The 72,089-nt window shown below is 41.3% G+C and overlaps 1 protein-coding gene and 1 pseudogene across 2 annotated transcripts; one reads left to right on the top strand and one right to left on the bottom strand.

Annotated features, from left to right (window-relative positions):
- LOC112621147 overlaps nucleotides 1-5,502 on the bottom strand; it is a 6,025-nt pseudogene extending 523 nt beyond the window's left edge.
- Nucleotides 5,503-22,290: 16,788 nt separating this feature from the next.
- Nucleotides 22,291-59,953, top strand: SLAMF1 (signaling lymphocytic activation molecule family member 1). 2 transcript variants are annotated; one of them, XM_025394102.1, is made up of 7 exons: nucleotides 22,291-22,736; nucleotides 32,014-32,352; nucleotides 34,327-34,611; nucleotides 43,856-43,945; nucleotides 48,510-48,583; nucleotides 55,464-55,556; nucleotides 57,265-59,953. In XM_025394102.1, the coding sequence occupies exons 1-7, from the start codon at nucleotides 22,661-22,663 to the stop codon at nucleotides 57,313-57,315; spliced, it is 1,008 nt and encodes a 335-aa protein (XP_025249887.1). In that variant the 5' UTR covers nucleotides 22,291-22,660; the 3' UTR covers nucleotides 57,316-59,953. The 2 variants fall into 2 exon arrangements, 1 of the variants encoding a protein (XP_025249887.1); XR_003120804.1 differs by lacking the exon at nucleotides 48,510-48,583 and having other exon boundaries at nucleotides 57,265-59,943.
- Nucleotides 59,954-72,089: the final 12,136 nt, after the last annotated feature.

The following is a 72,089-nucleotide window of genomic DNA, read 5'->3' as shown; positions in this document are numbered from 1 at the left end:
TCTTAGTCCTCCTCCACAAGCAGAGCAGACACTCGTGCGTGGTTGACAAATGATATTACCCAAAAATAAGGGGTTTGGGCAATCAATGATCAATTCTGACCTCTTCTGAAAAAATGGTTGGCAGAGTTTGTTCTATTTCTGTTCTACTTTCAAATTCTCCTCACTGGCTTGTTCACGAAGTCTGTTTCATTTTGTACTTCACCAATATGTTCAATTGCTTCTTGCTATTCTTTTTCTGAGGTCTCGTCTGCCCGGTTGCAATTGGAGTTGAGCTCCTTTTTACCGACTTGGGCCGTTGTCGCAGACTTGGTGCTGCTCGGAGTCGGGGGCGGGGTTGCGGGGGGGGGTGTGGTGGCGGGGAGAAACGGGAACGGGGAGAGAAGGAACAGGGAAGCCGATCGGGGGTAGGCGGCTTCCCCGCACTTCACACGCGCTGGCCGCTGGCGCTCGCTCCCTGGGTCAGGTCGCCTCCGCTCCTCACTCCCTCGCTCTCCCCGCACTTGCTCGCTCTCCCGGCACTTGCTCGCTCGCGCGGGCTGCCCTGACATAAGATATGTAAAATGTATATAAAAGACAGTACAAGTGTAGTTTTTGTTTGCAATTTTTTCTCTTATCTGATTTAAAAGACAATTTTATAGAACAATAATTATAAATCTGTGTTAATGACACACATGTATAAAGATGTAATTTGTATGACAATAACAGCAAAAAATGGGGGCAAGAGAAAAAGCTATGTGAGAACAAAGTGTTCTATTATTGCAGTTAAGATCATTGTAATCTCCAAAGCAACTATGAAGAAAATAACTTAAATACAGTTAAAAAAAAAATGACAAGGGAACTTAAGTGTACAGTAGGAAAGATATATTTAATACAAAAGAGGGCACTAATAAAGAAAGAGAAGAACACACAAAAAATAAAACCCATAGGAAACTAATAGGAAAATGGCAAACATAAATCCTACCTTATCAGAAATTGCATTAAATATAAATGGATTAAACATTATAAATAAAAGGCCGAGGTTATAAGATTGGATTTTAAAAAAATGGGCCCACTATATGCTGTGTACAAAGGACACAGTTTGATTCAAATATACCTACAGGTTGAAAGTAAAAGGTGGAAAAAGATATATTATATTATGGAAGCAGTACCAAAAGAGAGCTGGGTTTAGAAACTAAGATCAGTCAAAATGTGATTTAAGACAAAAACTGTTGTAAAGACAAAGACGGACATTTTGTAATAATAAAAGAGTTAATGCATCAAGAAGATGTAACAATTATTAACGTATATGCACAAAGCCCCAAAATACATAAAGCAAAAACTTACTGAATTGAAGGGATAAATAGACAATTCAATAATAATCACTGGAGAGTTCAATATCCCTTTTCAATAATGGACTGAACAACTAGACATAAAATCAACAAGGAAGTAGAAGACTTAAACAACATTGTAAACCAACTAAACTTAACCAAAGTCTTTAGAACACTTTACCCAACAACAGCAGAATATGCGTTTGTTGTTCTTAAATGCACATGGAACATTCTCCAGTATAGACTATGTGTTAGCCCCTAAAACAAGTCTCAACAAATATGATATGACTAAAATTACAGAAATGTCAAAAGTATGTTTTTAATGGAGTGAAATTATAGATCAATCACGGAAGGATATTTGGAAAATTCACCATTAGGTGCAAATCAAACTACATACTTCTAAAACTAATAGGTCAAAGAATAAATCATAGGGGAAATTACAAAATACTTTGAGATGAATAAAACTAAAAATATTACATATCAAAAACTTATGAGATGCAGGAAATCAATGCTTAGAGAAACTTTTATAGCTGTAAATGTCTAAATTAAAAAAGAAAGATCTCAAATCAATAATCTAACCTTCTACCTTAAGAAACTATAGACTGGGCTCATTCCTGTAACCCCAACACTTTGAGAGACTGAGGCAAGAGAATCACTTGAGCTCAGGAGTTCAAGACCAGCAACATAGACTTTGTTTCTACAAAAAATTTTAAAAAATTAGCTGGGTTGGGGGACTCATACCTGTAGTCCCAGCTACTTGGGTGGCTGAGGTAGGAGGATTGCTTGAACCTAGGAGATCAAGGCTGCAGTGAGCTGTGATTGTGCCACTGTACTCCAGCCTGAGCGACACAGTGAGAGTGAGACCCTGTCTAAAATAAATACATAAATAAAATAAAATAAAAATAAAAAAAGAAAGAAAGAAAATAAACTATAAAAAAACCAAATTTCATTAAGAAACTATAAAAAGAAGAATAAACTAAGCTCAAAGAAAGCAAGAAGGAGAAAATAATAAAGATAAAAGTGGAAAGAAATGAAAGAGAGAATACAAAAATAAGAGAAAAACAAATTTAAAGGTTGGTTATTTGAAAAGATCAGCAAAACTGACAAATGTTTAGCTAGACTGATAAAGTGAAAAATGGAGAAGACTCAAAGGACCAAAATCAAAATTAAAAGGGGATATTACTATTGACTTTAAAGAAATAAAAATGATTATAAGGGGGATAGTATGAAGAATTGTACGGAAATAAATTAGACGAAATGGAAAAATTTCAAGAATCACACAGACTACCAAAACTGCCTAAAGAAGACAGATGTGATAGATCAGATAGACGAAAGGAGGGTTCTTGCTTACAACAGAATGCCAAATATGGAGTGAGGTGCTAAAGTGAAGAAAGTTATTATTTTGCAACTATCACAATTAAGACAGGCTCAGGCAAAAATTATCAATGGATGCTAAATCTCAGAGGAAATTTTGTTGAGGAGTAAGATGTTTGCATGGCCTTCCACTGTATGCCAACATATACTTATTAGTTAAAATGAAAAAAGAAAAAGTAACTATACAATACAGAAATCTGGCAATGTGTTGGCCAAGTGATCAAAATTAACATTATCAATGAGAAGACATCAAGGGTCTCTAGATGTGATACCTTGAGAGTACAACATCACTTGTGTAATACCTAGTCTGGGAATGCATAATGTGAATCTAGTTGTAAGGAAATACCAAAAAACCCCAAGTGAGGAATTTGCTATTAAAAAAGAGAGACTGTAATCCCAGGACTTTGGGAGCCTGAGGCAGGCGAATCATGAGGTCAGGAGTTTGAGACTAGCCTGACCAACATGGTGAAACCCCGTCTCTACAAAAATACAAAAAAGGTAGCCGGGTGTGGTGGTGCATGCCTGTAATCCCAGCTACTTAGGAGGCTGAGGCAGAAAAATCGCTTGAACCCGGGAGGCAGAGGTTGCAGTGAGCCGAGACTGCACCACAGCACTCCAGCCTGGGTGACAGAGCGAGACTCCATCTCAAAAAAAAAAAAAAAGAAAGAAAGGGTGGGAAAATTGCATTCTTCAAATATATCCATGTCATAAAGGAGAAGATATAGCTATGGAAATGTTCCAGTTGAAGGATACTAAAGAGATACAACAAGTAAATGGAATACCTGATACTGGACTGGATCCTGACCTGGAGGGAAAAATATGGCTACAAAGGACACTATAGGGTCAACTAAGAAAACTGAAGTACAAACAGTAGGTTAGACAAGAATATTGTTATCAATGTAAAATTTACTTAAGCGATAACTATATTGTGGTTGTATAAGAAATTATCCTAATTCTTCATACTGATGTATTTAAGATAAAAAGCCAAGACATATGTAACCTACCCTATAATAGTTCAAATAGAGACAGAGAAACAGAGAGAGACAGAGATAGCTAATATTAAAGCAAAATGGACGAAACATTACAGAGAGGTATTCACAGTCACAGCCAACTTGTAGCTCCCTCCCTGCAAGATATTTATAAGGGTGTTCTTTGTACTATTATTAATAATAATTGTTTCTTGCAACTCCTTTGACATTATTTTCAAACAAAAAGTTAAAAATACAGATTAATGAAAGGTCTGCAATACTTATTTCCCCTTGGTGGTCCTTCAAGATGCTGAGGGTCTGTTCTGCATTTACCACGTCCTCTTCTTTCCTTGTATAGGCCTCTCCTTTTATAGACCTGTGAGTTCTCAGAGTATATTATCATTTTCAACCTTGAATTCCCATTGAATCATCTGCCAAAGATGACAGTTTATTTTTCTGTTGATCCAATCAAGAAAAGGAGAAAGCTTCCATGAATAACAAATAGATGAGGACTACAAGTTCCTGTGACTCTGCCAGGCTCTGCCCAATGTGTCTCTCCATTCTGGCTCCCAGGCTATAGGCACAGAGTCAGTCTTGCTATCTCTGGCAGAGGGCAGGAACACAGAGCAGAAGGATCTCTTTAAAGTCTATAACATTTTCATGCTTAAATCCTTCAAGGATAGGCTCTTTGAAGAGCCTACAGGGTTCTACTGATCCTTATGTGGCTTGGTTTCTGTGAATTTCTCCTGTCCAGTTTCTAGTTTGGCCCCTCCTTTGCACTGAATGCTGCAACCTTCCTGAACTGCTAGCAATTTCCCGAATTTACTCAACGCCTTTGCTCAAACTTTTACACTTCCTGGAATCCCCTCCCACTCCTCTTGGCCTAACAAACTCCCACTCATTTGTTAAGACTCAAACCAATTGTTGCCTCTCCAAAGTCCAAGACCCACTTCTTAGGAATAAGACTCTCTCCCTGGTCCATAATCACCTTTTCCCACCTTCTCTGTGAAAAGAATGATTACTACAAAGAAAACTTGGAAATCCTCAGCAGGGAAGCCCATTAAATTTGCATTTCCTAATTTTCTTTAATCTTGGAGGAGGACAAGAAGGAAGTGACTAGCCCAAGGCCATCTGGCAAGTTACCAGCAGGGCTGAGGCTGGAAGGCAAATACACATTCTCCTTTCTTTGTTGATACTACTGGGTACTCCCTGGGGCTTGACCCACTGCCCATCTTATGTTCGTAAGTGTCTTCTGGACTCTGTCAAACCCTAGACCACTCAATTTTGCAGGACCTTCTAGGGTGGCAATGTTGGAGGGCTTGTTGGCTCCCAGAGAGAGCACTGGAATGAGCATGTTTGGTTGGTCTTCAAGCTTATACCTAGTACCCAGAACCACATTTCAAGCTTCTGGGAGGCTGTGTGGTGTAGGGGAAGGAGCATGACCTTTGGAGGCAGACAGCCTTGAGTTTGAGTTCCAGAACCATCATTTACCAGCTTCAGAACCTCAGGAAAAGTAAACTTTCTAAACCTCAGTTTCCATATGTGGATGATTTTTAAAATCAGAATTAAATGAGATAACCTAAATAAATCATCCCACATAAAGTCTGCCATACAGTAAGTGCTCAATAAGTATTAATTGCCTTCCTCTGTCCCAAATGCTCCTTCCTCTCTTCTGAGCTGTCAACTTTAATTTGAATGAATTAAGACAAGATCTCTTAGCCTAAGTTTCCCCAAGTGTAAAATAAGAGGGAATTGATTATATAACTCAAATGACCCAGATCACGGCTTCTTTCTATTTTGCTTTTATCAATCTTCCCAATCAGGTCTGTGCACCGAGCACAAAGGCTGCCCATGGGTGTGACATGAACAACGGAGGTTTTGCTCTCAGAGGAAGTGGAGAGGGGTTGGGAGGTACCTGGGGAAATGCAAATTTCATGGCTAAGTAGGACTTCCCTAGGTCTGCTGACTTCCAAGATGCTTCTGAGGTGTAATTCCAGTGATGATGTGAAGACGTGGGGCCAGCTCTACCCCCACCAAAGAAGGTGGCAACCAGTATATTCATTCCACAAACATTTTTAGCACTTGCTTTATATCAGGCATTGTTAGATTGGGGAACCATGAAGGTAAATAGAACATAATGAAACTCAATCAGGATATGGGTGCATTGACCTAAACCCAAGAGATTTGGTTTTTGGTCATGGCTTTTCAAAAACTAGCCGTATGGTAAGTCCCTTAGAAGTTTTAGTCTCTAAGTCTTAGCTTTCTGGGGGTGAAATGAAGGAGTTGAAAATATGACTTCTAAATTTGTTTGCTTTCCTTCAGATTATACTTCTCCTCTCAAAGTCAGCTCTGTGTTTTCAAATAGCCCCTGGAACTCTCCATATGCATGAACTGTAAACACCTCAACTGACCATATCCTAAGCCAAAAAATAATTTTATACCCCTTGCTCTCAATTTTGCCCCTAAGTTATCTCCACCTCTTATACTTCCTTTCCTAGAGAATGGCATTGCCATCTACTGGGAAACTAAGCTGGAAGTTTAAAGGCCATAGTATATAGGCCACTATCCTTCACAGCCCACATTCAATTAGTCACCAAACCCTGATAAATCCACCTATGAGATAACTCTCCAATGGACCACCTTCTCTCCCACCTCATTGCCACTTCTCCAGTTAAGACCAATCATTTCTTCAAATCTGTTCCTAGCCTGTAGGTCTACCTAAATCTCTCTCACACTAAGGCCAAAGTAATCTTTTCTTTTCTTTTTTTGAGACAGATTTTCGCTCATGTTGCCCAGGCTGGAGTGCAATGGTGCAATCTTGGCTCACTGCAACCTCCGTCTCCCGGGTTCAAGTGATTCTCCTGTCTCAGGCTCCCAAGTAGCTGGGATTACAGGCACCTGCCACCAGGTCTGGCTAATTTTTGTATTTTTAGTAGAGATGGGGCTGCATCATATTGGTCAGGCTGGTCTCAAACTCCTGACCTCAGGTGATCTGCCTGCCTCAGCCTCCCACAGTGCTGGGATTACAGGTGTGTAATCCCACCACGCCTGGGCAAGGTAATCTTTCTAAAGCAAAAATATGAACAGGTCACTCAGCTGCTTAAAACTTTTGGTGGCTTCCATCAAAGAATAAATGGCTTTCCAAGAATGTGTATAATTATTTGTGTGCAAAAAGGAGTTTTGATCAGGTGAAAGGGGAGACACTGCCTCCTATGGGAAGTCCTGGGTTGTGTATCCTTGCAGGAATGAAAGAAAAACAGATCAAAACAATGAAGAAGAGAAGAGAATACCAAATATGGAGTGTTCACAATGTAGCAAATACTGTACTTTAAATACACTGTTGTTTTAACACTCAGAAAACATATTAGGTATCTTTGCTCAGGTTTTCAAAAATCAGACTCTGAGATGGAGATTTGTGTATGAAAAGTTGACGGAGGAGTGCCCATGATATAATTAATACCTGTGACAGAGTGAGGGAAGTAAGAGTGAGCAGAGGGAGAAGTTGAGCTGTGGATGCAGTTGCAACAAAGTCCTCAGCTGACTCAGTGAGGAGCCTTTGAGCTGGAATGACCCTCAGAGCTGTTGCAAATTGAGGCAAAAGGGGACTGGACTTTTATATCCTTTCATCAACCAATTGGCCCAGTTGTTTGATGTGGGTTCTGGCTAAGGAACTGGCTAAGGGCAGTTCCTGGGAAGGAACTCAGCTGAGAGCTGTCAGCCACCAATACTTCCTGCATGGAAATGACTGTTTTGGTCTTGAGGGGGAGATCTGAACAGCACATCATAGCATCCACTATGTGGGATAACTTGTAGTGCATTATTTTATAGATAAGAAAACTGGTTTTCGCCAACACCATGACTTATCCTAGGTCATACAAGTAATGAACGAAATCCCTGTGGCTCTAATTCATATTTGTCTTCATGTTCCTTTAGCTATATACATACAACCATGCAATGATAACCTTTTTTGATGAAGCTAGCAGAAGAAAAGAAATAACTAAAATCAGAGCAAAAATAAATGAACCTGAGACCAAAAAAAAAAAAAAAAAAGCCTCACACAAAGGATCAAAAAAATAAAGTTGGTTGTTTGAAACGATAAGATTGATAGACTGCTAGCTAGAATAACCAAGAAAAAACAAGAAAAGATCCCGAATAAGCACAATCAGAAATGACAAAGGTGACATTACAATTAATATTGCAGAAATACGAAAGATCCTCAGAGACCACTATGAACAGTTCTATGCACACAAACTAGAAAATCTAGAGGAAATGGATAAATTCATGGAAACCCATAATCTCCTGATTGATCCAGGAAGCAATTGAAATTATGGACAGACCAATAATGAATTGCAAAACTGAATCAGTAATAAAAAGAAATAACTACCAACCAAAAAATACCCAGAATCAGACGGACTCACAGTGGAAATCTACCGGAGGTACAAAGAACAGCTGGTACCAATCTTACTAAAACTATTCCAAGAAATTGAGGAAGAGGGCTTCTTTCTCAATTCATTCTATAAAGCCAGTATCATCCCGATATCAAAATCTGGTAAGGGCATGACAAAAAAAGAAAACTACAAGTTAATACTCCTGATGAACACAGATGCAAAAACTCTCAACAAAATACTAGCAAACTGAATTCAGCAGCACATCAAAAAGACAATTCATCAGGATAAAGTGGGCTTTACTTCTGGGATGCAGACATGATTCAGCATACACAAATCAATAAATGTAATTTACCACATAAACAATTAAAAACAAAAACCGTATAATCATCTCAATAAATGCAGAAAAAGCATTCAATAAAATTCAACATCTCTTCACGAGAAAAGCCCTCAACAAACTAGGCACTAAAGGAACATACCTCAAAATAATAAGAACAATCCATGACAAACTCACAGCTAACATCCTATAGAATGGGCAAAATTTGTAAGCATTTCCCTTAAGAACTGGAACAAGACAAGGATGTCCACTGTCACCACTCGTATTCAGCAGAGTGCTGGAAACCCTAGTCAGAACAATCAGGCAAGAAAAAGAAATAAAAGGCATTCAAATAGGAAAAAATAAAGTCAAATTATCTCTGTTAACTGACAACATGTTCCTGTACCTAGAAGGCCCTAAAGATTACTCCAAAAGGCTCCTAGCCCTGATAAAGAATCTCAACTAAGGTTCAGGATACAAAATCAACATATAAAAATCAGTAGCATTTCTATACACGAATTACATTCAAGCTGAGAATCAAATCAATAACTCAATCCCATTTACAATAGCCACAAAATATAAAATACCTAAGAATACATTTGACTAATGAGGTGAAAGATCTCTGTGAGGAGAGCTACAATACATGGATGACAGAAATCACAGATGAGACAGCAAATGGAAAAACATTCCATGCTCATGGATTGGAAGAGTCAATACCATTTAAATGACCATGCTTCTCAAAACAATCTATGAATTAACAGAATTATTATCAAATTACTATCATTTTTCACAGAATTAGAAAAAAACAATTCTAAAATTCACATGGAGCCAAAAAGAGCCTGGCTAGCCAAAGCAATCCTAAGCAAAAGAACAAAGCCATAGGTACCACATTACCCAACTTCAAACTATAGTACAAGGCCATGGTAACCCAAACAGCATGGTACTGGTACAAAAATGAACACATAGATCAATAGAACAGAACATGGAACCCAGAAATAAAGCCATAAACCTATAACCAACTGATCTTTGACAAAGTCGGCAAAAGTGAACAATGGGGCAAGGACACTCTATTCAATAAATGGTGCTGGGAAAACAGTCTAGTCATGTGCAGAAGAATGAAAGTGAACCCCTACCCCTCCCCTTATACAAAAATTAACTTGAGATGAATTAAAGACTTAAATGTTAGACTTCAAACTATAAAAATCCTAGAAGAAAACCTGGGAAAAACTCTTGCAGACATTAATCTAGGAAAGAATTTATGACTAATATCTCAAACACAAATATAGCAAAATTGACAAATACAAAAAAATTGACAAATGGGAGTTAATTAAACTAAAGAGCTCCTGGACAGCAAAAGAAAAAAAATCAACAGAGTAAATACAACCTACAGAATGGGGGAAAATATTTGCAAACTATGCATCCAACAAAGGACTAATAGCCAGAATCTATCAGGAAATTAAGCAAATCAACAAGAAAGAAACAACCCCATTGTGTTAGTCCATTTTGCATTGCTGTGAAAGAATGCCTAAGACTGGGTAATTTATAAAGAAAAGAGGGGTTTTTGGCTCATAGTTCTGCAGGCCATACAAACATGGCACCAGTATCTGGTGAGGCCTCAGGAAGCTTACGGTCATAGTGGAAGGTGATGGGGAGCAGGCATGTCACATGGCAGGAGAGGGAGTGAGAGAGATGCCATGCTCTTTTACACAACCAGTTCTTTCATGAACTCATTATTGTGGGGCGGACACCAAGCCATTCATGAGTGATCTGCCTCTATGACCCAAACACCTCCCACTAGGCTCCACCTCCAACACTGGGAATTACATTTCAACATTTGGAGGTGAGAAACATCCATTTATATCAACCATTAAGAAGTGGGCAAAGGACACGAAGAGACACTTCTCAAAAGAAGACAACAAGTGGCCAACAAACATATGAAAAAGGCTCAGTATCACTAATAATCAGAGAAATGCAAATTAAAACCACAATGAAATACCATCTCACACCGGCTAGAATGGCTATTCCTAAAAAGTGAAAAAATAACAAATGTTGGCAAGGATGTGGAGAAAAAAGAACACTTATACACTGTTGGTGGGAATGTAAATAAGTTCAACACCTATGGAAAACAGTATAGATATTTCTCAAAGTTATTTTAGAACTACCATTTGATCCAGCAATCTCACTACTGGGAATCTACTGAAAGGAAAAGGAATAGTTTTATCAAAAAGACACCTGCACTCATATGTTTATTACAGCACTATTCACAATAGCAAAGTCATGGAATCAACTTAGGTGCCCATCAATAGTGGGTTGGATAAAGAAAATGTGGTATATGTACACAATGGAATACTATGCAGCTGTAAGAAAGAATGAAATCATGTCTTCTGCAGCAACATGGATGCAGTTGGAGGCCACTATCCTAAATAAATTACACAAAAACAGAAAATTAATGATCACACGTCCTCACTTGCAAGTGGGAGCTAAATAATGGGTACGTACATACAGACATAAAGACGGAAACAATAGACAGACACTGGGGACCCCAAGAGTGGGGAGCAAGGGAGTGGGGTAACGGTTGGAAACTACCTATTGGGTATTATATTCACTATGTGAGTGATGGGTTCAGTAGAAGTCCAAACCCCAGCATTGCACAATAACAAATCTATACCTGCACCCCTTGAATCTAAAATGTTAAAAAAAAAAAAAAGAAACTTACTTGGCATAAAAATTTTATTAGCATAAGGTCAAACTTGAACCCTCGGATTCTTTGGGTGGCAGTATAAATTGTTCAAACATTAATCATTCAAGGAAGAGCAGAGCTGGGCAATAGTGGGGCCAAATATCTAAGATCCCAAATAGAGAACCATGAGTCTGTCAAACAGTGGAAGTAAAGTAAGAGGTGGGACTTGACTGTGGAAGCAGGGCTCAGACACAGGACCAAGTTGAGGATTAGCTGAAACAGGGCTGAAGTGGAAGCAGTTTTCCATAAGACACACCTACCAGTGTAACATGTCAGTTTACCACTGCTATGGCAACACTCAGAAATTACTGCCCCTTTCCATGGCAATGACCTGACAACCAGGAAGTTACCACCCTTTTCCTAAAAATGTCTGTATAAATTGCCCCTTAATTTGCATATAATTAAAAGTGGGTATAAATGTGAGTGCAAAACTGCCTCTGATGTGCTACTTTGGGCACACAGCCTATTGGGGTAGCCTTGCTCTGTGAGTCGTTGTTTACCACCACCAGCTCACCCTTGAATTCTTCCTTGGGCAAAGTCAAGAGCCCTCCTGGGCTAAGCCCCAATTTTGGATCTCACCTGTCTTATGTCAGAAATATCAGGGCCTGTGGAGCCTCAGTGTATAACTCAGGATAAGGAGAGCAGAATCATGCTTATGGCAGGACCCTGATGAGTCTGTTTGTTGACCTAGGCCAGTGGCAAGAAATCTCCTGGGAGCGAGACAACTCAAAGGGCAGAAAGAAGTGGGGAGAAAGAGAAAGCCTTAGGTCAAGGCTGGAGCACTTTCTGAGAAGACGGGAAAGACTAAGGGAAGTCAAGAGTCAAAAATCCTTAATGATAAGTAGATTAGGATATGGGGCAAGAGCTTAGAAAAAATGTCATAAAAGGAGGGCATAGGACCACCGCTATTCTCTTTCCCTGGTCTCTCCTTATCTGGCCTTCTTGCCCCTAGATATGAAGGGCTGTGATAATGGCTTTGCTCAATAGCATGTATCCTGGGTCAGTGTGGTAAGAGGCAGTAGAGATTATATCCAAGTGCTGTGTCTGCTATTTATTTACTGCATGACCTCAAGCAAGTTATTTAACTCTCTAAGCTTCAGTTTCCTCATCTGTGAATCACCTGTGGATAATAGTAAGGTTAAACCTGGTGCTGAGCTCATGGAAAAGTTCAGCTGTACTGCTGTAGAATTCTCATCTTCTTGTAGTCCCATGACATACCACACCTCTGTGAGCAAGCCAGATTAAGGACCCATGTTCTTAAAATAGATTCTTGTATTTTAAAGAGTTCAGTAAACAATATAGGAAGCAACAGTAATTGCTTGTCTTTCTCCCAGCCCTCTGTTCCAGGGAAGGGTTTTCTGGTGGAGTGGGAGTCTCCTCCAGGAGAAACAGTAGATGTTCTAAGCTGCAGGGAAATGTCTCCACAGAAACTTTTGCTGGAGGTTCTGGCTGGAAGAAAATCCAAGAAGGACAGCTGGGTCTCAGAATGCCATCTGAGCATGCAGGCCAATATCCCAGCCAGCTGGGGCCCAAGACAAGACCAGAGTTCATTTTAATAGTGTTTATCCAGGTTCTGTTATCAGAACTGGGCACCATGAGCCCTCCTTCTTAAAGACAAATACAACAGAAAAAGAGGCTGCCTCTTAACTGACTTATTCACCCCTTGGAAAATTTGTTAAGATAAAACACACTCCTTGTTGTTTTAACTCTATTGTCTTGTTCAACAAAGCAAAATTTAGAAACAATAAAACTAAAGAAGGAAGTATCTATCTCTGAGTATGATCTTTACTTCTTTTACTCCATAGAACGCTTTTTAAAATTTGACATTTTAAACAATCTCTTGATCTTCATTTGTTCTTTTTTCAAGGAGAGATATGAACACAATGTTCTTAAAGAAATTGTTCTTCATTAAACTAGGCAACAACATGTGAGTCATTGTAACGTATTATGTTAAATTTAAAAAAATACAAAACTAGGTGCAACCCAGTGACTGTAGTTACAAATGTGCTTCTGGAATGAGTAGCCCACTGAGGCAAGAAAAAACTTCACTTAAGCCGCTGCTTAGTAAAAGGCACGTGGTGTCTATCCCAGGCACCAGCATCTTGACTGTAATTATTATTTGAGATTAGCCTAATTATCAGATGTTTACTTACGATGATACCCAGAGGCATTTTTTTACTTGAAATTTTATAATAAAGCAAAAAGATAAATTGAAGTGACCAAGCCCACCATACAGAATGAGAACCTCAGAGGTGTTGTATACAATGAAAATAAACACTAACTGCATTTACTGTACTGTGTGATTTTGGTATTGTCTTCCAATCCCGCCACATGTGGATTCTGCGAAACTGCATCAGGTGTGGCCAAGGGTTCAGTTCACATTTTCATTCTGTTTCACATTTTCTGTTCTGATTCATGGTTTACATATACAACTCTTCCTGTTCTCTATTATACACTGATATTTTCTTTATGAAATGTGATAGTCTATGCTGAGAAATTTCAATTCTTTTACAACAGGGCTTTAAAACACTTATTACATAAAGTCCGTCTCTCTGTCTTCAATTGCTAAAAGGTCTTAATAGTCTATAGTGTGCTTTTGTCCCTAATTTATGTTGCCAAGTTATCGTTGCCTCCAGTAGAGATGCCCAGGAATGACATTCATTTGTAGGGTGCCTGAAACATTCTGCTCCATGTCTCTGAGGAGTGTCCTTGATCTTGACCACACAGCAGAACTTCCTGTGCATCCCCAGCTGCAGCTTTATGGGGTTCGCCATTTAATTAATCATGACCACCTGCAGGAAACAATAAAAAGTGATAGACACCAGTGCAAAATGGCTTTCACATGTCAGGTGCTGCAGCGAACATCTTACTTGTATTTATGCCATTTACTTCTCCCAACAATCCTATGAGATTGTTCTTCGTCTTAACTCTGTTACTGATGAGGAAAGCGTGGCTTAGAGAGATTAAATAACTTGTCTAAGGTGGGATGATTTATAAATAACAGAATGGGGACGTGGGCCCAGAACTATCTGACCGTGTGGCCAGGGTTCTGAACCAGTCTGCTGCCTGCTGCCTTCTAAAGAAAGGTTTGGAAAACTGCAAACTTGAAAGCAGTTGTGATGGTTAAAAAATGATGGCAGATTTTCCTTTCTTTCTTTTTTTTTTTTTTTTTCTTTTTTTACAGGGTCTCACTATGTTACCCAGGCTGGAGTGCGTGGTACAAACATAACTCACTGTAATCTTGAACTTCTGGGCTCAAGCAATCTTCCCATCTCAGCCTCCTAAGTAGCTGGGACTACAGGCATGCGCCACCATGCTTGGCTAATTAAAAAAAATTTTTTTTTTTTTTTTTTTTTATAGAGCTGGGGTCTCATTAGGTTGCCCAGGCTGATCTTAAACTCTTGGCCTCAAATAATCCTCCTGCCTTGGCCTCCCAAAGTGTTAGGATTACAGGCGTAAGCCACTATACCTGGATCACATTTTATTTTCTTTCTTTTATAGACATTTTCTTCAGTGCTATATTACGTTTGTGATTTTTAAAAGAAGAGATGAATATTAGTTAGGGTTCTCCAGAGAAGCAGAATCAATAGGATACGTATACATAAAAAGATTTATTATGAGGAATTGGCTCGTGTGATTATGGAGACTGAGAAGTTTCATGGCCTGCTGTCTGCAAGCTGGAGATCCAGGAAAGCCAGTGGTGTAATTCCAGTTCAAGTTTGAAGGCCTGAGAACCAGGGGAGCTGACGGTGTAAATCCCAGCACAAGGGCTCACTAGGCAGGTGGGAAGCAAAAGGGACAAATTCCTCCTTCTGCCTTTTTGTTCTAGTCAGGCCCTCAATGAATTGGATGGAGGGCAATCTGCTTTCCTGAGACACGATTCAAATGCTGATCTCATCCACAACACCCTCACAGACACATTCAGAAATAATGTTTAATCTGGCCACTTCATAATGCCATCTAGTTGACACATAAAATTAACCATTGGAGGACGGAACCCCAATGTTAAAAAAAGACCACAATTCCTAAATATTTTTCTCTTAACTAGCAGTGTTATCTGATAAAGTCATTAAGTGGTTGACAATTAGATTTGTTATTCTTGGTAAGTATGAATATATCATTAAAGGATGTTTAGAGTCACTATATTTTAAACCAATGGAATGGTTTTCTCATAGTTAGTGCTGGGGCGGGCAGGTAGATGGAGAAGAGGTGAGTGGATGGAGAAGAGGCAAGTGGATGGAGAAGCAGGTGGATTGGGATTCCATCACTGGGCTTCATCTGGAGTTACTCTCCACTATTCACCTCTCTCTCCAGTGGTTGCAGTTAGAATTGTTCACTGAAGATTTCTACCCTATAGCTAGCTTTTCCAAGCAGCTCAAGTGTCCTAGCTCTCCCCTCTTTCCTGGACTCACTTCAGGTCAGCCCACCTCATTGGTGTGACAGTGCAGGAATCACTGCTTTGGACTGTATAAATGGCCCATGAGTATCTCAGAGAGTCATTAAATGACTTCATGGAGCACACAGTGCCCATTCCCCAGCTGTCTCTGTTTCTCAGGGAGGTGACTGGCTAGTTAAGGACCAGAACTATTCAGAGACAGAAATGAATTCTGCTTCTGATAGTGGTTATACAGGGTTTCCAGGTACTTTGCAAATTATTCTCCTATCTACCACTCTGTCTAAGAAGGCAGACCAGGGTTATGGGAGGCAGTTTTTGGAGCACAGAAAAGATCTGAGGCTGGTGACTCAATAACCACTGTCACCAGTTCCTGAACTCTATTTCTTCCTAGAAGGAGTAGAGTGGCATGGGCATTTCCCTTTCTTTAACAATGTATGCCAGTAAAAAGCAGGCTAGCAAATTACATGACTGCCACATGAGGTCATTTGAAAGGTAGTAGGAAGCACCCCAGTCCTACCAAGAATGCTTCTAAAAATGCTGTGGAGAGAGTCTGTGAAGCAGTGACTCTTTCTTGGTCACAGTCACCCCTTAAGGGACATGAAGAATTCCAAGTCAGTTCAGCGCAGGCCCCAGGAAGGGAGGGATCCCCACATATTGGGTCTGGGGTCTGGAAGGATGGAGGAACATCAGTGGAAATGACAGCAGTTTGGAGAGGAAGTCCTCAGATGGCAAAGACCCTCAGATGTCTCTCCACTTCCAGACTCCAGTGCCCTGAAGCAGGTCTAAATTTCTCACTGATGTGAGAAACCTGGTGAGGGCCTTGCAGTGGGCAATCCCAGAACCACAGACAGGATACAGGGAAGAAGGTACTGCCAGTGGGATTTTCATCTCTCCTCCCCAGGCCTGGTCACTCAGCTCATCCATCTGGCTAGGGAGCTGATGGCAGGCATGAACATCCAGCAAAAAGGAGTTGAGTAGAGCCTGAGCCTGCATCTGGGCTAGAGTCACTTCAAAGCCCAGTTTTCTCTCCACTCTCCCCTCAACCCTGACAGCCCCAGCGCCACAACAAGGCTATCTGGTTGACTAGTCTGCTCAGCCTCCATATCAGCCATCTGCCCTGTGGGCTTCCTCATCTCACCCAGCAGGGCGGACCCCAGGGTGTTTTTTCCCAGTGCTTTCCCCAGGCCAGTTTTAAACTCTTCAATCAGGTCTACTAAGAGAGGTTTCAGAGTTTGGGGGAATTCTGTATTTTCATTTTGGTTTTGCAGGTTTTTTTTTTTTTTTTCTTATCCAGATAAATATGCTCATCATGAGCTCCATGTGGCCAGGTGATCTGGTCTTAGTGGCCCTTCTCTGTGGGGCCAGTTCATTTTATAGGGGACCTCTGGTCAGAGGCTATGATGATGATGACCATTGGCTGGGAAGCCAAGACACTCAGGAACAGTCCAGCCCAGACACTGTCAGGCAGGTGATATTGGCACCTATAGCCATAGTGTCAGGAGAGAGAGTGGCAAGTCTTAGGGACACATTTAAGAGTATAAGAGGTAGGAGATGTCTTTGATGGATAACCCATTTGAGGTTTTTTGGGGAAGGCTATTTTCCACAGAAATGTAGTCCTCCTCACTCTCAGGGTGGGGCTCTGCATCGCCAAAGGGAAAGAATGGTGCTGAGCCACAGACATGGGAGGCTAGGACAGGAAACAGTGCTCACCTAGGATTCTCCTATTGCCCACACTGTGGCCTGTGCCAGAAGGAATGTTTCACAGATAATGAGCCATTAGCCTACACGAGCCTGAAGACTGGCTAAGATTCTTGCTCGGTATAATGCAAGTGGTATGGTGAATGGATAGAACACAGACTCTGGAGTCAGATAATCCAGGGTTTGAATCCAACTCTTGCTTTTTTTTTTTTTTTTTTGGCTCTGAGCCATTGAACAAGTTATTTAGCCGCACTATACTTCAATTTGTAAAATGGGGATAATTATTCCTGCTTCTTACTGCTACCAAGATTAATGAAATAACACATGTGGAAACCCCAGGCATCCAGGGAGTTCAATTAGCAAGATTTCCTTCCTCCTTATCCTCTTGAGTATTCATGGTGATATATACTCACCAGGAAAAAGGAAAGAGCTCTGATCAGTGTCAGGATTCCCAAGTTTGGTCCAGATCCTGCCTTACAAATGCCACCAGCTCTTTCATAGGGCTGTTAGGAGGATCAAATAAGGCCATGAATGTGAAGGCTTTTGAAAACAACTTTGTAACTACAAGACACTATCATCTGTGTATCTTCTGTTGTTGGTCTATTGACATCTGCTCTTAATAGCTGAAGGAAGCAGCTCAGTATACTAGATGTACTAACTGCAAATCTCTGGTCAGTCACATTGTCCCTCAGGTCCTGTATTAGTTTCCTATGACTGCTGTAACAAATCATCACAAACATGATGACTTAAAACAACAGAAATTCATTCTCCTGCCATTCTGTAGGCCCAAGGTCTAAAACTAACATATGGGCAGGGCATGGCTCCTTCTGAAAGCTCCAGGGGAGAATCTTTCTGTGCCTCTTCCAGCGTCTGGTTGTCTCTGGTGTTCCTCGGATTGTGGCTGCATAGCTCTAGTCTCTGTTCTGTCTTTTCACATGGCCGTCTTCTTTGTGTCTCTGTGTGTCCTTTTCCTATTTCTTATAAAGATGCACTACTCTCATTGGATTTGGGGATCACTCTAATTCACCCAATATAATCTCATCTCAATTCTTTCCTTAATTACATCTGAAAGATCCTTATTCCAAATAAGGCCACATTCAGACGTTCCAGGTGAAGAAGAATTTGGGGGCAGGGAGGACTCTATATAATCCACTCTAGAACCTCAGAACCTTCATCTAAACCATTTCTGACCCTCATTCAATGTATGTTTTTATTGAGTTCTAGATTGCACCAAACAGGAAAACTCTTCAGATAGTGCTTACCATTAGCTCAGTTTTCTGTGCAGAGGGGATGCAGGAGGTCAGAGTGGAGATGCCTCATGGTGAGGCTGGAGAAGGGCTAATTCTGGAAATGAGAGGAAGGGCAAAGCAAACAGGAGAGTAAGTGTCTGTCTTTGAGAGAGAATGGTTTGAAATGAATAGACAGCATGCCTTCCAGGAGCCGTGCAGCTTGAAGAGAGAACACCAGTCTTGAAGTCAGACCTGGATCATTGGTTTCCCATTTTTACAGGATCCCAGTATTCTCACATCATTTAGTTATTTCAACTGACATTTTATGAATATGTAGACAGTATGCCATTCACTATTTGGATTCTCAGTTATTGTAACAGTGGTGTGTTGGTAAATGGTTAACCATAATGAAAAATAATGTATGCATATATGTAAATGAGTTTGTTATAAATTTTGCTTATATGAAGAATGTGTAACATGCAATTTATAAAATATAATTTATTGCATTTTAGTAAAATGTACAATCCCCTTTATTGTAAATTCCATATAGCCACTGATCTCACAGGCTGCTTGCTTTCATATTGGCTTAATTCATATCCACAGCCAAACTGTGGTTACAATTGACAAAGGAATGTAGCTCCAAGATGAATGTTGGTTAATGTCTTTTTTGAAGTTAAAGAAATGTGAAACAACAAAAACGTGTGTTGGAACATCATTTGCTCATCAGTGACACTAGTGACTTTTTGCTGAATCAGATGATAGTTTTTGAGCACTGGAAAAATGTTTCCTCAATTTTTTATGCTAATCCCAAAGTAAGGGCCACAGTCATGGCACACGTTTAAGTGTACTCTGCATCATTATGTTTTCTCTATTACTTTCTTACATTTAGACAATCAACAAAACAATAAAGTTCTGATTTATATTGCTTGCTGATTTCCATGACATAAACTCTCATCATGGCCAGTTTCAAGTTCCCAACATAATGCCATTGAATGCAGAGTGGGGAAGACAGGTCCAGAAGCACCAATGATCCAGTATTTAATTTCCACTGTAGACACATAAGAGAGGTCAATTACCTCAAGAACATAGATATCAGTAATGTCATAAAATAATTAAGAAACAATGAGCTTTGAGATTTTATTCCCTCTGTTTAGTATAATTTATTTAGTTGTAAAGTTTCTTTTAAAGGCAGGGTTTTGCTCTGTTGCCCAGGCTGGAGTGCAGTGGCTATTCACAGGTGTGTTAGTCCATTCTCACACTGCTATAAAGATACTACCCAAGACTGGGTAATTTATAAAGGATAAAGGTTTAATTGACTCACAGTTCCACATGGCTAAGGAGGTCCCATGAAACTTACAATCATGGCAGAAGGCAAAGGAGAAGCAAGGACCTTCTTCACATCACAGTAGGAGAGAGAAGTGCAGCCAAGAGCAGAAAATATTGCCTTCTAAAACCAACCGATCTTGTGAGAGCTCACTCACTGTCTTAAGACCAGCATGGAGAGGAAACTGCCCCCATGATCCAATCACCTCCCACCTTGTTCCTTTCTCAACACTTGGGGATTATAGGGATTACAATTCGAGATAAGATTTGGGTGGGGATACAGTGGCAAACCACACCAACAGGCATGATCATGATAGTCAATTCTCACACTGCTATAAAGATGCTACAGCCCAGGGGTCTATCATGGGGAGGGGGGAGGGGGGAGGGATTGCATTGGGAGTTATACCTGATGTAAATGACTAGTTGATGGGTGCTGACGAGTTGATGGGTGCAGCACAGCAACATGGCACAAGTATGCATATGTAACAAACCTGCACGTTATGCACATGTACCCTAGAACTTAAAGTATAATAATAATAAAAAATAAAAAATTAAAAAAAATTTTAAAAAAAGATGCTACAGCCTCAAACTCTTGGACTCAAGGGATCCTCATGCTTCAGTCTCCCAACTAGCTGGGACTACAGGCATGTACCACCACACCCAGCTTAACTGTAAGTTTATATAATTTAATTTAATTTTATATGTTTAATAATGGCCATGTTCATCAAGCACCTCACAAGCTTTCTGAAAATCTATTTTTTATTTTTATTTAAAAAATATTTTTGTAGACATGAGGTCTCGCTATATTGCCCAGACTGTTTTCAAACTCTTGGCCTCAAAGGTTCTCCCACCTAGGCCTCCACAAGTGGTAGGGTTACAGGCGTGCCACTGTGCCCATCCAGATTCCTGAAAATTTAACAGTTTTATTAATTGGTACATGCTGGTTCAAGCACACACCACTGGGAATAGTTTTGAGGAGGACAGTTGAGTGCTGGGGAAAGGAAGGAAGAAAACAGTGAGGATAAAGAACAAGCTCACATATCCCACCAACTTTTATTACCTGATCCCCATGGGGAGGCCCATCAGAGAGTGCCTATGACCTGTTACAATGAACTCTAAAAACACTTCCCTACTCTTTCAAGTCTCCCTGTGAGCATTGGTTACATTTCCAGTGTCCCATTCTTATAGTTTAACTCATGAAAGAGGGCGGGATCTTCCTTCTGCCAATACTAGTTCCTTCTCCTCAATGAAAAGTTAGACACAAACTCTAAAATAAAGGCAACTCCCAGAATACAACACAGCCCCAGTTAAATTAAAAAGCCTTTTATCCAAGAGACAGGCAATAACAAATGCTGACAAGGATGTGGAGACAAGGGAACCCTTGTACACTGTTGGTGGGACTATAAGTTAGTACAACCACTGTGGAGAATGGTTTGAAGGTTCCTCACAAAACTAAAAATAGAGCTACCATATGATCCACAATCTCACTGCTCGGTGTACACCTAAAAGAAAAGAAATCAGTATATTGAAGAGATATCTGTATTCTCATGTTTATTACAGCACTATTCACAATAGCCAAGGTTGGAAGCAACCTAAGTGTCTATCACAGATGAGTGAATAAAGAAAATGTGTTACATATACACAATGGAGTACTATTCAGCTAAAAAAGAATTAGATTCTGTCATTTGCAACGATGTGGATGGAACTGAAGATCATTATGTTAAGTGAAATAAGCCAGGTACAGACAGACAAACTTCACACGTTCTCACTTGTGGGAGGTAAAAAGTAAAACAATTGAACTTGTGGACAGAGAGTAGAAGGATGGTTACCAGAGGCTGAAGGGTAGTGGGGGTTGGGGAAGAAGTGGGGATGGTTAATGGGTACAAAAAATAGCAAGAATGAATAAGAACTAGTATTTGATAACACGACAGTGTGACTATAGCCAATAATAATTTAATTGCACATTTAAAAATAACTAAAAGTATAATTGCATTGTTTGTAACACAAAGGATAAATGTTTGAGGTGATGGATACCCCGTTTACCCTGTGTGATTATTACACATTGCATGCCTCTATCAACACATCTCATATACCCCATACATCTCTATATATATATACCGACTATGTACACACAGACGTTAAAAATTAGGAAAAAACAAACACAACAAGGAGACTGAGCTGGAAGGATGGAGCTCTGGGATAGATTTGTCCTACATCCCTGCCTGGGAGGGAATCCACTGACATGCGAGAAGACAAACTAGGAGCATGGGACACTAAATTATACCACATTGCACTCATTGGGGTCACAGGGTTTCTTCCAAGTGACCCGCACTTGCCCATCCCATCTCTCTGTGACAGTGGCACCCGCACCAGACTACATGTTGAGGTGTTATCTGAAATTATGAAATAAAACAGAAGTAAGAGGTCTATGAGCTCATCAAAATGCAGTCATCTAAGTTCAGCTGTGAACTGCCAAATTTGAGGAGTGATCTGACAAAACATCTTTTCTTTGCAATCCAAGAAGACTTACCGGAGAGAACTGCTCAGATAATCTGCAACATCCGGTTCCTGGAGGCAGCTAAGGAAAGAAGCAGGAGTGCATGTTTCTGCCCAAAGCCAGGGTTTGGCCGAGGTGACTACACACCCCCTTTCCTGGCTCCCATAGGCTGAGTGCCTGGCTTCTTGAGAAGCCTGCTTCTTGAGAAGAAAAAAGTGATTTAAAGCCTCATGGGAGATGAGCAATCCTCAAGACACAAGCAGAAAAAGTCCCGGTGATACAGGAAGCGGGTTCAGGAACCTGCTGGTTCCTGATACATAAATTAGACAGCAGAGGCAGCACTGCATGACACGAAGCTCGCTCTGCCTAGCGTCTGTGTGCAGCTGCCAGGCTCTGACCAGGACCCCTTCCTTCTCCTCACTGGCTGATGGATCCCAAGGGGCTCCTCTCCTTGACCTTTGTGCTATTTCTCTCCCTGGCTTTTGGGGCAAGCTATGGAACAGGTGAGTGTTCATCTGCCTGATGGTTTGAGTCCCACGTTAGCTGCGTGGAATCAGCATATCTTCGTGGATGGAGAGAAGGTGCAGGGTTGGGGATTGTGTTTGGTCACTCTTCCTTAGGGACTGGCTGTCAGTTTCAACTGCCTCTTTCAAAGAGGAAGGAACATTATGAGTTCCTGGGCCCTTGGGTTTCCAAGACTCAAGCCCACCAACCCCTTTTCCAAGGAAATGAGGAGCTCGAAGCCAAAGGCTCCAGTCATTTCTCTGACCAGTCTTAGGGTGACAGGCTCTGGTAGAAGTCCTGGTTGAGTGGTTGGTTTTACATGGGCATTTTTCTGGCAAAGATCCAGCCTAGAGAGACTGAGCTGGATGGAGTGAGCTCTGGGAGATGATTTGCCCTACATCCCTACCCTAGGAGGGAATCTGTGCCCATGCAGGCTGACAAACCAGGAGCATGGGTCAACAGAAAGCATTGGCTAGAATGGGAAGAGAGAGTAGAAGTGAAAACTCTAGGCTTTTGGCTAATAACCAGCAGTGACCACAGTGCGGTCACACTGATGTGTATTTTCTTGGAAGAGAAGGTCCAAGAAAGCAAGAGGGAAGAAGTTGGGATTTCTGGAGCCTAGGGCTGGTTACAGTATGTGGGAAATGCAAATTGGGGACCCTCAGAGAGTAGCTCCAGCAGGAAGGCCAGACAAGGGCTACCTTTGGATCTGGACTCTGTTCCTGTCTTTCTGGATATCTTCTTCCCAAGGCAGGCTCTTGCTTTCTGTTTAGAAGTATCAGGGCTATGAGAAAAGGTATTTGAGAAAGAAAAAGGCAAGCAAGAAGTGGACTTTGGACTGCCTGTGTGAGTGGGGTGAGAATCTCTTTCTGCTTATTTGTTTAGACTGTGGGAGGTAGCCTGGAGTAGAAGAGGTGGCATTACGGACAGGGGGGGAAATCCTGAGGCCCAGGGTGTTTTAAGCTTGGGGTTTTCAAGACCGCAAATCCAATATGGACTTTTCCAGGAAAAGCACCGAGATATACCAGGGATGTGGGGGTGCTGCACAATGGATGTGTCTTTTACCAGACAGCCAGATGAACAGGGCTTGCTCAGCCACTTCCTTTTGGAATCTGCAGACCCATGGGTCATACTTCCCAAGGTCTAGGAGAGACAGAACTGAGCTCAGGGCTCAGAAAACCAAACTGAACCACTTTAAGTGGTCACAGGGAAAGCCACGCTTCCCTTGTTGCAACCAATTTGTGACTGCACCATTTTTGGAGCACTTCTTGGTGACTGTAAGGAGTGATGGTGCTGAACTGTGAGCTGGACTTTTCCATCTCCGTGCTTGCTAGCCTCTTGGCCAGCCTGGCCCATAGCATCTTAGGCACTGCTGACCAATAGCTGGTCCTATTGAGGCTTTGGAAGTCACCGGTCAGGGAGAAGCAGCCCAGCCCCACAAGGCAAGTCTATCCAATCAGAGGCTGCTCACTTCATTGCATGTTTTCTTCTTTGAATCTTCACAAAAGCTTTTCAGTGTTTTTATTTTTAAATACACACCCTTTTGTGAAGCCCCAATAAAACCCAGGCAGAAATGCTTTGCAAATGCGGCAGGTTAGTCATGACAGATTTGCCCAAGCAAGAAGCTTGATACTTGTAAAACTGGCACCCACTCCCATTCTCATTTCTACTCAGCTCAACTTCTAATTCCCAGTCAGAATTGTAAACATCAAAAAGTCCACATGTCCCTTCCCCAAGTAAAGTGAATTTTTCATTTCCCCCAATGAGATTTGTTTTAATAGACTTTATTTTTTAGAGCAGTTTTAGGTTCACAGCAAAGTTGGACAGAAAGAACAGAGATTTCCCATATACCCTCTGCCCCATATATGCATAGCCTCCCCTGTTATCAATATCCCCCACCAGGGTGGTACATTTGTTATAATTGATGACTCTACCTCAGTGAGTTTTTTTATTCCTCCATGCAGGACCTCCGCACCCCCTTCACACACTTTGGGGGAAGGTGAGGGACAAGTGCGTGGGTTCTAGACTTGGCCTAACCTTGTATGTTCAGTGGCCCATTCTATCCCAAGATGTCAATCTAGGCACTTCTATTTCTCAAAAATGTTAATACTGTGATGTCATGTGATGCTGTCACTTTCATTGTCTCCCTCACTGGACTGGAAATCAGAGTATCAGGGCTAATTGTTTTTATCCATAGATTGACTTTGAATGATCCCATTCAGCAGCTATTAAGGACAAATGATGTGGCAGCCACATCATTTGTCAAGGGTGCAAGGGTGCAAGGTGTGGGGAAAACAAAATGAACAACAGCCACTGCGCAGCACCTGACACTGTTTCTGTACTGAAAGCCTGTACACAAATGTTTGTTGAGTGAATAATATTAGTATATACTGCATACTTGCTTTATACCAGGCACTGTTCTAAATGCTTTATGTGTGTCAGTCATTTCATTTTCACACCAAGCCTATAAGATATGTATGTATTATTGGTACCATTAAAACTTTATAAATGGGGAAAGGGGCACAGAGTAGTTTAGCAATTTCTCTGTGCTCACATAGTCATCTGACTCCAGAGGCCTCAATGAGTGAAACTGGACAAGCCCATGTTTGGGAAGCAGGGCTGGGGAGAATGCCACAATTTGTATCCAGGTTCCATGGTAAAAATTAGAATGTGCTATCTATAATTGAAAAATATGAGTGGAATTGAATTGAGATAAATTGAAGTATAGAAATGTTCAAAAGGTGAGAGACTGATAAAAATTATACAAGAATGTAGAGGGCATATAAGAAGTATTTGACCTGTAATTTGGAAAATGAAAACGTTTTTTCATCATGCAAACATTCATTTAATTTTTTTTGTTAACTAGTTTGTTTATTGATTATCACATCTGTAAAACATGCCATGTCTATGAAACTTCACCAGTACACAAGAGTATTTAGTGAAGACTAATCTGCCCTCCATACCTCATGCTGGAAGCAACCACTGTGACCAGTTTCTTGTGTGTCTTTCCAAATGTATAGGTCTTCGTGTTTGATAGATCAGTAGGGTGACTATAGTTAATAATAATCTATTGTACATATCAAAATAGCTGGAAGAGAATAATTCAAATGTTCTTAGCATAAAGGAAAGAGAAATACTCAAGGTGATACATATCCCAATTACCCCGATTTGATCTTTACACAACATGTGAATGCATCAGATAGTGCTATGTGCCCTGAAAATATGTACATCTATTATGTATCAATTTTTTAACATGGCAGAGAAGAAATCAGAGACTTAAGGATAAAGAGGGTGGGGAAATAAAACTTTTCTGGACTTTTCAGTGTCCTGGTGAAGAACACCAGCTTCCTGACACTTTTTTCATACCATGAGAATTAAATCTGTAGTCATTTGTATAGGTAATTGCTCTGATCCAAATGAATAATAAAACTTTTCTCGAGAGGACCAAATGGTTACAGCCTGAACAAGGTCCCTAGGTAGAGCGCCCAAGGTGCCGTGAAGCCTGGAGTCGCTATCTTCCTAAGCAGGCCAGCGCAAGCTTGTGCCTTCATTTTGCAACATGCAAGAAGGAATGAGCCCCAGAACTTGAGACAAGTCCCAGGACTTGCCATAAAAGCCAAGACATGTAAGGGACTATCTGGCTCCTGGAGAGATTTATTTACCTATCAAAGTGTTGGAATAAGGAGCAGACCTTTAAGAAGGGCAGGGGGGATTGCTGCCTCCTTCCCCTTTTATAGGTAGAGAAAATAATTTGTCCGTATTTCTTACCTATGGAGTGTCTGGTTACTCACATAAAACAATTGACCTTGCTCTTATCACATCATCCTAGGGGGAAGTGGGGGCCAAAGAATTTACTATTTACTGTGAGTCATTTAATAAGAAATTTGAATCTAATCCAGACTATCTCATGTGCACATTTGGGATAAAGTTAATAAAAATGAATATTAAAAACTTAGCCCCAAATAAATAGGTCTGATGGGTTTGATTTTTATGGAACTTGAGAAGGAGTATTCCAGGAGGAGGCACAAATGCAGAGGTAAAGGGTTTCAAGTGTTCAGGGGAAATGGCAAGTTGTCTGTTGTACCTGAAACCTAGGGTTTATATTTAAGGCACTTCCATGTCCTCAGCTGGCAAGTGGGGAAAAGGGTCACCACCACTTTCCTCCATAACATACCTCTTAGGGATGTTATAAAGGCAAATCAGAGTACATTCCAATTTTGGTGGGAGGAGAACTTGGACTCTGTGTTGTCATTTGCTCATTCGTTCATTCATCCATTCCTTTTTATTAATTCACTTGGGTAACAAGGATTTACTGAGCTCCTACTATGTCCCAGGTGGGTGTTAGGGATACTGCAGTGAATAAAACAGACACAGTCCGTACTCTTGGAAGCTTATAAGAGTAAGGGATTACAGGCATTGAACCAGAGTTGAACACATGATGAATGATATGAAGGAGTGCATTCATCGTCCATTGGAAGCCTGTGGCTGGACAACCCAACCTAAGTCAGGAGTCAGGAAAGTCTTCCCTACGAAAGACATGTCAAAATGGAGACCAGAAAGATGGAAGTTGTTAGCTAGGCAAATAAAGAGTGGTTCTAGGCTCTAAGGCTAGGGAAGGTACATGCTAATAGTATAAGATAGAATGACCCAGAAGTGCCAAAGAATAAAAATAGGACTTTGACTGATGGGGATACAGTTTAAAAAGCAAACACAGACAAGTTGTCTTTTTTTTCTGAGCCTAAATTTACCAAAACAACTGTGGAGTCCATAAGTTCTGTTCCTTCTGTTCCTGAAAGAATGCTGTAGCAAGGTGCTAAAAGCACATATGAAAGTATCAGGGCTAGGCAAAAAATTATGATACAATAAAACAAAAAGGGTTATCATTAGGTAGAAGCCCATGTTGTGAGAGGGTTCGCTAAATCACACTATTCATAATTTTTGACCAAACTCCATAGGCCCATGTGAATCACTCATTTTTCGAAGTAGAATTGCCCGTGAAGGAAAGTGAGTTGGTGTTAACAGCTACAAATGTTTCCTCCCAGACTCTTTTAGCAAACAAGGGCTGGCTGAATCACAGACACACTGGAAAACACTCATCAGGCAGCAGGATGTTTCAGGAGCAGGGACGCCACTTGAGGGGTTTTACGAACCACTTTAAAGCCCCCACTTATTTTTCCACCTTATGCTTAGGTGAGGGTGATCTCAAGTACCCCCTCCAGACCCCGACACACACACACTCAGGTGTTGCGTCATCATTCTTTATGTGGGTTGTGGGGTATAAGGGTCTCTTCCTGATGAAGTTTTGGTTCCACTCCTCATGACTGAGTGTGCATAAGCCACTCAGTCTCTCTCATCTACCCCTTCCCCTTTCCTCTTCCTCTTTCTCCTTCTATTTTCTTTCTTTGATTTTTTTCTTTGATTTCTTTTATTTTTTTGGTTATTCACTACCTCTCTTATATCCCTCTTTCTCCTCCCCCAACCAACTCCAAGTTCTGAAAGCAATCATGGTGCAAAGGGTGTGCAGGGTTAGGGGGGAAGGGGTGCATGGGAGCCATTTTGGGGAGTGGTGGCGATGGGTTATGGTCTGAAAATGGAATTTTTTAATTCTTTTTTTCTCCCCTATCAAAGTTAGTCTTTAAAAATCAACACCATGCTAGCAATTCTTAATCTTGTTTTGAATCTCAGATCCCTTTAAGAGATGGCATTTATGGATGAGCTCCCAGAAAAATATACATATGCTCATCTACACAACTTTTTATACAGAAGTTTGGAAGTTCATTCTTGCACATATGGCTGTAAATTTTTTCCCATTTCTTTATACTTAGAAGTTTAGGTTCAGGACTCAAGTTACTCTCTTAAGTACTGTGCCTACAATTCAGGTATGCGGACACCAAAGGGGTCACATTATCTAGACAGCCAGGCATCCACAAGTGTGGTTGGAAGAAAATCCAACATGCTTCCCAGTTTATTGATGTAAAAACAACCACCACCACATTAACTATAATGTTCCTCATGTCATCAAGCAGCAGGGGAGAGCACTCTGTTTTAAGCTTAATATATTAGCAATATTTTAAAAAACAAGTGCCTAATTGCCTTTCTCACTTTTCCTCAACAATTATGAATTTCAATCACTCTAATCCAGATTTTAGCCCAGATAGACTACTTTTTCTTCTTCCCCAGTCATTGAATCTCCAGTCTACTACTAGCTGAGCCCTTTACTGAAAGACATTGGGATTTCAGGGTATTTTGGTAACAAGAATATTTGAGCCAGTGTGTCCAATTTTCCAATATCTCATCTTAGCCACAAGTCAGTTGTGAAAGAGTCTCTTCTAGGTAGCTGCATTACTTAAGCTGATGGTTCTATTTTACTCTCTGACTTTCTTATCAGCTAGAACAATCTATGCTCTCTTTGAGTCATGGACTCCTTCTTTTATGAACACTAACTTATGGTTAAGTTCAGATATATATATATATATATCTGAACTTATAAACTTATATGTATCTGAACCTAAATAAGAGGCTTTGGTCAGGTAATACGGTTTTCAGCATTCATAAATTGAACAGATATTTATTAAATGCCTCCTATGTGCTAAGCACATAGTACCTCTTTGTAGGTCCTGGGGTCAAAATAATGAACAAAATGAAGTTCTTCCTCTTGAGGCTTTTGCATTTTAGTGGGAGAGACAAAAATAAAACAAAAAAATATATATACAGTATAATATAAGGCAGTGATAAGTGCAGAAAGAAACAGAAAGTTATTTTAGATACATGGTCAGAGGAGGCCTCTTGGAGGAGATACTGTCTGGAGCAGATACCTAAAATAAAGTGAAAGAATGAGCTATCCAGGTATGGAAGGGAAGAAATTCTCCAGCGAGAGGAACAGCAAAAGCAAAAGTTCTGACACAGGAATGTTCTTGGTGGGTTTAAGAAGCAGCCAGGAGCCAGTGTGACTGTAGCACAGTGAGCAAAGAGGAGGGCAGGAAATGGAGTTGGAACAGTGCCAGGGACTGGGTATGCAGGGCCTTTGAAGCCTTATCAATAGTGGACTATGGTTTTATTCTATCAGTGCTAGAAAGCCATAGAAATTTAAAAGCAGGAGAGAGACAAAATAGGACATGGTTTTTAAAAATTACTCTATCAGGGAGATCAGCTGGAAGAAGACGGCAGTACCAGGCCTGGGATGATGGTGGTGGAAATGCAGGAGGTGCGAAGGGTTCAGATACCAGACATATTTTGAAGTCAGAGCCAGGAGGATTTGCTGTTAAAATGAGTGTGGAGTATGGCTGGGCACAGTGGCTCATGCCTGTAATACCAGCACTTTGGGAGACGGAGGCGGGCAGATCACTTGAGGTCAGGAGTTCGAAGTCAGCCTGGCCAACATGGTGAAACCCCATCTCTACTAAAAATACAAAAAATTAGCCGGGCGTGGTGGCAGGCGCCTGTAATCCCAGCTATGCAGGAGGCTGAGGCAAGAGACTTGCTTGAGCCTGGGAGGCAGAGGTTGCAGTGAGCCAAGATTGCAACATTGTACTCCAGCCTGGGTGACAAAGCAAGACTCGGACTCAAAGAAAAAAAAAATTGAGTTTGGAGTATGCAAGAACGAAAGGAGTCAAGGATGTTTCCAATGTTTTGGCCTGAGAAATTGGCTGAATTATAATGTTTGCAGAAGGTGTTTTGGAACCAAGAGTTTGTTTGCTAAGTTTGAAATGCCTGTTAGACCTCCAAGTCCTATCTTGTGTAGGCAGTTGGGAGTGCAGTGAAGGGTTTGGTTGGGAGATATAACTCTGTAGCATCCCAGAAATATGTCAGACTGTGCAGTTGGGTGAGAAACTGGATTGGTGTGGATGAGAATGAGAACTCTGAGAACTGGCATGCTCCAGTATTTAGAGGTCCGGAAGAACAGAAGGCTCCTGCCAAGAAGACTGAGCAGAGGCAGCTTATAGGATAGGTGAAAAACCGGGAGAGTATGGTGTTCCCTGATCCAAATGATGACAGCGTTTCAAGGAGGGATGGATGAACTACGTCAAGTACCCCTGAGAAAGCAGGTAAGATAGGAACTTTGACTTGGCTTCGTGGAGTAGACAGTGACCTTGACAAAGGTGGGTCCAGCGAGCAGTAGGAAAGAACACCTGTTTATAGTGGGTCCAAGGGAAAATGGGTCTGGAAATGGGAAAATAAGCTATAAACACACATTAAAGCACTTTACTGAAAAGGAAAACAGAGAAATGGAGAGGTAGCTGGGGATGGACCTGGGATCAGGGGAGATATTTTTAATATAAAGGAAACTACAAGTGTATATGTTGTGTATTGATGGAAATAACCTAGTAAAAAAAACCTGATAATGTGAGGGATGGAGGCAATTGCCGAAACAAAGCTTTGAAGTAGGTGAGTGCTCCATGGGGGACGAGGCTCCACTTGCGTGGGAATGTAGACCATCCATCCAAGTAGGTAAGTTGAGTTAGTGGTGGTAATAAATGGAAGTTCTCTTTTCATTTCTTCATTTTATTTTTCGGTGAAACAAAAAGCAAAGTCGTCACATGAGAGAGGAGGGGGAAAGGCAGGTTGTGGGTTTGAGGAGAGAGGAGGTGTGAAATAATCAGCAGTAGGATCCCTTACAGTGGTTTGAAAGGCTCTTTTTTTTTTTTTTTTTTTAAATCTTGTTGGCTCAGCTTTTTTGAAAGAGAAAAATACAGTAGTATCTCACTGTCGACATTATTAACTATCTCAGGGTGTTTTAGAGAGAGAGAATTCCACAGTTTGAACACTGGGCTTACCCTTTCTTGACTCCACATTCCTCAGATTTTTCTGTTTTCCTCATGATCTGAAATGGTTCCTGGGCTCATGAGCTCAGATTCACTTTCATTTGCTCTCCGTCCTTCATCCTGTATATTCAATGGTGGAATAAAACCCTGGCAGAGGAATTAACAGACCTGAATTCTAGTCCTGACTCCCACTGACTAGTCAGGGAAGCCATTTAACTTCTCTGTGCTTTTTAGATGCCTGAACCTTAAATCTGAGTTGATAAAGACCCAGTGCTCTAGTTACTCTATACAACTCTATCCTAAGTAATTTTAAGCTGTCTACTGACAGTTTTGAAACATTGAGAATATAGTAGGGATCCTCATGGCAGTCTTCATAGACCATGAAGGACTTGGCAGCCCCAGGGATAGCCCAAGAGGAAGGGGGAGAGCCTCCAGTCTGTCCTTCCTGTTCTGCTGACACGATGTTATCTAAAGGCCTTAATAATAAGGGACTCTCTTCTCCTCCCTCCCACAGGTGGGCGCATGATGAACTGCCCAAAGATTCTCCGGCAGTTGGGAAGCAAAGTGCTGCTGCCCCTGACACATGAAAGGATAAATAAGAACATGAACAAAAGCATCCACATTGTCGTCACAATGGCAAAATCACTGGAGAACAGTGTCGAGAACAAAATAGTGTCTCTTGATCCATCCGAAGCAGGCCCTCCACGTTACCTAGGAGATCGCTACAAGTTTTATCTGGAGAATCTCACCCTGGGGATCCGGGAAAGCAGGAAGGAAGATGAGGGATGGTACCTTATGACCCTGGAGAAAAATGTTTCAGTTCAGCGCTTTTGCCTGCAGTTGAGGCTTTATGGTAATAATGGCGGCTTCCCCAGTCCACACTAAAGGGCCAAGGTGCTCCTTTGACCAAGAATTCAGGTCTCTCTTAAAAGCAAAGGTATTCAGAGTTGGAAGTAACTATAATGATCTTCTAGTTTGACGGTATTTAAACCTGCTGCATGGAAGACGTTTTAAAGGTTGAAATTGTTTTTTTTTTTTTTTTCCAAATTGCACATTGATGATAGCTGATTAAGCATTAGTTACTCTTACTCCCATTTCCCAAAGGAAAGGGGCCTAGCTACCTGTGGGCTGGAGGGCCTATAGCCCCAAGAATCTTGATTTGCAAGTAATATTTTATTTGAAAACAGAATTTTTTTTCTGATTAAAAGAAATTGAATATCACAGATCAAACCCAGTCTCTCATACGTGAAGACAGTGAAATCTAACTAGAAGTGGTTAGCCCATTTACACACATTTGTGTAGGTGTTTCACTGCAATGGGGGTTCTGAATAAAGAAGGCTAAAATTCAGCCCACATACCACTTGTTAAGCCCTACATTCTGGCACCAGATCACACCTACCTGGTGGAAGAAGTGCCTTTTGGCATTTAAACAAAGGCTTTGGTTATAAAGTCTCTTAGTTGTTGTACTTAAACTAGGAACCAAGTCCACCTGAATCCAAGGCCAGTGCTTTTTTGAGCCTCTTTAACTACCAGTCCCTCTTGAGTGCACCCAGGGATTGCATCTCTTAGGCCCAGAGGCTCATCTGAATTCCCAGGGATCCTGATAGCCACGTGAGGCTTTCCTGCTTCTTCAAAATGACTTCCTTATCTCTGGGGATGGGACAGGAATTCCCAGCTAACCAACATTTCTTTGAAATTCTCAAATTTCTAGAGGGAAGGCAGCAATACTTTCACCAGTCCTCCCTCGCCCCAGCATTCCCTTTCCTTCAAACAGTGCCTGCGGAATTCCCATGGCCCTCCCCCAGGTACCTGAGAGTCACTTCCAGCAGTGACTCCAGGGCAAGACTGCCATGAGCATGGAGGCTGCACAGGATGCATTTTCCAAAGCGGTGTGGATTCCAGACATTCCATCCTTTGGTTCCTATGTTACCTGTTTTTGTCACAGTTTGTGATCAAATTCTTACTTTGGAAAATGTGGTCTCTGCAACCATGGCATTGTTTTCAAGCCAAAGGAAGAGTTTGGATTTTGAAGTCAGATAGACCTAGGTTCAGATCTTAACTTGGCCACTTAGAAGCTGTGAGATGTAAGACCTTCCACCTCCCTGGGACTTGGCTTTCTCATCTATAAAATGGGAATAATTACAACTAGAGTTATAATTGTTGAGAAGACTAAAAAAGATGATGAATGTGAAACACCAGCACTGCTCTTGTCCTATAATAGTTGCTAAATAAGCAAGAGTTTACCTTTCATCTGGCCTATTTCATGGCCTTAGAGTGGGATAGATTGATGAGGCCTATGGTTATACTTGAGGACCTATCCCTATCTCAGACACACAAAAGCAATTACTACATACCCACCCACTCACCCATGCGCATGTGTATGTGTGTGCACGCACACACACACACACACCCTCCCACACACATCTGTATAGATGAAATCTCACCGCTAAAAAGTCATTCTTTTAGGTCTAGGAAGTAACAACGTAAGCCAACTAAAAACTATGGTGGCTTAGTTGACAGCAAACTCCATTGATAGGAGACAGAATAGCAACCTAGGTCAAGAACAGCAGGAAGGGTGAGTGAAGCCCTAACAATATTGGTAGAAGGGGCCTAAAAAGCAGATTCTTATTTTATCCCAAGGTGGTCTTAGAAAGGATGTAGTGGTGCACGATGGACAGTGTGAAGCAATAGATTTCTCACTAAAAATAAATCACACTGAGGGGGAGGGAAAATGTCATTAGGCTGTACTTTGTTCTAACAAAAAGGTCAAGTGAGAATTCCCAGGGGTTCATTTCAGTGATGGCTGCCTTCCTCCCACTCCTGACAGAGCAGGTCTCCACTCCAGAAATTAAAGTGTTAAACAAGACCCAGGAGAACGGGACCTGCACCTTGATACTGGGCTGCACAGTGGAGAAGGGGGACCATGTGGCTTACAGCTGGAGTGAAAAGGCGGGCATCCACCCACTGCACCCAGCCAACAGCTCCCACCTCCTGTCCCTCACCCTCGGCCCCCAGCATGCTGACAATATCTATATCTGCACTGTGAGCAACGCCATCAGCAACAATTCCCAGACCTTCAGCCCGTGGCCCAGATGCAGGACAGACCACTCAGGTGAGTACACTGGTGGCAGCCTGTGTGCCACCTGACCCAATTGCTCCCCAGTCATGGCATTCACCTTAGTAACAATTTTCTTTTTAGTTTGCAAAAGTTTACCGTGTGCATTTAGCGAGCTCACTCTCATATTGACTAGGGTGGCATTATTATGCTCATTTCACTGTTGATGAAACCAACAGGAGGTGATAGAGCCAGAGCCAGAGAACTAAGTCTCCAAGGCGTAGCCTTCTCTGCCTCTTGCTTTGGCTCCAACCTGCAAGGTTGGCTGGGTGAGGGAGTGCAGGTGGGCGGGCCTGGCTCCCAAGTCTATGTTCCACTAATGCTGGGGCAGTTCTACACCATCAATTAGTATTTATTGATCACCTACCTGGTTAGAAATTGTGAATAAATATGATATGTGATCTCTCCTCTCTAACAATTCATTGTAAAGATAAGATGTAAAACATGTGCTTAATAATGAAACACAGGATATAGTTAAGGGCCTCGTTTTATGGAATGGACTGTGAATCCCATAGCAGGACCAGGGGAGTCAGAGAGACTAAGACCTGGACTGTGAAGTTTGAAGAATAATGATAAGTTGCATAGCGCTTCATCATTAGCAAAACACTCTCAACTGTATAATCTCTTTTGATCCTCACAATAACCTTGCCAGATAGGTGTTATTCTACTTTCATTTTACAGATAAGGAAAGTGACATTCATAGCATTTAAGTACCCTCCTCAAGTTTCTTTGGCTTGTAAATAGTGCAGTTAACCCCTAAACCTACATCTTCTGACTGTTCTTCCTCTAGAAAGAAAAGCATCATTATTCTGTCAGCAAAAGGAAGACAGAACTTATTAAGTAAGCCCATTTAACCACTTGGATACAGAATAGAACACAGGCCCTTTTTTTTTTTTTTTTTGAGACGGAGTCTCGCTGTGCTCCCAGGCTGGAGTGCAGTGGCATGATCTCGGCTCACTGCAACCTCCGCCTCCCGGGTTCACGCCATTCTCCCGCCTCAGCCTCCCAAGTAGCTGAGACTACAGGCGCCCGCCACCACGCCCGGCTAGTTTTTTGTATTTTTAGTAGAGACGGGGTTTCACCATGTTAGCCAGGATAGTCTCGATCTCCTGACCTCGTGATCCACCCGCCTCGGCCTCCCAAAGTGCTGGGATTACAGGCTTGAGCCACCGCGCCCGGCCTGGCCCTTTTAACTAACAGATCTTGTGTCCCTGCCTCAGGCAGGTTCAGGGACAGTAAGACCAGGGTGCTTGCTCTGCAAGGCATTTCTTAAACCCTGACATTCTCCTCTCTGCATCCACTGGGGGGTACATAGGAATCGTTCCAATGGATCTTCTGTCTACAGTAGCCATGGCGTCCATGTGGAGGGCTTTCCCAGGTGGTCGTGGTTGAGGGACAGGGGAATTCAACCAAGTAATGCCCTTCCACATAGCACTGCGTGTCACAGAGACTGCCCCGGAGTATTCCCAGATGGACTGCTGGGAAAATCCCACCTGGCCTCCAGTGTACCCCTGGGAGTTCTTGAATGAGTCTAACCCCCGCATGTTTCCTCCCCAGACATTTCATAGGCAGAGTCCCCCGTCTGCTCACTTACTGGCTATGTCTGGCTGCTTGCCCACCTTGCATACAAACCACATTCAGAGGCTACCCCCCAGTTCAGAGCGCTCAGCCTACCCATAGTCATTTAGAAGGTGCTGGCAGGACAAGCAAGCAGTGCAGCATAGTGGGTGACTTACAGAATGTGGGCCTGGAAGTCCTAGGGCCAATGCTGCCCTTTCTACTTACAAGATCAAGTCCCTCTGCCCTTCTGAGATTTAGATTCTTCATCTCTAAATAACAACTGGTGGGTCATTGCGGTTTACTATGTGCCAGTTATGTGGCATTTCAGTTAATCCTCACAGCAACAAAATAATATAGATAGTATTAGTATCCCCATTTCACAGATGAGGAAACAAAGCTATAACATGGTTAAGTAAGGTCACACACAGAGCAAGTGATGGAGCTAGACTTTCCGATTCTGGAAGCCTCATAGGCATTAGTGAAAGAGATAATGCACTTAAAATGCCTTATAAACCATAATGAAATGTAATTTTTATTTTAAAAACTACATAAATATAAAGTATTTTTTAATGTTAAATGAGGAAGCAGCAACCCTTACCTCAGCACAGCCATCTCTGGGTATAGCTGCCCTATTAGAGTACAAAGACAGGGCACTGAGTATTTTACCCTGGCCTATCCCAAAAAAGGGGCAGAACTTTCTTCATGCTCCTCAGTGTAGTTTAAAAAGAATTTATTAGTGCATACCAAAGTGTTGGTGGACCATAAAGCTTACACTAAGGGCACTCAGCTCAGAACGTTCTAAGAAAACATGTGAAGATGGACTTACCCATCTAAGCCACTCTGAGGACCAAGAATGCACCAGCAGGAACCAGATTTACTGAGTAGGAAGCAGGTTCTTGTCAGGAGTGGAGGGACAGGAAGCAGTAGAAACCTGGCACCATAGGAAGGGCCCTGTCAGGATCTTGGCTCGGTTTGTAAGAGAACTATCTAGCCGTTTCCCTCTCTTGGGTCTCTGTTTCATCCTCAGTAAAATGAAAAGGGCGAACAAGTGAAGTCCCTCCCAGAGTCAACAGTCCTTGATTCAGTGTGTGTGTCAATAAGAACTGCAGATAGAGGCTTGCCACTGTGTATGAGTTTGCTAAGGCTGCTGTAACAAAGGACCACACACTGAGTGACTTAAACAATCAAAATGTGTTGGCTCTCAGTTCTGGAGGCTAGAAATCTAAAGTCAAGGTGTCAGCAGGATTGTTTTTCTCTGAGGGCTGTGAGAGAAAGATCTCTCCCAGGCCCCTCTCCCTCCCTGGCTTATAAATGACTGTCTTCCCTTGTCTTTTCATATCATCTTCCCTCTACGTGTATTTCTGTGTCCAAATTTTCTCTTCTTATAAGGACACCAGTCATATTGGATTAGGGCCCACCTCTCTCAGTTTGCTAGGGCTGCCATAATAAAGTACAACAGATTGGGTGGTTTAAATAACAGAAATTTATTTTTCTCCCAGTTCTGGAGGCTGGAAGTTTGAGGTCAAGGTGTTGGTAGGTTTGGGGTCTTCTGAGGCCTCTCTCCTAAGCTTGCGTATAGCTACCTTCTCACTGTGTCCTCACCTGGTCTTTCCTTTGTGTGCTCACACCCCGGTCTCTCTCTCTTTTTCCTGGTGTCTGTGTGTCCAGATTTCCCCTTCTTATAAGGACACCAGTCAGGTTAGATTAGGGACCACCCTAATGACCTCATTTTAACTTAATAACCTTTAAAGACCCTGCCTCTGAGGTCTTTGGCGTTAGAGCTTCAACATAGAAATTTGGGGGAAGGGAGATGCAATTCAACCCATAACATCACCCTAATGACCTCAGTTTTACTCAGTTAACTCTGTGAAGACCCTATGTCCAAATAAGGCCGTAGTTTAAGGAAATCAACATATGAATTTGGGGAAACACAATTCAACATGTAATACAAGTAGAGATGCCTCCTCCCCGCCCTGCCAGCCTGCAGGGATAGGTGACCAGACCTTCCCTGCCTCAGAACCAGATCACACGGCTGGTTTGTGGCCTGCCCTTCGCAGTATACCAGGTTGCCTAAATACTGAAAACAGAATTTTATTAGTACGTTGATTTGTGTTTGCAAATGAATAATGCATACTACCAATTCTTAAAACACGGCACTTAGTTTGACAAAACATTTACTGAAGCTCTACTATATTCCAGCATTGTGCTAGGGGCCAAGTACACAAAGATAAAAAAGACATGATCCTTTATTAACACTGTCTCGGGGGATTAGAGAGAGCATCCCAGAGGATGTGACATAAACTAGGTTTTAAAAATAAGTAGAAATTACCCAAGCTGATGAAAGACATTCCAGGCAGAGGCAGGAGCAGATACAGCTGGGTCTTGCTCTGTATTATCTTGTAGGTGATAGGAACCAATAAAGAGTTTTAGATAGAGGAGTGACACCATCAGTCTTGCTTTTCAAAGAGAAACTCCAGTAGTATTGAGAACAGACCGGGGCAGGGAAGAAGGGGAAGAAAGAGAAACTAGTTCCTGGGGGCCATTATTGCAGTCATCCATCAAAATGATGAGACCCGAGCCAAAGCAGCAACTGTCAGTTAACAAAGACTTTTTTCCTAGGGCATACAAAGGGAAACCCCAGTCTTGGGATGAAAGGGTGGGGTCTGAGGGTTTATTAGAGGTTGCTTCGCCATCTGTCAACAGGACAGTGATATTAAGACATTTTTCATTTTCATTAATGAAAATCTCACAGCGGTTAATGATGTGATGAGACAGAATGAAATGTGATGTGAGCACTGTCTCTTGACAGGACTCACTTAAGTGAAACCATGCAAAAAGTTGTATGTTCCATGAAATCTTTTTCTTTAAGTGACATTTGTTCAGGTCATGCATTCATCCTTGTTCCAATTGCCATTCCAGTGTTTTAATGTCTATCGTGATGAAGCATCTTTATTGCAAAGTCCAAATCCTAGGGTGCTATGAAGTACTCTGGCTAGGTCATGTGAAGCCAGTGGATGTGGGTCAGCTCTGGACAGTGTGTGACTTGCTGCCGTCCTCAATGACTGTATTCTGAAATAGATATGGCTGTGCTAGAATGAAGGAATCTAAAAAGGAATGCCCCTGGAAGCTCATCTTGAAGAGAGGCTCTTTTTCAGTAGATCAGCAAAACGCTGGCTCAGCACGTCTGAGTTAGCTCGGTAAAAGAAAAGGCTGACGCCTGCCAGTGAGCTCGGAGGCTTCCCCTTTCTAACAAGGTCATTTCTTCAAATAGGGAGTTCCCATTGTTTCCGAGTCACTTAGATGTTCCAAGCACAAAGACAGGTCTCTCTCTAGGGTCTTCCCAATTTAGCGAGCGTAGCAACAATGGTGGAAAGAAAAAACCGGAAAACTTCACACAGCCCAGAGCCTGGTAACGGGGCCACACCCGCTACAAGGGAAGCTGAGACACATAGCTCCTAGCTGAGCAGCTACACGCCCAGAAAATACTCATATTACCACGAAAGCATGAGCGAAATCGCACTGGAGCTAGTAGCCTCTGCAATACTGGTTATGAGGGATTTTTCTGGAAGCTGTGAACTCTGTAAAATGTTCACTTGGATGGCCCCAGAACTTAAATTAGTATATGGTTCACGAGCGTCCTTCCCCACCCCCAGTTCTGAATGGAAACTGCCACGAACAAGAATGTATCTCTTGAAGATGGCAGCCTTTGCTGACAGAACCACATGAAAGGCAGGAAGGAGATCCGGCATGCTCCCACCGTTAGGCTAACATCGCAGTATCTCTTGGGTGAACTACATTTGTTTCTCAGATTCTTTTTAGTTTTCTTCTTCATCTTCCCTAAAAAAACACAAAAAATAAGATTTGGGGACTTGAGAAGAGAGAGAGAGAGAGAGAGGGAGACGCTTTTGTGTTTCTGTGACAACAGACTTAAAGAGACAAGAAAAAAAAAAGCCCTCTGGCTTTTTCCCTGGAGGTGTGACTGTCTGCCAAGTTATCACGTTTAAACCACAGCCAATAGGTGGGGAGGGCCCAGGGTGGAGACTCCAGCAAAGTACTCTTCCCAAATGGCATGTGAGTTCTTGACCAGCCTGCTCAGTTGCCTCTAAGAGCCTTGGGAGTAGGGGGAGTTCCAAACCTCTGGTTCAGAAATGTTCAGGTAGCATTTCTTTGTGAATGAAGGAGACAGGAGCTTGTGGACCCCAGGACAACTTTGATTTCTCAGCATCACCATCCAGAGAGGCCTCCCCACATGACTGAGCAAAGAGAAGAAGAGCTGGAGCTTCTGCCACAGGAAATGGTGGTTTGAAAATGGGAGCACAGGTGAAGCGCCGATGGCACAGACACACACTTGCCTCCTGGCTCCATCTTGTCACTGTAAAGTATAAGCCAAGTGGGTCACTGCTCCTTCCCTTTGATTCCTGCCTTGGGCCATTCAGCAGGTGACGCTGCATTCCTTCTGGTAATTTTTAAACAGAAAGGCACATGACAGTCTTTTCCCAGATCCATTTTTGTGGACTCTAGTTTAATTTAACTTAGTTCATCGAGTGCATATTGAGTTTCTTCCTGCCCTATATTGTTTCAGGTGGAATGGAGGATACAAATAAAGAATAAGGTACAGGGCCTACCTTCATGGAATTTGCAATCAAAGTGGGACTTCTACATCTTACTAGGTAGAAAAATATAATATTTAAAGAAACACATTATAATCAAGGAACTGCTACTAGAATTCCTCTTCAAAAAGGAATCATATTTGTTTAGGATAGTACCTTAATAAATGCTAGAAGGCAGGTGGACACCCCTGAGGAATCTGGGTGTGGGTTGGATGGCTCTGTATGAGAATGGAGGAAGATGATGCTTGTGCAGAAATGGGAAGAGAAAGAGAGGGTCTGAGCCTGCTGGGTGGTGAAAGCTGCCTGGTTCACAATGGAATTTGCTTCCTGGGAGCCTTCAATCTTCAGTAGAGAACTTAAGCCCACAAAATTACTGGTGTAGGTTTTTTAAAAAAAGTTTTTTGGTTTGTTTGTGGAAACTGATCGTATTAGTCTGTTCTCATCCTGCCAATAAAGACATACTTGAGACTGGAGGATTTATAAATGAAAGAGGTTTAATTGGCTCACAGTTCCACATGACTGGGGAGTCCTCACAATCATAGTTGAAGGGGAATGAGGAGCAAAATCACGTCTTACATGGCAGCAGGCAAGATAACTTGTGCAGGGGAGCTCCATTTATAAAACCATCAGATCGTATGAGACTTATTCACTACCATGAGAACAACACAGGAGAACCACCCCATGTTTCAATTATCTCCACCTGGCCCCACCCTTGACACATGGGGATTATTACAATTCAAGGTGAGATTTGGGTGGGGGCATGGCCAAACCATGTCACCGACGAAAGGACTAAACTTTGCACCCAAGGAAGCACAGAGTAGAGCTGGCAGAGTTATACGAGCAAAGACTTAGAGAACCACAAGGAAATTACTTCCAGAAATGACAGAAATCACGTGCAGCTTGACCTGAACAAACTGTAATAGTAGCACTTTTTTCATATTTATCCAAATTCCTAAGAGAATGGAGTCTCTGACATTTGATTTCCATGTAAATATAATTAGAAAATAGCAACAAATGGATGAGCATCAAGTGTAAAATACTTGGGCCTACTATACAGATAGGGAAACTAAGTCGTAAGTAAAGAACAGATGGGACTGAATCATCTCTGGACACCGGTGAAGAGACTCCTTTGGACTTGAGATCAAACTCATTTTCTTGTCTTTCCAATCAATCAACAAGAATTTACTGAGACTCTATTATGTACTGAGTACTGAGAGAGCTGTTAAAGTAGTGTAAGAGATGTTCTCTGGCCTCCTAAAACCTAGCAACTATTTGGAGAATTGAGGCTAGCAGAAGTAATTGACACTTACTGACCACATGATGGATTCCAGACATTGCTCTGGGCACTTTCCATACATTACTGCATGGGTTTCTCAGAACAACACTGTGAATTTATTGTTATGCTCATTTTACAGATGAGGAAGTTGAAGCCACAGAGGGTATGAGTAGCTTATCTGTAGTCACAGAGCTATCAAGTGGTAGACCCACAATATGAACCTATCTNTCACAGAGCTATCAAGTGGTAGACCCACAATATGAACCTATCTATCTGGCTCCAAATAACATCACTGAAAATGATCTCCATGGTAAAGATGATGTTGCCAAAACTCAGGTTCTAGGATACATGACATAAACCACTGGTGCTGCAGCAGTCCAAGGGAGAGGGAAGAACAAGATCTGGGATGGTCAGGAAAGGTGACAGAAAGAAAGGAAGATTGGCCTGGGCATCAAGGCTGGGCAGGCATGGTGGACAGCTTAGGGTGCAGCAGGAAGGAGAGTATGGGGTGTAGCCTGGGGCCACCATGAATCAGTTCCATAGACTGATGAAACACAAAGTTCAGGCTATTGGCCACCATGATTCTGTTCCTTTGGAACCCAACGATTTTTCTTTCAATTTCTGTCCCACAAATTCATCACAGGTTCAACAACAAGCAGGCTTATTCCACAATCATCCTCATAAGTTTCCCTTACACATTAATGTTAGCATCTGGTGTTACTCTATTTAGAACCTTAGTGCGAATATTCTACTTAGAACTCTAGTGCTTCAGCTTGGTCCCCACTGTTTCATTACCCTGGTGTAACTTTTCCCAAGCCCAAAAGTCTCTCTGACTCTCCAAGAATTCTGTCTTTAGTATTCAGCCACATTTCTACTCCTAAATCAAGCTCTAGTTCTTGAGGTTCTCCAGGCTGTTTTCCTTCTCCATAAAATGGGAGTAATGAGTGTACCTACCTTGTAAGATTATTGTGAGGATTAAATATGTCAGTATACGTGATGCACTAAAAATATGTGGCCCTTTGCAAATGTTCAATAATTGTTCATTATTATCTTATTGAGCTACATGTCTTGTTTACTGGGGGCAATAGTCCTCATTCACTGTTTTTCAAAGTGTTGCTCCTAGTTCAAAAGAATTTGATAAAGTGGGTAAAGGAGAGAAAGCAATACAAGTTTTCTTTCTGATTTTGAGCCTTGATGATTAGTTCTCAGGCTAATTTTAAACATGAAGATGATTTAGAGGAAAGACTAAATACTTTCCATTCAGTTCAGGTCTGCTGGGTTCAACACAGTTATTTTCATGAAAGGACAGCAATAGCACTATTATGTTTATTTTTAAAATAGATAAGTAAATCTTTCTTCCTCCCAGTGTCTCATGAGAATAGTGTGAATTCACAGGAACGGCACATGGAACCATTATGTTCTCTTTACCCAAAATGGATACAGGACACATTAGCAATCTTAAGATGGAGAAACTGGGCAGAGAGATTGACTTAGGAGAGATGAAGATAATTTAATTTTAGATATGTGGTAGTTGAGTTAAAAATAAAGTATTTGGATAGAAAAATCTTTATGAAATTAAGAATGTGAAAGTATAGTGAAAGAAATTAGAATAAGAAAACAGACACAAAAATTTTCAGTGGTCTAAAGCTGATCTCTAAAACCATGAAAACAAACATCTCCCTTGGGACAGAATGCAGAAATAGAACATGAGGCTCCGTTATCCCACTTTCATGTAGGATGTTTTTAAGCTCAGAATACTTTTGAGATTGCTCTTTGACTTCTTTTTTTTTTCCAGAAACAAAGCCATGGGCAATGTATGCTGGGCTGTTAGGGGGTGCCATCATGATTCTCATCATGGTGGCAATACTACAGTTGAGAAAAAGAGGTAGGTGTCTGGCAATAAAGAGATTCTTATCACACTCTCTGTGGTAAGCAGGGGACCTCTCCCCACAGGCTCGGACTTGCTCTCACCACTTTGGTTTTCTGCATGGGGCCACCTTTGCAAAAATAGTAGATAAACATATCCTGGGACCTTGCTTATTTCAGTCTAATTCAACGTGTCTTGATCCCCTCTACTAGGCTATGGAGAGAAATAGAAGAGCCACAGGTTTCCAATGTGAGAGACATTATTCATATAATTTCAGTTTAGTGTGACTAGCACTGCTGTCAAGGTAAATACAGGATGCTGAAGAAATGTACAAGAGGTTTAAGAGTATTCACTGGGAACAGAATTCAGAAAATTCTTGGATCTCATCCAAAAAGTCACCAAGGTTAGAATGAAACCAATAAGGCACAATATTCCCCTGCAGTTTAAGTGCCTAGAGGTACCATCCCCTGTCCTCTCTTCCAAATGTCCCTATGATTCAATATCTCAGGGCATTGTGCTCCCCTCAGCCACCTTGACTACTACCAACTAATACTGGAGTCAAAATGTCCTGACCCAAGACCAGGACAGATGCCCTGGCTGCCTTCCGATGGTAAAATAGAACTTGGTCCTCAGAACACTGAGCTGATGACTGATTTCATTCTCAAGTAGATCAACGTCATCTACATGCAACCTTCTTAGAAAAGCCCTTACCTCAGCACTCTGATGTTGGTTTTGCTTATATAAAAAATCTAGATCATAGCACAGCGACCTACTTGTGTCTCATTTCCTCCATCTAAGAGTTAGCCAGGCAGGAGGGATGCATGATTCAGATAGAAATTAGGTTGACAGCCTATCGGGCTGGGGGTAGGGCAATTACATTTAGCTTGTACTATAAGGAAATAGTGAGATTTTTGGATGTTCAGGATGAGAAAACTGAACTGAACTTCTCCACATTACCTACCTAGCAAAATTGCTGGCATCCTACGCCATACTCTTTCCTCAACTACACTTGGCTTATCACATGGTTATGCTCTAAGGGAATAGTTCTCCCCATCCCACACTTCCCCACTACCTTTCCCAACACACATACCCATCCTCACCTCATCCCCATTTACCATTTGTCCCTCGTAAGTTAGCAACACACAAAACTCTGCCTCCAACTTGTGGTAAAATTTATATTTAGTTGCTGTACCTTTCACAAAACCTTGCTAAAGAAATTTTATTGGCAGCTTCTAATGATATAATCATCAGAATGCAGCCTGATGCTGAAGGCTTTTCAATGGACTCTTTGGCAATTTCATGTCCAGGACAATACATTGATTAAGAATGTGGGTATAGGCATTAAATAAACTTACATTCAGATGTAGATTTTGCTACTGACAAGCTGTGTGATCAAATGACTTAACTTCTCATCTGCAAAATGGGGGTAATATTAAGTATTTCATGGTATTGTGGTGAAGATTGGTATCAATACACGGAAAACACTGAACACAGTGGTTCCCATTGATGGGTGATAGATAGATAGACAGATAGATAGATAGATAGATAGATAGATAGATAGATAGATAGATAGACAAATCTCTTAGTGTAGATGAGTTAAAATGGCAATGTTTAAGTGCTATGACCAGGAGAGGCTGCACTAGAAGCATCTGGAAACAATACCTAGAACAGATTTAAAATATTTTAAATCATGGTAACATAAGACTTTATGCTTCAGGTAAGAACTGAAAAGGATATTAGATACTCTACACCCTCATGTTACAGTTATGGTAAGAGAAAAGACCCACTGAGATGATGTGATTTGTCCAATGCCACGCAGCTTATGATGGCTACAATGTAGATGTTCTAATTTTAAGGCCAAGACTTATTCATTAGAGCCTAAGACCTTGGTGACTTGTAGTTGAGTTGAGCTTACTCCTAAAAACCTGTTCTTGCACTGGGGAAAATAATCTGAGACTAAATTATCTTGGTCCAATGATCCTTTTAAGCAGCAACAATCAACCTCACCTCTTCCATCTGTCTGACCATTTAGGACTGTCCTCCCAGTTCTACATTTGAGTCTGAGCTGACCTGCAATACTGAAAGTCTTTGAGGACTGTAGTCTGTTCTCTACTCTATTTGTAGCCACTACAGCACCTGGGAGAGTGCTGGGCAGGCATGTCTTACTTTGCAAACACTTGAAAGGACTAACTTGCACCTCCTCTGCTACCTCCAACTGCTTCTTGAGTCCTCCCCTCCATTTTACACACACACACACACACACACACACACACACACTCCTCAGTTAAAATCAACTCTGACCAAAAAGTGAAGTTGAAACCACTAGGCACAGCGTACTCATACCCATGCAAAAAAAATCCCATGTTGACTTTCCTTGAATTCCTGGAACTTCATCAGTGGCTGCCCCACATTTCCTCCCCAAGACTCCCCACACCCTCACGCAGCACATTCCACCATGCTCACCACATACACACTGGGCCTTTCCCTTCCAAAGAAAAATGTGCCTCTCCTAAAAATGCTATTTCCTCAGAGACGTGCCCTTTTTTTTCTTTCTTTCTTTCTTTTTTTTTTTTTTTTGAGACAGATTCTTGCTCTGTCACTCAGGCTGGAGTGCAATGGCATGATCTCGGCTCACTGCAGCCTCCGTCTCCTGGGCTCAAGCAGTTCTTCTGTGTCAGCCTCCTGAGTAGCTGGAATTATAGGTGCGTGCCACACGCCTGGCTAATTTTTGTATTTTTAGTAGAGACAGGGTTTCCCCATGTTGGCCAGGCTGGTCTTGAACTCCTGACCTCGTGATCTGCCCACCTCAGCCTCCCATAGTGCTGGGATTACAGGCATGAGCCACTGTGCCCAGCCCAGTTTTTTAAGAGAATAAATTAACTGGTGTTAAAATAAGTCTATCCTAAAGGCTGTGATTTCCTCTGGGTCTAGCCTCCATTGCTTCTGCTTGGACTTTGCCCATAATAAACCTCCATGCTTCAGTTTGCCACTTTCTCACCATCCTTACTGCCGCGTGATGTATACAAAGGATACTGTGCAACTTTAGAAAGAATGAGATAGGTCTACTGTGCCAGCATGAAAAGTGTCAAGACATTTTTGTTTGTTTGTTTTGTGTTTTTGTTTTTTGAGATGGAGTCTCACTGTTGCCCAGGCTGGAGTGCAGTGGCGCGATCTTGGCTCACTGCAAGCTGCACCTCCCAGGCTCATGCCATTCTCCTGCCTCAGCCTCCTGAGTAGCTGGGACTACAGGCACCCGCCACCACACCCGGCTAATTTTTTATATTTTTAGTAAAGACGGGGTTTCACCATGTTAGCCAGGATGGTCTCGATCTCCTGACCTCATGATCCGCCCGCCTCGGCCTCCCAAAGTGCTGGGATTACAGGCGTGAGCCACTGCGCCTGGCCTAGCGTCAAGACATTTTAAGTGCAAAGATCAAGTTACAGAGAAGTGTGTGCAGAATGACACCATTTGTGTGAAAAAAAAAAAGCCTATATAAGTATAGCAAATATCCAGAACTGCATTGTTTAATATGGTAGTCACTCACCACATGTGGCTTTTTAAATTTAAATTAATTTGAATTAAATAAAATTTAAAATTCAGTGGCATTAGTCACAGTTCAGGTGCTCCATAGCCCCGTGTCTGTAAGCTGTATTAGACATTGCAGATATGGAACATGTCCATCATCTCAGAAAGTTCTGTTGCACAGAGCTGATCTACAGGGATATACATCAAACGTTTAAAAATGGTTTCTTCTCTTTTTTCCTCACTTCTTTTCACAGGTATTGAGAAATATGGTTTCTTTTGGGAATGAAATTGGGTTGGTTAATGGGGGAAGGGGATTTATACTTTTTATGTGTTTCTTCGCAATTTTTATTTTATGATGAGAATAAATTACTCCTATAATTCAAAAAGAAAGCTTTTTAAAATTGGCTAACAATTAAAATGTTCTGCAACTTATTAATTTCCAGAGACCCTAGGCCCTGAGCAAAATTTCCAGAGGCTGGGCAACAGAATGACATTGTTGCTTTATTTTCTAAACAGTCCCAGTTGGAACATCCCTCTTACATGTCCCCCCACCCTTACCTCCCACACATCGATTCCCCCAGAAATAGGGAGGTGAGAAAGCTGCGAGTGAAGCAACATACTACCAGCTGGAAAATATAAAACAGGTATAAATAACTAGCCCTGCCCTCAAAGAACTTAGAATCCTATTAGGAGACCAGATATGCACATTGAACAACAGAGATTAAAGTAATTGAATGGGACACCAATGAGAAAAACACCTAATGCATATTGGGCATTTGTTATGCATCAAGCAATGTTCTAAACACTGGTATCTCATTTAATTATCACAACAGCCCCACAAGGCAGGTATTTCAAATCCCATTTCACAGATAGGCCGAGAGTGATCAAGTAACTAACCTAAGACAATGTGCAGGCAGGTTGGGACTCAGGGCTTTGTTTCTATTGTACCCTTGGGGAAAGTGGGTATGCAAAGGACAGTAAAGACCAGACAGGTCTGAGTAAGGAGCTCCTGCTGGGGACCAGAGGGAGATAACCATTATGGTTTCTTTTCACCAGGTAAAACGGACCATTACCAGACAACAATGGAAAAAAAAAGCCTTACAATCTATGCCCAAGTCCAGAAACCAGGTGTAAGTTCTATATTTTGTTTGAGATGAACCTGTCCTCTTTCCTATAGGATTCCTGGCCAGTCTACCTTGCTTGTTGGACATTCACAGTTTTCCATCCAGAGCAGAGGAAAGTAGGGAACAGGAGTCAAGAACAAGAGTTCTCGTAAAGGTCACTAATAATGGGTAACACTGGATACTTTTCTGGTCATGTTTCTTCATAGCAAAAAAATGAAGAAGCTGGAAATAAATACTGTATGTATGTATCTTTCCAGCTCTGGCATTCTAGGAGCCTAGGGTTCCATGTTACTCAATTATTTCCTTTTCGAGGGAAAACAGTGCAGGCTTGAGGAGAGAGGAGAAGGTTTGGAAAAGCTATTGTGTGACATGTTGTACTGATCCAAGTTCAGGCATTTACAAAGTGCAAAGGTGACAAGGAAGGTGGGATCTTCAAAATTCTAGCTAGAGTGTGGTTAAAGAGATGAAAGATGATATATAGACTGGAGATGGAAGAAAGCATTGTTGATAGAGTGATCATCGGACTAAGAAGTGAAGGATGGAAAAACTGGATACATGGTGAAGTTGAGAAGCAGATATGGTAGAAGGAAGGGATAGAGACACTAAAAGCATCATGGTTAGATGTAGAGACACTGTTGTTTTTCAACATGAAGGCAATTCTTGGTATTGTATAGGCCAGAATCTGGCCATTTGGGGTGTAGGAAGAGGCAAATTCTTGAGTAAAGGATGTGAAGGTAAACACGGTTTTGATTAGTACCTTAGAAAATTGCATCAAAAGATAGCAAATGCACTTCTGAGAACCAGGAGATGGACTCCTGGAAAAAGTTCTTATTTCTGCTGTCCCCTAGTGGCCTGGAGGGTTTATTACACAACCCAGCTCCATCCTTCCCTCAACTAAACTCCGTTTACATAGATGAGAATCCCAAGAGTAACCCTTTCCCCCCATGCTCTCGTCTGCATATTTAGGTAACCAGGTTCATCTTTACCATAGTGTCTTCCCTCACTACTCTATCCTATGCTGCTAGCATCCCTCTTTTTTACTGTGAAGCATGACATATGGTAGTCACTAGCCACATGTAGGTTTCTAAATTTAAATTAATTTGAATTAAATAAAATTTAAAATTCAGTGGCATTCATCAGTTCAGGACTGTCCTCCAGTTCTACATTTGAGTCTGAGCTGACCTGCAAGACTAAAAGTCTTTGAGGACTGGAGTCTGTTCTCTACTCTATTTGTAGCCACTACAGCACCTAGGAGAGCGCTGGGCAGGCATGTCTTACTTTGCAAACACTTGAGGGGACTAACTTGCACCTCCTCTGCTACCTCCAACTGCTTCTAATCACACTTTGAGTCCTCTCCTCCATTTTACACACACGCACACACACACTCACACACACACACTCACGCATATGCACTCCTCAGTCAGGATCAACTCTGACCAAAAAAGTACAAAACACATTAATGTCAGCTCACTGAATTACCCTTAAGTGCATATCTCAATATTTGATAAAGCAAGTCTTCCTAATTTGTTTTTCTGCAAAAATTTTTGGCTATTCTTGTTCCTTTGTACTTTCATATGTATTTTAGAATCAACTTATTAAGTACCATAAAAAGAAAAAAATTTATTAGAATTGTATTGAGTCTACAGATCTATATGAGGAGAAATTACATTTTTCAGTATTGCCCGTTTTTTTGTTTTGTTTTGTTTTGTGTGTTTGTTTGTTTTACAGAGTCTTGCTTTATCGGCCAGGCTGGAGTGCGGTGGTGTGATTTGGGCTCACTGCAACCTCCGCCTCCTGGGTTCAAGTAATTCTCCTGCCTCAGCCTCCTGAGCAGCTGAGATTACAGGCACCTGCCACCACACCCAGCTCATTTTTGTATCTTTAGTAGAGATGGGGTTTCCCCATGTTGGCCAGGCTGGTCTCAAACTCCTGACCTCAAGTGATCCGCCCACCTTAGCCTCCCAAAGTGCTGGGATTACCGATGTGAGCCACTGTGCCTGGCCTCAGTATTGAGTCTTCTAATACCATAAAACTACCATTCAGATCAAAGACTAGAACATTGCCCATACTTCCTGAAGGCCTCCTGTGCCACTTCCCAATCATTACTTCCTCTCTCCTCCCCAAAGATAACCACTATCCTGACCTCTAGAAATATAGTTTAGCTTTTTCCTTTTTTATCTTCGCCCTTTATAAAAATTGAATTCTTTATTCTTTTTTCTCTCATGTCTGATTTATTTTGCTCAATATTATCTTTATGAGATTCACACATGTCTTTGAATTTAGATATAATGCATGCTTTTTCATTGCTTCATAGAATATAAATGTATGAGCATACTAGAGTTTATTTATCCAGTTGACTGTTGATGGACATGTGGGTTATTTCCAGGTTGAAGCTATTATGAAAGTTGCAGCTGTGAACAGTCATATGCAAGCCGTTAAGTGGATATGTGCAAATATTTTTGTTGAATATATACCTAGATATACCTAAAAGTCGAATTACTGAATTATAGAGTATGCATATCTCCAAATTGACTAGATAAGGCCGAGCTGTTTTTCAAAGTGTGTGTATCCATTTACTTCTCTATCAGCTACGTATGAGAGTCTCAATTGCTATGCTTTATTTATTTATTTATTTATTTTTGAAACAGAGTTTCACTCTGTTGCCTAGGCTGGAGCAGCAGTGGCAGGATCTTAGCTCACTGCAACCTCTGCCTCCTGGGTTCAAGCCATTCTCCTGTCTCAGCCTCCCAAGTCGCTGGGGTTACAGGTGCGTGCCACCACACCCGGCTCATTTTTGTATTTTTAGTAGAGACAGGGTTTCACCATGTTGGCCAGGGTGGTCTGGAACTCCTGATCTCAGGTGATCTGACCGCCTCAGCCTCCCAAAGTGCTGGGATTACAGGCATGAGCCCCTGCTCTCGGCCTCAATCGCTCTGCATTCTAATGAAAACTTGGTATTAACAGTCTAATTTTAGTCCTACTGTTGGATGTGTCTTATTATACTTTTATTCCACATCTCTCTAATTATTAAGGAAGTTGAGCAACTTTTCATATGTTTATTGGCCATATTAAACTTTTTTCTTAAAGTGCACATTTAATCTCTTGCCCATTTTCCTTTGAAGTTTAGTCTTTCTTCTATGGACTAGCATATGCTTTTCATATATTTTGGATATGCTCCCTTTGGCAGATATGTCAGCAAATACCTTCGCCTATCTGTGGCTTGCCTTTGAAATTTCTCAGAGATACCTATTGGTAAAGAGAAGATCTTAATTTTGTTGCAGACCAATTTAGTCTAGTCCTTTTCAAGCATTACTGGATTTTATTTGCTAGTATTTTGTGAAGAGTTTTGTTTTCCACTTATGTTTCTGAGTGAAATTGGCCTGTAATTCTCTTGTGTAATGCCATTTTTTTAAGAAGGCACTGCAGTGGCTGGTATATAGCATTCTTGTGAGTATATCTAACTGGGATACAAGTTGAGGTAGAAATATTTAAAATATCCTTAAAAAATAAGTAACAGAGTGCTTCCTGGGCTCTTCTTTAATCACAAGCCTCAGATGGATCCCAAAATGACAAAGAGCTACTCTACCTAATACCCACATCATGGTAAAGTTGGTCACTCTCCTGTTAAAAATTCAGACTTTAAGAACTGGAAGGGACCTGGGGAGTCATGCCTAACGAGTGGGGTTTTGATATAAAGATTTATGCTAATTCACACAATGAGTTGGGGTATGTGTTAGTGTCCTAGAGCTGCCGTAACAAATTACGAGAAACTTGGTGGCTTAAAACAACAGAAATTTATTCTCTAACAGTTCTGGAGATCAGAAGTCCAAAATAAGGAGCCACATCCTCAGGGCCACACTCCCTCTGGAGGCTTTAGGAGAAAATCCTCTGCCTTTTCCAGCATCTGGTGGCTCCAGGCTATCCGTGGCATTTGTTGGCTTATAGTTGTTTATCTGCAATTTTTGCCTTCATCTTCACATAACCTCCCTCTCTGTGTCTTCTTTTTTTCCATCGCTTGTAAGGACACTCATCGTCAGACTTAGGATCTATTCTAATCCAGGATGACCTCATTTTGAAATCCTTATCTTGACATCTGTGAAGACCTTTATTCAAATAGTCACATTTTGAGATTCTGGGTGGACATATCTTTTGGGGCCACAGTTCAACCCACTACGGGGTGCATTTCCTTTCTATCGTTCTCTGGGATTTGGGGGTAGAATTGGTCTTATTTCTCCCCTTAAATATTTGGTAGAAATTGCTAGTAAAGCTATCTGAGACTAGGGTTTCTTTGGTGGAAATTTTTTTAAGTTATATTTTTATTATTCAACTTTCTCCTCTACATATTAGTGAATAAGTTTTTTCTGTCTTTTTAGTGGCTACCCTAGAAATTGTAAAATATGTCTTTGACTTACCAAAGTCTAATGTTTACTTCTCTCCTGCATAATACGTTAAGTCCACAATAATTTCACCTCTTGATTTATGTGGCTGTTTGTCATTATTTGAATTTCATATATATTTTAGACATACAAGACATAACTATTATTGTTTTATATACGAGATATATAATTAGACTTACCCACATTCTCACAATTTTCTTTGTTCATATTTGCAATGTCTTTATTATGTCATTATAAAGACTGTAAGAATGTAGACAATTATTTAAAAACTAACAATGCCTTTAGTCTTTTTGGAATGGTTATAAAATAATCTTATAAAGAATATAATAACATGAAAATCACTTAACAAATGTTTACTGTGTGCTAGGAACTCTTCTAGGACTTATCAGAGCTACTATCTTGCAGAATTAACTCCAGGGGCCACCATTCACAAAAGTTATGAGAAAATAATGCCCCTGGAGTTGCTTGTAAATGATGTTCCCTAAAGATGTACAATGATCCTAACAGAAGATGACAAGATACAAAAACATACTAACTTATTATAATTATGTTTAAAATAATCCCCTATGCCTGGATAAAGATCTTGAAGCCAACATTTAAGCACACACATAGTCTTAATAGGACGATGGGTGATTTCTTTTACATATTTTTGTCTTTTCTAAAACTTCTGAATTAATGTTAAAAATGTAAGTTTCTTTGCCTTCTTCCTTCTGCCTCTAGGTCAGGTCATGCTAAAGTTCTCCCAAACAGGAAGACCAGCAGAGGTTGCATGTGTTGATAAAGGTTTCTTAATAAACTGTTTTCATAGCCTCTTAATCTATCTCATTACTGCAAGAAATTATTCCTTAAACTCAAAATTTCTTCCAAATGTATTTACGAATTATATGGGATCTTGAAAGTCATCTATTTGAACCACCCAATCACTGCTTGAATTATCTGCTACAACATTACTTCCAAAGTGTTGCCTAGCTCCTTTTTACTGAAATATAGTTTGTGAACAAGCAGCATTTGCATCACCTGGGACTTCATTAGAAATGCAGAATCAGGCCCTGCCCCAGATCTTCTGAAGTAGAATCAACCCTTTAGCAAGATCCCCAAGTAATTCATATGCATAATAAAAGTCAGCAGCACTGGTTTAGACCATGCCCAGGCACTTAAAACTATAGGAGTTCATTGCCTGTCAAGGCAATTTATCCCTCATTTGAGCATCTCTTACTATCAGAAAGATCTTCATTATATTGAACCAAAGTATTTCCCCTAAATCCTAATCTTTGTTTAAACCTGAAGCACTTTACAGGCAAATCAAATTCCTTTTCTGTATGGCAATTCATCAAATATATGAAGAGAAAAATTATGTCCCATCCCTTTTTCCTCCAATAAACTTTCCTAATTCTTTAACCCTTCCATCACATAAAATTCCAAGCTTTCTCGCATCAAAACACAAGTGGTGTGGTTTCAAGTTTGGCTCTATACCCAGGGAGAGTGGACAGCAGCATTATCCCATAACCAGTGTCCCCGAAAAGTGTGGAATTAATGACTTCCCTATTATAAGTGATGGCATCCACATCTTACAAGGATGTGGTCTCAATTTACTTTGAAGTCTTTGTCCAGGTATTGTGGGTTTTAATTTTTTCAAAGTAGCATCAACAAATATCAACTGAAGGGCTTATTTTTATGCGTCCCACACTGTTCTGTGGGGAATACAAAACTATATAGCTTATTTCTCAAGGAATGTGTAGACTGGAGAAACAACACATAAATATATCAGAATGTTTTAAATATAGCATAGAGTGCCATAATGTATAAATTAGACTTTAAATACCTGAGGAATTTAGGTAAGGGATAGGTCATTATAAGTTGAGGTGACCAAAGAAGAATAGTGATAGGACATGTACCTTAAGTTAAAAGAGCTTAAGGTAGGGGACTCCTGGCTTTGACACTTCTTGCATGTACACATTAGGAAAACATTTGATCTTTCTGAGCTGTAGCTTCATCCTCGGTGAAGTGTGAGTAACAGTATTTAACACATAGAGTGGTTGTGAGGCAAATGAGAAGACATATGTGAGAAGGAGGAAGAGTAGGAATGGCAGTGTGGGATGCAAGAACTCCGCATGTAGCCGGTGATATGAGTGAGATGGACTAAATGCTGTTGCTATTCTGTCCCCTCCAGCTGCTCCTGTAAGAGCCACACCAATTTCAGTTTCTTTTGAGGAAGACATTTAAAACATCTGGGAAGCATTAACAATGGATGAGGCTGCCTTGGGAGGTTGTGCACTCCAAGACACCACTTGGGGAGTCCAAGCAAAGCCTGGGGAATTGAGTTCCAGAGAATTTGAGGGAGAATTCCCACCTGAGAAGGAGGTTGAACCAAATGACTCAAAGGAGTGTTCTGCCTCAAGGCTTCTTGAGTCTGTGCTTCTCCATCAGAGAGATGCATGAGAACTAGCTCTCTCTGTTCAGCTAATCTGCTTTCTTTGCTTCTCTCGTAGCCTCTTCAGAAGAAACTTGACCCCTTCCCAGCTCAGGACCCTTGCACCACCATATATGTTGCTGCCACAGAGCCTGTCCCAGAGTCTGTCCAGGTGAGGCATCTCTCTGCCTACTCTCTGTAGAGGGGGAATATATGGAGGAGGGAAAAGGAGGAAGTTTTTTTTTTTTTTTTTTTTTTTTAAGATGGGAGGAGGGAGAGGATCAGGAAAAAATAGCTATTGGGCAATAGGCTTAATACCTGGGTGACAAAATAATGTGTACGACAAATCCCCATGACACAAGTTTACCTGTGTAACAAACCTGCACATGTACGCCTGAACTTAAAAGTAAAAAAAAAAAAATTTAAAAACTAAAACAAAAACAAATTAAATGAAACACATTGATGAGTCCTGGACCAGGGAAGGTAGGCCACAGCATGCAGGCAAAAAAGAGTCTCTGTGGCCTTGGTTTTCCATTTCCATGAAACCCCCAACACCTGCTCACATGGGGCCACTGCTCACTCCCTGCTGGCCAGTGTTTCTCTGAGAGTTGTCCAAGGACCACATCAGAATCAGCTGGCGTACTTGTTAAAAATAAAGATTCCTAGGGCCTTCCATCTAGGATTCTGTTAAATGAAAATGTCTATGGAGAGTAGCCAGGGACCTACATATTAAAAAACCCACACCCCAGGTAATTCTGATACACACTCAAGTTTAGGAACGGCAGCTGGAGTCCAGGAGTTCTCAACTCCAGCTACAAAGCGGAATCACCAGGGAAGCGCTGTAAAAATGCTCATGCCTAGACTCTGTCCAGCCCCATTTAATTAGAATATTTAGGGGTGGAGCTCTGCATAGGTGTTAAACCTAGAAGAGAATATGAGGTGCAGCTCAAAATGAGACTTGCCTGTTCTACCCTATCGCAAGATCAGCAGGGACTAAGTTTACTTGTGACAGGAATCTTTCCTTTGCTGAATGAACAGAAATAAATTCTGGGCTGAAAGCTTTGGTCCACTTGGGCTGTTTCAGAAGAGAGCCCAGGATTATAGAGGCACAAAGGTCACACAAATGCCTGCACCCACCTTATTTTTCAAAGCTCTTACCGCCCACACACCCACCCAGAAGCGCCTGGGCAGGTGTCCTATTTCAAGATGAAATCCATCTTCAACTTGAGATCCATTCTCAGTACACTGTCATATCTAAGAGGGAAGTAAAAATATAAACCTGACTTCAAAAGCTTCAAAAAATATATAGATTTTTAATGAAATTTACTTAAGGACAAAACCAATATGCTATAGTTAAGACTTTATGGAAAAACCCCTTAAATTCCCATTCTCTTTTATTTGTTTCTTTGACATGAGAGATCTTTGCGCATAACCCTCTTCTCCCCTTCCTCTCCCCTACCAATACCACTTTTCTCTTCTCCCTTTGAGTCCTGCTAGACTTTTTAAAAACTCAATAATTTACAACTCTCTTGGCTTCCCCAGATTGTGATCCATGCCTAACAGCAAAACAAATGGTTTGCCTTACAAGGGGATGGAAGGGGAGAGGGCAAAGGGGGAGACAGGGTATTGAGTGCTAGTCCTCAGATCATGCTCCCCATAATGGCATGCTTATGCTTGGAAGGGAGCTGTGGCCCTTGTTGCAGGTGGAGAAGCAGTGTGGGTACCCAAGTGCTGCCCCAACAAGGCCCTGTCTGTGACAGACCCTGCACAAGCCGTGATCTCTAAGACCCTTTCCTTTTCCTCAGCAGCGCTGTTTTCATTTGCATCCTATGAAGTGAGTATCCAGTCCCTCCCCTCACAGACTTCTGCTTTGTCCCCAGGAAACAAATTCCATCACAGTCTATGCTAGTGTGACACTTCCAGAGAGCTGATACCAAAGACCCAACAAAGGGACTTTATGAAGGAAAATGGAAAAAACAAAATGAACACTGAACTTGGCCCCAGGCCCCAGGTTTCCTCTGACAGACATGCTACACATCTGTACCCTTCTTGGATCAACTGCCTGGTGATGTTTCTTCCACATACATCTGTGAAATGAACAAGGAAGTGAGGCTTCCCAAGAATTTAGCTTGCTCTGCCGTGGCTGCAGGCGCAGGACAGAGCGTTACTTGATAACAGCGTTCCATCTTTGTGTTGTGGCAGATGAAATGGATAGTAACGTGAGTTCAGACTTTGGGCATCTTGCTCTTGGCTGGAACTGGATAATAAAAACCAAAGACTGAAAGCCAGGACATCTGAGTACCTATCTCACACAGTGGACCACCAGTCACAAAGTCTGGAAAAGTTTACATTTTGGCCGTCTTTACTTTGTTCTGGGAGCTGATCATGATAACCTGCAGACCTGATCAAGCCTCTGTGCCTCAGTTTCTCTCTCAGGATAAAGATTGAATAGAGGCTGAAGGGTGAATTTCTTATTATACATAAAACACTCTGATATTATTGTATAAAAGAAGCTAAAAATTATTTTATTTGCAAAACCCAGAAGCTAAACAGTCAATAAACAGAACGATTTTGAGATCTCTGAGTTTTGAACAGTGGACTGGAAACCATGTAAGAGTCTTAAAAGTCCGCTTCTGTGCAAATGGCATTCAGTTTTAAAGAAAAAAGTAGCAAATGTTTGATGGTGCTGTTACAAAGGAGCTTGGAATACTAAGAGGAACTTGTCCCATGGTGATTTTTCACTTCTCAAAATGATGTTTAAATCCCAGTTCTCTGTTGATTCCCTTGAACAAACCTGGAACCTCAGCTAAGACTCTCTGTGACCAGATTCTGAACGTATTCTATATCCAGGGCTTCAAGGGGATATTGCAGGTCAAGGTCTTTCCTTGGCACTTTCTACTCCCTGCATACCTCTCCTCACACTAAATTTATCTTCTAGTAGAAAATTAAGTTATTTTGGTCTAACAACTTCAAATCATTGAATGCTCAATAACTTATTTTGCAAGCTGCAGGCAGAAAGAGCCTTTTTTTGGTAAAGTCCTATGTTTTTTCCTATTCTTTGCTTTCAGACAAGCTGTCTTCAATTTAAGCTTTTCTTGTTCTTATTGGTTCTTATATACACTTGGCAAGTACTGTAAGAAACAGCTACTATCATACAATTGCATAATAAGGGGCACCAACTTCCCAGCTCAGAACTCAGGTCCTTATTGCCTTGTATCTTTCCTCCTTTATGTGGTCAATTCACATTGTAAGCCTGTTGCTTAGTGCATCTCGTTTCTTGGTATCAACTTCTTTAATAGAGTTCTCGGTTACAATCAACAGAAGCTGGCTTTGGCTTTTTAATGTAGAAAAGGAACCTATTGAAAAGATACTGATTGGTTCCAATAACTGCTAGAAGGTTCTGCAAAACCATGCTTTGAAAGTGAACAGGAAAAGAGGAGACTAGGCTTTGGGGGCACAGCCAAAATTACAAAACTAGCCCAGGGATGACCATCCTGTTCATGCACAGCCACTGTCCCCAGCACTAGGCACAGACTCTACCACTGCCTCACTGTCTCTGCTGGACTTGGAAACTTGATATTACTGTTACTGCTGCACTGTCTGCCATGAAAGTGAATTCTCCAGGATGCTTCTTCATCCTTTCATCTCTAGCTTATAATTCAAAGTCTGGAATTGAGTGGTCAATCGTAGGTCACATGTCCATGTCCTATCTCCGAGGGAGGCTGGTAATTGAATATCTGGCATTTTCCATTTTCACTTCTTATGAATTAAGGAATTCTACAAATAATAGAAGTGGGATTCAGGTGGTAGGCAGACAAAAATGCCTCACAATTATACACTATGCCACCCTTGTATAACCTTACCCTCATTCACTGTCTACTCTCAAAACTGTGGAGCTACTAATGAAGATTTGTAAACGCTAGGCTTATGAGCACCCATTCCTTTACTACAACTCAGATTGTTCTAGAAGCTCAGTTCCCAGCACTTGGGTTTTTCCAGTAGCTGAATTCTAACTGATGGAAGGACAGAAACAAAGGGTGAAGAAGAGGCTTTCACTTCCAAGTATCCTGAACCCCTGGGCTCAAGACCTCACTGGGGAGGGAGTCTTTTGGGCCTCCCACCAAACATCACTGGCATTATGCCTCTCACCCTAGACCATGTTTACAAGTGGGAAAATTCTGGTGATACATTCACCACTCTCTAGTTTCCCCCAAAAGGGAAACTATGGGGAGCAGGAGCTTGCGTTTTCCTCAGGCTTAAAACAATAAGTTTTCCCCGTGTTTCCCTTCTAACGCTGTTTTCTTTTGACCAAGCATGTCTGAATTCTAGAGAAGTCAGGAGGAAAACACACCCATTCTCAGTTTGAAGGGACTGATGTTCTGAAGTACAACTGGGCATAGTCCCAGGCTCTTCAGGACGCTTCCTCCATTCACACAGCAGAGATGTAATTATTACAGGGGGTGGTGTGTGCTGGCTGAGAAGCCACTGTGAATTGATTCTTCTTCCAAAGTTTATGTTTCTACTTTTTGGAAATGAATAAATTACAACCAGTCCATCAAGGAAATTGCACTTTTGTCTTGTGTTTCCTAAAGGATTTATAACACAGTAGCATGGCGTGATGTGTTTCCTGGCCTTATGTCTCCATGCCATAGTTATGAAATGCTGAAGGAGGCAGATTTGATCAGATAAGATGTGAGGTTGTCCTTTTCCTGGAGGTGGACAAGGGTTATCTTGGCATCCCTTTCACTAAAGGTCAGGAAACACCCTCCACATGGAGAACTGTGTTGAAAGGATTGTTTAATTTTTGTCACTGCCAGAGTAATTCCCTTCCCTGAACTCTTCCAAATTCCCCTTGTGGACAAAATCTAGAGCAAGGTTTCTCAACTGCCACACTAATGACATTTGGGGCTGGATAATTTTTTTGTCATGGGGCTGTCCTGTGCACTGTAGGGTGTTTAACAGCATCCTTGGCCTCTGCCCACTGGGTTTATAGCACATGCCCTGTCCTTGATTGTGACAATCAAGTGTCTCCAAACACTACCAAATGTCCCCTGCTTGGCAAAATCTCCCCAAGTTGAGAACCACTGATCTGGAGATATGCTGGCCCCCTGGTGAGCTTTGAGAAAACTAAATACATTTCTATATACCAAGAAGTAGTCTGTCAAAGGTGGCCACCTGGTCACTTAAGCATGGCCCAAACCTGCCAATAACAACAAAAGCTACCTAAATATTAGAATTACCTGGGTAACTTTTAAAAAATAGTGAAGACCAAATCTAACCTGAAACCAAAATGAGATCTGGGTTGAGGTCTATAGAACTACCACCTTAGAGATTATACCACAGAAAGGATTTTGTGATGAGTTTCACACACCAGCCACAAGAGGGTGATATAGCAACACAACCTACCCAACCTTAGCATCCCCACCACTTCCTTGTATCTAAAGGATGTGGACTTAGTCACAGACTGGCTGAAACGGCGGCTGGTTTCTCAGTTCTTACAGGCTGCAAGGAGATAAGGAGGCCAATGTGGATTAATGACAGGCTCTAAAAGGTTAACTGTACTAAGTTTATTTCGCAGAAGACTTCTAGTTCTACCCAATGCTTCACTCATTCAACAAAGTTATTAAGTTCCTACTAAGTGTTTGAGCTTGTCATCCAGCAGGAGATACAGAGAACACAGGCAATTGAAATATTATGACAGGTAGATCACTATGTGATCTATTGAGACCCATTGGAAAATAAAAGAAGATGCTATTAATAATTACCCTGGGGCAGGAGATGGCAGCTAGGAGGCAGGACTAACTTGCAACTCTCACTCAGAAGAACATGTGTGAAGACTCACATCATGAACTTTTGCTCCAAGAACCGTTGCAGGAATATAGCAGGAAAACTGAAAGAATTCACAGACCCTTTGAAAGAAGTGGCTTGCCACCGTGAACTCAGTGAAATAGCTGAAAAACTGTGAGTGCCTAAAGTGTGAGAGGGGGAAAGTCCACCTCTGAACACACATCTTCACTGGGGAAACCTGAAAATCCAAATAACAGGAAAAGGATTTAACTTTACCTAGAGCTGAAATGAATTTAGAGAACCAAGCAAAATATAGAATTAGAAGAAGCAGAGGGAAGAGCCCTGCAGGCACTCCTGGTCCCCTGGGAAGTCCAGGAAAGTCATTTCTAACTTTATCTCACAGGGGTCCTTGGGGACGGCTGCCAGTGGAATTGGGGAAGGGCCACAGGGAGAAGGAAACTTCCAGCTGAACTTTGTAATAACTTTGACTGAGTATGAATTGTCCTGGCAGGATCTGTGGAGATGAACACAAAGTGCAGATACGAGCACTGAAGCCACAGTACGCAGGGAGGGGTGAGGCCTGAAAGCCCTACCTGCCTTCTCAGCAGAGAGGATAGTATCCCAGGGCAACATCCCAGCCCTGCTTACCAGAGGCCTGGATATAAATTTGACTCTGTTGGTTACTGGGGGAGCATGGCGGGAGTGAGACTGGCCTTGCTAGCTCTGTGGGAGTGGGGTGAGGCCTATCACCTCTGGCTTTCCCCCACTTCCCTGGCTACCTGTACAAAGCAGCAGAGGCAGCCATAATCCCCCTGGGGAACATAACTCCATTGGCCTGAGAACCAGACCCCCATACTCCACAGCTGCCACATTAAGCCCTGCCCAAGGATAGCCTGAGCTCAGACATGCCCAACTCTGCCCCTACCTGATGGTTTTTCTCTGCCCACCCTGGTAGCTGAAGACAAAAGACATAATCTTGTGGGAGTTCTGTGGCCCTGCCCATCACCTGAGAAACCCAAATACTTATCCAGGTGACCTTAGAGCAAGTTTGTATTCCCCCTATACTGCTGCAGCTGATGCTGTCTTGAAATTGCCACCTTCTGGCTGGAGGCCAATCAAGTCAAGCCATTACAGCAACTCATAACAAAGCAGCCCTGCTCCAAGGAAGGAGAAAACAACAGCTAATTCCACCACTTGTAACATCCTGGCTAACGAGAGGTCCTGAGTCTGTCCACATGACAACTTCACTGTGAGTATAACCAGCATTTGAGAAAACCCATGCACTAAACAAAACTACAACCAAGGACTCTCACAAAATCCGCTTCACTCCCCTGCTACCTCCACTGGAGTAGGTGCTGGTATCCATGGTTGAGAAGCCTGAAAATAGATCACAACACAGGACTTTTTGCAGACACTCCCCAGTACCAGCCTGGAGCCTGGTAGGTCCACTAGGTGGCTAGACCCAGAAAAGCAATAACAATCACTGCAGTTCAGCTCTCAGGAAGCCCTATCTCTAGGGGAAAGGGGAGAGCACCACATAAAAGGATCACTCTGTGGGACAAAAGAATCTGAACAGCAGCCCTTGAGTCCCAGACCTTTCCTCTGACGTAATTGACCCAAATGAGAAAGAACCAGAAAAAAAATTCTGGAAATATAATAAAACAGAGTTCTATAACACCACTGAAAGATTACACTAGTTCACCAGTAATAGATCCAAACCAAAAAGAAATCTCTGAATTGCCAGAAAAAGAATTCAGAAGGTTGATTATTAAGCTACTCAAGTAGGCACCAGAGAAAGGTGAAAACCAACTTAAAGAAATTTTTAAAATAACACAAGATATGGACAAAAATACTTCAGAGAAATACATATTATAAATGAAAAACAATAAGAACTTCTGGAAATAAAAGACACGCTTAGAGAAATGCAAAATATACTGAAAAGGTTTAACAATAGAATTGAACAAGTAGAAGAAAGAACCTCAGAGCTCAAAGACAATGCTATTGTCTTGACCCAATCCAACACAGACAAAGAAAAAAAAATTTTTTTAATGAACAAAGCCTCCAACCAATTTGGGATTATGTTAAACGACCAAACATTAGAATAATTTGTGTTCCTGAGGAAGAAGAGAAATCTAAATTTTGGAAAACTAATTTGAGGAAATAATTGAGGAAACCTTCTCTGGCTTTGCTAGAGATCTAGACATCCAAATACAAGAAACTCAAAGAACACCCAGGTAATTCATTGCAAAAAGATAATTACCTAAACACACAGTCATCAGGTTATCTAAAGTCAAGATGAAGGAATGAATCTTAAGAGCTGTGAGGGAAAAGCATCAGCTAACCTATAAAGGAAAACCTATAAGATTAACAGCAGATTCCTCAGCAGAAACCCTACAAGTTAGAGGGGATTGGAGTCCTATCTTTCATCTCCTTAAATGAAGTAATTATCCTTACTTTAGCCTCCTTAAAAGAATAATTATCAGCCAAGAATTTTGTACCCAGGAAAACTAAGCTTCATATACAAAGGGAAGATAAAGTCTTTTTCAGGCAAGCAAATGCTGAATTTATCACTACCAAGAGAATTTGCCACTACAAAGTCAGCACTACAAGAAATGCTAAAAGGAGTTCTAAATCTTGAAACAAAACCTCAAAATACACCAAAATAGAACCTTCTTAAAACATAAATCTCACAGGACCTATGAAATAATACCACAATGAAAAACAAACAAACAAACAAACAAGAAATTCAGGCAACAACTAGCACAATGAATACAATAGTACATCATATCTCAACACTAACAGTAAATGTAAATGGCCTAACTGCTCCACTTCCAAGATCCAGAATGTCAGAATGAACAAGAATTCACCAGCCAAGTATCTGCTGTCTTCGAGCGACTTGCCTAACACATAAGGACTAACATAAACTTAAGGTAAAGGAGTGGAAAAATATACTGCATGTAAATGGACATGAAATTGAGCAGGAGTAACTATTCTTATATCAGACAAAACAGACTTTAAAGCAAGAATAGTTTTAAAAGACAAAGAGGGACATTACATAACAATAAAAGGACTAGTCCAGCAGGAAAATATTACAATCCTAAATATATATGCACCTAACACTGGAGTTCCCAAATTTATAAAACAATCACTACTAGATGTAAGAAATAAGACAGACAGGCAGTGGTGGTTCCAAGATGGCCGAATAGGAACAGCTCCAGGCTACAGTTCCCAGTGTGAGTGACACAGAAGATGGGTGATTTCTGCATTTCCAACTGGGGTACCAGGTTCATCTCACTGGGGTATGTCGGACAGTGGGTGCAGCCCACCGAGTGAGAGCCAAAGCAGAGCGAGGCATTGCATCACCCAGGAAGCGCAAGGGGTGAGGGAATTCCCTTTCCTAGCCAAGGGAAACCATGACACACAGCACCTGGAAAATCTTGTCATTCCCACCCTAACACTGTGCTTTTCCAAGGGTCTTAGCAAATGGCACACCAGGATATTATATCCCATGACAGACTCAGAGGGTGCCACACCCACGGAGCCTCACTCACTGCTAGCACAGCAGTCTGAGATCTAACTGCAAGGTGGCAGTGAGGCTGGGGGAGGGGTGCCCGCCATTGTTGAGGCTTGAGTAAGTAAACAAAGCAGCCGGGAAGCTCGAACTGGGTGCAGCCCACCACGGCTCAAGGAGGCCTGCCTGCCTCTGTAGACTCCACCTCTGGGGACAGGGCATAGCCAAATAAAAGGCAGCAGAAACCTCTGCAGATTTAAATGTCTCTGTCTGACAGCTTTGAAGGGAGTAGTGGTTCTCCCAGTACAGAGGTTGAGATCTGAGAACAGACAGACTGCCTCCTCAAGTGGGTCCCTGACCCCTGAGTAGCCTAACTGGGAGCCACCCCCAAGTAGGAGCAGATGGACAACTCACACAGCCGGGTACCCCTCTGAGACAAAGCTTCCAGAGGAATGATCAGGCAGCAACATTTGCTGTTCAGTAATATCCACTCTTCTGCAGCCTCTACTGCTGATACCCAGGCACACAGGCTCTGGAGTGGACCTCAAGCAAACTCCAACAGACCTGCAGCTGAGGGTCCTGACTGTTAGAAGGAAAACTAACAAGCAGAAAGGACATCCACACCAAAACCCCATCTGCACATCACCATCGTCAAAGACCAATGGTAGATAAAACCACAAAGATGAGGGAAAAACAGAGCAGAAAAGCTGAAAATTCTAAAAATCAGAGCACCTCTCCCCCTCCAAAGTAATGCAGCTCCTCACCAGCAATGGAACAAAACAGGACAGAGAATGACTTTGACAAGTTGAGAGAAGGCTTCAGATGATCAGACTTCTCTAAGCTAAAGGAGGAAGTTCGAATCCACTGCAAAGAAGCTAAAAACCTTGAAAAAAGATTAGATGAATGGCTAACTAGAATAACCAATGTAGAGAGTCCTTAAATGACCTGATAGAGATGAAAACCATGGCACGAGAACTACGTGACAACTGCACAAGCTTTGGTAACCGATTCGATCAACTGGAAGAAAGGGTATCAGTGATTGAAGATCAAATGAATGAAATGAAGTCAGAAGAGAAGTTTAGAGAAAAAAGAGTAAAAAGAAATGAACAAAGCCTCCAAGAAGTATGGGACTATGTGGAAAGACCAAATCTACATCTGATTGGTGTACCTGAAAGTGACGGGGAGAATGGAACCAAGTTAGAAACCACTCTGCAGGATATTATCCAGGATAACTTCCCCAACCTGGCAAGGCAAGCCGACATTCAAATTCAGGAAATACAGAGAATGCCACAGAGATACTCCTTGAGAAGAGCAACTTGAAGACACATAATTGTCAGAGTCACCAAAGTTGCAATGGAGGAAAAAATCTTATGGGCAGCCAGAGGGAAAGGTCAGGTTACTCACAAAGGGAAGCCCATCAGACTAACAGCAGATCTCTCAGCAGAAACTCTACAAGCCAGAGGAGAGTGGGGGCCAGGATTCAACATTCTTAAAGAAAAGAATTTTTAATGCAGAATTTCATATCCAGCCAAACTAAGTTTCCTAAGTGAAGGAGAAATAAAATCCTTTACAGAAAAGCAAATGCTGAGAGATTTTGTCACCACCAGGCCTGCCCTACAAAAGCTCCTGAAGGAAGCACTAAACTTGGAAAGAAACAAGCAGTACCAGCCACTGCAAAAAAATGCCAAAATGTAAAGACCATCGGTGCTAGGAAGAAAGTGCATCAACTAATGAGCAAACTAACCAGCTAACATCATGATGACAGGATCAAATTCACACATAGCAATATTAACCTTAAATGTAAATGGGCTAAATGCTCCAATTAAAAGACACAGACTCACAAATTGGATAAAGAGTCAAGACCCATCAGTGTGCTGTATTCAGGAGACCCATCTCGCGTGCAGAGACACACATAGGCTCAAAATAAAGGGATGGAGAAAGATCTACCAGGCAAATGGAAAACAAAACAAAAAAAAAAGGCAGGGGTTGCAATCCTAGTCTCTGATAAAACAGACTTTAAGCCAATAAAGATCAAAACAGACAAAGAAGACCATTACATAATGGTAAAGGGATTAATTCAACAAGAAGAGCTAACTATCCTAAATATATATGCACTCAATACAGGAGTACCCAGATTCATAAAGCAAGTCCTTAGAGACTTACAAACAGACTTAGACTCCCACAAAATAATAATGAGAGTCTTTAAAACCCTACCGTCAACATTAGACAGATCCACAAGACAGAAAGTTAACAAGGATATACAAGACTTGAACTCAGCTCTGCACTAAGCAGACCTAATAAACATCTACAGAACTCTCCACCCCAAATCAAGAGAATATACATTTTTCTCAGCACCTCATCACACTTATTCAAAATTGAGCACATAGTTGGAAGTAAAGCACTCCTCAGCAAATGTAAAAGAACAGAAACTATAACAAACTGTCTCTCAGACCACAGTGCAATCAAGTTAGAACTGAGGATTAAGAAACTCACTCAAAACTGCTCAACTACATGGAAACTGAACAACCTGCTCCTGAATGACTACTGGATACATAAAAAATGAAGGCAGAAATAAAGATGTTCTTCGAGACCAATGAGAACAAAGATACAACATACCAGAATCTCTGAGACACATCTAAAGCAGTGTGTAGAAGGAAATTTGTAGCACTAAATGCCCACAAGAGAAAGCAGGAAAGATCTAAAATGGACATCCTAACATCACAGTTAAAAGAACTAGAGAAGCAAGAGCAAACACATTCAAAAGCTAGCAGAAGGCAAGAAATAACTAAGATCAGAGCAGAACTGAAGGAGAGAGAGACACACAAAACCGTTCAAAAAATCAATGAATCCAGGAGATGGTTTTTTGAAAAGATAACAAAATTGATAGACCACTAGCAAGACTAATAAAGATGAAAAGAGAGAAGAATCAAATAGATGCAATAAAAAATGGTAAAGGGGTTATCACCATCAACCCCACAGAAATGCAAATTACCATCAGAGAGTACTATAAACACTTCTCCGCAAATAAACTAGAAAACCTAGAAGAAAGGGATAAATTCCCAGACACATACACTCTCCCAAGACTAAACCAGAAAGAAGTTGAATCCCTGAATAGACCAATAATAGTCTCTGAAAGTGAGGCAATAATTAATAGCCTACCAATCAAAAAAAGTCCAGGACCAGACGGATTCACAGCTGAATTCTACCAGAGGTACAAGGAGGAGTTGGTACCATTCCTTCTGAAACTATTCCAATCAATAGAAAAAGAGGGAATCCTCCCTAACTCATTTTATGAGGCCAGCATCATCCTGATACCAAAGCCTGGCAGAGACACAACAAAAAAAGAGAATTTTAGACCAATAGCCCTGATGAACATCGATGCAAAAATCCTCAATGAAATACTGGCAAACCGAATCCAGCAGCACATCAAAAAGCTTATTCACCATGATCAAGTGGGCTTCATCCCTGGGATGCAAGGCTGGTTCAACATACACAAATCAATAAATGTAATCCAGCATATAAACAGAACCAAAGACAAAAACCACATGATTATCTCAATAGATGCAGAAAAGGCCTTTGACAAAATTCAACAGCCCTTCATGGTAAAAACTCTCAATAAATTTGGTATTGATGGAATACACCTCAAAATAATAAGAGCTATTTATGACAAACCCATAGCCAATATCGTACTGAACGGGTAAAAACTGTAAGCATTCCCTTTGAAAACTGGCACAAAAGAGGGATGCCCTCTCTCACAATTCCTATTCAACATAGTGTTGGAAGTTCTGGCCAGGGCAATCAGGCAGAAAAAAAAAAAAAAAAAAAAGGTATTCAATTAGGAAAAGAAGAAGTCAAACCGTCCTTGTTTGCAGATGACCTGATTGTGTATTTATCATCTCAGTCCATCATCTCAGCCCAAAATCTCCTTAAGCTGCTAAGAAACTTCAGCAAAGTCTCAGGATACAAAATCAATGTGCAAAAATCACAGGCATTCTTATACACCAATAACAGACAGAGAGCCAAATCATGAGTGAACTCCCATTCACAACTACTTCAAAGAGAATGAAATACCTAGGAACCCAATTTACAAGGGATGTGAAGGACCTCTTCAAGGAGAACTACAAACCACTGCTCAATGAAATAAAAGAGGACACAAACAAATGGAAGAACATTCCACGCTCATGGATAGGAGGAACAAATATCGTGAAAAGGTAATTTATAGATTCAATGCCATCTCCATTAAGCTACAAATGACTTTCTTCACAGAATTGGAAAAAACTACTTTAAAGTTCATATGAAATCAAAAAAGAGCCCGCATTGCCAAGACAATCCTAAGCCAAAAGAACAAAGCTGGAGGCATCACGTTATCTGACTTCAAACTATACTACACGGCTACAGTAATCAAAACAGCACGGTACTGGTACCAAAACAGAGATATAGACCAATGGAACAGAACAAAGCCCTCAGAAATAATACTACACATCTACAGCCATCTGATCTTTGACAAACCTGACAAAAACAAGAAATGAGGAAAGGATTCCCTATTTAATAAATGGTGCTGGGAAAGCTGGCTAGCCCTACGTAGAAAGCTGAAACTGGATCCCTTCCTTACACCTTACACAAAAATTAATTCAAGATGAATTAGAGACTTAAATGTTAGACCTAAAACCATAAAAACCCTAGAAGAAAACCTAGGCAATACCATTCAGGACATAGGCATGGGCAAGGACTTCATGTCTAAAACACAAAAAGCAAAGGCAACAAAAGCCAAAATTGACAAATGGGATCTAATTAAACTAAAGAGCTTCTGCACAGCAAAAGAAACTACCATCAGAGTGAACAGGCAACCTACAGAATGGGAGAAAATTTTTGCAATCCACTCATCTGACATCCAGAACCAACAAAGAACTCAAACAAATTTACAAATTTACAAGAAAAAAACAAACAACCCCATCAAAAAGTGGGCAAAGGATATGAACAGACACTTCTTAAAAGAAGACATTTATGCCGCCAACAGACACATGAAAAAATGCTCATCATCACTAGCCATCAGAGAAATGCAAATCAAAACCACAATGAGATACCATCTCACACTAGTTAGAATGGTGATCATTAAAAAGTGAGGAAACAACAGGTTCTGGAGAGGATGTGGACAAATAGGAACACTTTTACACTGTTGGTGGGACTATAAACTACTTCAACCATTGTGGAAGATGGTGTGGCGATTCCTCAAGGATCTAGAACTAAAAATACCATTTGATCCAGCCATCCCATTACTGGGTATATGCCCAAAGAATAATAAATCTTGCTCCTACAAAGATGCATGCACACGTATGTTTGTTGCAGCACTATTCACAATAGCAAAGACTTGGAACCAACCCAAATGTCCACCAATGACAGACTGGATTAAGAAAATGTGGCACATATACACCATGGAATACTATGCAGTCACAAAAAAGGATGAGTTCATGTCCTTTGTAGGGACATGGATGCAGCTGGAAACCATCATTCTCAGCAAACTATCGCAAGAACAGAAACTCAAACACGGCATATTCTCACTCATAGGTGAGAACTGAACAATGAGAACACTTGGACATAGGAAAGGGAACATCACACACTGGGACCTTTTGGGGGATGAGGGGAGGGGGGAGGGATAGCATTAGGAGATATACCTCATGTAAATGATGAGTTAATGGGTGCAGCACACCAACGTGGCACATGTATACATATGTAACAAACCTGCATGTTGTGCACATGTACCCTAGAACTTAAAGTATAATAAAAAATAAATAAATAAATAAAAAGAAATGAGATAGACAGAATACAATAATAGCGGGGGGCTTCAATACTCCACTGACAGAACTAGAAAGTATCAAGACAGAAAATAAACAAAGAAACTATACCCTAGAATAAATGGACTTAACAAATATTTACAGCACTCTCAACAACTGTAAAATATATATTCTACTCATCAGAACGTGGAACATAGGCCGAAAAACAAGTTTCAATAAATTAAAGAAAATCAAAGTTATATCAAGTACTCTGTCAGACCACAGTGGAATAAAATTGGAAATCAACTCCAAAAGGAACCCTCAAAACTATGCAAATACATGGAAATTAAATAATCTGCTCCTGAATGATCTTTGCATCAGCAATGGAATCAAGATAGAAATTTAAAACTTCTTTGAAATGAACAATAATAGTGACACAACCTATCAAAACTTCTGAGATACAGCAAAAGCAGTGCAAAGAGAAAATTTCATAGCATTAAATCCCTACATCAAAAAATCTGAAAGAGTACAAATAGACAATCTAAGGTCACCTAAGGAACTAGAGAAACGTGAACAAACCAAACTCAAACCCAGTAAAATAAAACAAACAACCAAGATGACAGCAGAACTAAATGAAATTAAAACAAACAGAAAATAATACCAAAGATAAATGAAACGAAAACCTGGTCTGTTGAAAGAGAAAGAAAAGGGATAGACCATTAGTGAGATTAACCAAGAAAAGAAGAGAGAAGATCCAAATAAGCTCAGTTAGAAACAACATGGGAGATATTACAACCAATACAACAGAAATACAAAAGACCATTCAAGGTTTTTATGAACACCTTTATGTGCACAAACTAGAAAACTGAGAGAAGTTGGATAAATTTCTGAAAACGTACAGAACTCCTAGATTAAACCAGGAAGAAATAGAAATTTTGAACAGACCAATAACAAGCAGCTAGATAAAAATAATGGTAATTTAAAAATTGCCGACAACAAGAAAGTCCAGGACCAGATAGATTCACAGCTGAATTTTATCAGGAATTCAAAGAAGAATTGATATCAAACTTATTGAAACTATTCAAAAAGATAGAGAAAGAGGGAATCCTTCCTAAATCATTCTACGAAGCCAGTATCACCCGAATACCAAAACCAGGAAAGGACATAACAAAAAAAGAAAACTACAGAGACTAATATCCCTGATGAACATAGATGCAAAAATCCTCAACAAAATACTAGCTAACCGAATCCAACAGCATATCAGAAAGATAATCCACCATGATCAAGTGGGTTTCATATCAGGAATGCAGGGATAATTTAATATACACAAGTCAATAAATGTGACACACCACATAAACAGAGTTAAAAACAAAAATCATATGCTCATCTCATTAGACACAGAGAAAGCATTTGACAAAATCCAGCATTCTTTCATGTTTAAAACCCTTGGCAAAATTGGCATAGATGGGACATAACTTAAGGTAATAAAAACCATCTATGACAAACTCACAGCCAACATTATACTGAACAGGGAAAAGTTGAAAGCATTCCCCCCTGAGAACTGGAAGAATGCAAGGATGCCCACTTTCACTACTTCCATTCAACATAGCACTGGAAGTCCTAGTCAAAGCAATCA

Source organism: Theropithecus gelada, chromosome 1 (assembly GCF_003255815.1).
Source record: "Theropithecus gelada isolate Dixy chromosome 1, Tgel_1.0, whole genome shotgun sequence".
Lineage (NCBI taxonomy): Eukaryota > Metazoa > Chordata > Mammalia > Primates > Cercopithecidae > Theropithecus > Theropithecus gelada.
Note: the sequence above shows the minus strand (reverse complement) of the source record. Positions and strands in the feature narration are given on the sequence as shown.

Coding starts and splice junctions, on each gene's coding strand:
- SLAMF1 (XM_025394102.1), top strand. CDS start 22,661: ATGGATCCCAAGGGGCTCCTCTCCTTGACCTTTGTGCTATTTCTCTCC. Junction 32,353..34,326: donor CCTGCAGTTGAGGCTTTATG/GTAATAATGGCG, acceptor CACTCCTGACAG/AGCAGGTCTCCACTCCAGAA. Junction 55,557..57,264: donor CTGTCCCAGAGTCTGTCCAG/GTGAGGCATCTC, acceptor CTTTGTCCCCAG/GAAACAAATTCCATCACAGT.